Source organism: Pelecanus crispus, chromosome 6 (genome assembly GCF_030463565.1).
Source record: "Pelecanus crispus isolate bPelCri1 chromosome 6, bPelCri1.pri, whole genome shotgun sequence".
Classification (NCBI taxonomy): Eukaryota; Metazoa; Chordata; class Aves; order Pelecaniformes; family Pelecanidae; genus Pelecanus; species Pelecanus crispus.
Window position 1 is genome coordinate 57,991,840 of NC_134648.1, and position 72,089 is coordinate 58,063,928.

At 41.3% G+C, this 72,089-nt stretch overlaps 2 protein-coding genes across 2 annotated transcripts; both read left to right on the forward strand.

Annotated features, from left to right (window-relative positions):
- The first annotated feature begins 14,575 nt into the window (after positions 1 to 14,575).
- BDKRB2 (bradykinin receptor B2) lies at positions 14,576 to 41,537 on the forward strand. The gene is made up of 2 exons (XM_075713146.1): positions 14,576 to 14,654; positions 40,390 to 41,537. Exon 2 carries the CDS (start codon positions 40,392 to 40,394, stop codon positions 41,535 to 41,537), a length of 1,146 nt encoding a protein of 381 aa, XP_075569261.1. The 5' UTR covers positions 14,576 to 14,654; positions 40,390 to 40,391.
- Positions 41,538 to 50,248: 8,711 nt separating this feature from the next.
- BDKRB1 (bradykinin receptor B1) lies at positions 50,249 to 51,334 on the forward strand. The gene has a single exon (XM_009484384.1). It carries the CDS (start codon positions 50,249 to 50,251, stop codon positions 51,332 to 51,334), a length of 1,086 nt encoding a protein of 361 aa, XP_009482659.1.
- The last annotated feature ends 20,755 nt before the right edge of the window (positions 51,335 to 72,089 follow it).

Sequence of the window (72,089 nt, forward strand, 5' to 3'; positions counted from 1 at the left end):
GGAGGGGACTTCTAGAGACCATCTAGACAATTGTCTTCCCTCACAACCGATCAGATATAGCTGTTCCTAAAATGATGAAGGCTTCCTATGAAAAACATGTCAGTGCTTCACTCTCTTTAGTATTAGGATTTTTCTAACATTCAGCCTGGAAGTTCTTTGCCACATCCATGATTTATTGATAGCCTAAATTTGGGAGAACCTACCAAGTCTTTTTGCAACACCCGTTACTTGAAAGCTCAGATCTCTCTTCCTAAAACTGAAGAACTCAAATTCCTTCAGTTTTCCTGAATAGACCAATTTTTTTAGATCTCTGATTGTTGTCAGTGCTTTCCCCTTGCTGGTTATTCATTTGATCCACATTTTTCTTGAAATGGAGCACCCAAAACTTGAGACTACTCTGCTTCAAGCTTTACTCCTGCCCGAGTAATGAAATAATTATTTTGTACATGTCTTGCTAGTTATGTTTTCCTTAATATACCCCAGGATATTCACATGTTTTCATACAATGTGGTTGTCTTATGTTTCTCTTGTAAACCACTATACTCCCTGCCTTCTGTTTTTTCACATGGAGCTGCTGGTTAGATGGGAGTAATTGGCTGACCAGCTGTAGCTCCTTATTCTTGTCCTTGCTGAAGTGAAAAGGTGGGCTGCAATGCAGTTTTAATAAGGTGCCTTTCTTCCAACATAGTGAGGGGTTCTTCCCTGTTCTGCCTTCCCCCTCCCCCCCCCCGCCCCTCTTTTTACATGGGTGCAGCCACATATGGTCCCTTCCAACGCCAATGTTATTACAAAGCACTGATCAGAACTGAGTGTAGAACAGAGCCCTGAGGAACCCCGCTTAGCTCATTGTACCATTTTGAATGAGTTCTGTTGTTAACTTTTCAAGGTACTTTATAGTAGTTTTATTCAGCCAGATCATGTTTCTCTTGCTTGCTTATGAACAAACAGGATGCAAGATTTTGCCTGATGCCCTATAGTCAAAATATAGGACTACATTGTTCCTTCTATCTGCATGTTGTGGTTATAGAGGAAAATGAAATTAGTTCAAGACAGATTTCTCTTGGTAAGTCCACATGGACCATTCTCTTCAGTAGATTATTAAAAAGGTGTTCCTATTAAGCAAACCACACATCCATTCATAGGCAAAGGGGATCTCTCCATCTTCCAGAGGGTCTTTACTTTCTGAACCTGTCCTCCTTGCCCCTAACAAAGAATTCCACCTCTCAGCCAGGAATAAAACTAACATTTAAACATAGACTTTAAAAAAAAGAAAGAAAAAGTTAGTTGAGAAACAGAGTGCCACATAGTAAAATGGTATTTCCCTGTGGACTGCACTCAGCTGACACTACTCTTACAGAATTTAGTGGAAACAGATGATGGTGGAATTATCCTGATTTAGACTCAGGGAGAAAAAGATAAGTCTCAGGCAATATTTCCCATATCCAGTATAAAAGGTTTTGGGTCGTGTCCCCCCCCCCCAGTTAAATAGCACATCCACACACCATTCACCCACAAGAGAAATAAAACTGTCTCAGTATCCCACAGATAGCAGCAGACCCAGTATTCCCATTGTTTTCAGTAAAAGTTGTTTTACTGGGTCAGAGAAGGATACTGTGGAAATCATTAGGAAACATTCAGTTTCTGCTTTTATTTGAATTATGTGAATGCTGAAACAGGGATACAATAAACTTATGGGAGCAGGATATATTCAAGAAATACATGGAAATCACTAGGGAAACTAAGTACTCGGAGCAAAGGCTGAACCGGAGATGCCATCATGCATCATGCTGAAAAGAAATCAGACTTCAGAGAGGAGCTTGGAGAAGAACTGCAACGCCTATAAAAACAGAGGTAATGCCAACAAAATAGGTGGAGAAACTGCAATATTTAAAGGCATGAAAAGTTGAGGGAGGTGCTGCAGCATTTTGTAACATGTTTACACTTGTGAAGAATCAGCTAAAGCTTCTTTAGACATGCACTGATAGACACAGATAGAGGCACACTAGATACTCTAGGATTCTGCATGAGGCACTGTCCTGGTTTCAGCTGGGATAGAGTTAATTTTCTTCCTAGTAGCAGGCACAGTGCTGTGTTTTGGATTTAGTAGGAGAAGAATGTTGATAACACACTGATGTTTTAGTTGTTGCTAAGTACTGCTTATGCTAGTCAAGGACATTTCAGCTTCCCATGCTCTGCCAGGTGCACAAGAAACTGGGAGGGGGCACAGCCAGAATAGTTGATCCAAACTGGCCAAAGGGCTATTCCATACCACATAACGTCATGCTCAGTATAGAAACTGGGGGGGGGGGGGGGTGGCCAGGGAGCAGCGATTGCTGCTCGGGAACTGTCTGGGTATCGGTCGGCGGGTGGTGAGCAATTGCATTGTGCATCACTTGCTTTGTATATTATTATTATTACTATTTTATTGTTACTATTATCATTACTATTTTACTTTATTTCAATTATTAAACTGTTCTTATCTCAACCCAGGAGTGTTTCTCACTCTTACTCCTCCGATTCTCTCCCCCATCCCATCGGGGTAGGGGGAGTGAGCGAACGGCTGCGTGGTACTTAGTTGCTGGCTGGGGCTAAACCACGACAGGCACTCAAGTTGCTTGTAAAAAACAAAAAGCACAAGCTAAACATCACAGACACTCCCCCACAGATAAAAGATTTTTAAAGTTTTTACACTTGGACAGAGAAGATCATAGCCATTTCCCTTGATCTTCTATAGATTTGTTGAGCAGGTCATTAAAACTCTCAGTTATCATAGAATTAGGGTGATACTGTTGCCTTTATCTATGAAGACTAAAGGGCAGAAATCCTTTTTTTTTTTTCAAAGGAAAATCTCATCCTCCCTAGAAGTGCCATATGGCATTGCACTTGTTGCTGTAGTAGCAGTTAGATGCAGTATTCCTGTACCCATGCCAACACATCCATTGAGAGCTGAAGTCCCCTTACTATCAGAGGAAAGAAAAAGGAATAGTCCCCTGCTTTGCCTTATGCCTATATGGGGGCAGAGCAGGGAAGGTGTATACATATTAGCACACAGCAGGACCAACCAGAGAGAAACTACAGCCGGCATACTTATTCCTTCTAAGGGTACATCTCATAACCATGGTCAAAAGGCCTCAACTTTTGAACTCCATAAAAATCCAAGAACAAGTGACATTATAACAACTTGAGCAACTTTTGTTCCAATGAGACTTATAAAGGGAAAATATAAAGAGATAAACTCAACTTCCCATCCTTATCCTTCAAACAATTAGCAAAATTAGTTTTGCAGACATCTGGTCTTTCTACAGTTTGGTCATAATTTTCTTGCACATGTTTAAGTTTGCACATATTTTTCTCATTGCAACTGATTACCAAGGTAACAAATATTTCTTATTTCATTAAATAATGGAGGAGTGATCAGAAAGACAATGGTGGAAGTGCTGGAAAGTTGACAATAAATTTTTTAAAAGTGAAAAAATAGTGAGCTTGTTTTTTTAAAATGCCTAATTTTTCACCTAGATATTCATACAGATTAAATCATGAAGAAAGGAGCGCTTTATTTTTAACACAAGTACATGTTTTCCAAAGATGGGTTTTATTTCTTCTTCAAATGCGTTTCCACTTAAAAAATCTAATTTGGCAGAAAGTATCATTTCAGTTTATACTGAATGAATGCTTCTGAATACTGAATTTACTGCTGAATACTGCATTTCCTGCAAATATCAGAATTCTTGCCACAGCCCTCCAAAAATTGCTCCTTGATTGTAGAGGATGCCCTGGAGCTAAGCAGGGAAAGAGGAGAAAATATTAGGACAGGACAGAAAAAGAAGCTGTGGATACTTCTTCCACTGAGAAATCTCCACTGGACACTTATACCTCCACTGAGGTTTCTCACATACTTTCAGATCACTGAGGGGAAAAAAAAAAAATAAGCTCTTGCTGATAGATTTGTAAAAAATTATCAAAAGATATCTAGGTATTTTTCCATCTTTTTTGTTATAAACTGGGCAAAAAGAAATTACAAGCTTGTATCGGCCACATGTAAAACATACAAACAGGAAGAAAGTTCTGCCCACATAATGGCTCCTCTCCTGATTATCCATAATGATGAAAAAGATTTAGGAGGGACTCTAGAAGAGACCTTTGACAGATGAATTCAGCCAAGCACTCCCTTCACAACGTGATGATCCAACAGTTTAATGCAATCCTCGAATGTATAATTAAGGGATGGCTAAGAAGAAAGGAAATGTTATGGCTTTTCTTTGGTAGTGCTAAGAAAGTGGACCAGTTTGGGTATTTCAAAAGTATATTTTTGTCCAGTTCTGACACAAGCTGGGGAAAACAATAATATACTGGAGAAGGTTTAGAAAAAGAGCACGAGTTGTTACAATATTGGGAAACTGCCTCATAGCCCTGTATTTATAACTTCTCAGTGGAAATGTCCAGAAATAAGTGTATCACAGAACATAACTACCTATATGGAGAACAAAATTCTTTGAATGTTTCTCCAGTATGGCAGACAAAGGTGCAAGAACTTCCAGTGCTTGGAATACATGCATATACACACCAAGTCTGAAAAACAGTCATGTGAAAAGCTTTCCAGATTCTCGTAGGTATACTATCATCTCTGGAACTGCCAGAATTTCACAGAATGACAGAATTTTGTTAAAAATAGTCTGAAGGTCAGCTAGCTCAAACCCCTGCTCAAGGCAGGATAACTTCAAAGTTAGATCAGATTGCCCAGGGCCCTGTCTAGCTGAGTTTTGAATATCTTCAAGGATGGAGACTTCACAACCTCTCTGGATGACATGTTCCATTGTTCAACAATCCTTAATGAGAATTTTTTTCCCCAACAACAAATAGGATCTTTTCTTGATGCATTTCTTATCCTTTGCTTCTTGTCCTTTACCATTCACCCCTAAGAAGAGTCTGGGTTTCTATTTTCTAGTAACAACCCACTACACTGTTCAAGATGGCAAGTATTTGCCCTCAACCTTCTCTTCTTCAGGATTAAGAAACCCACTTCCCTCAGCCTCTTCTAGAATGTCACGCTTCAGCTCCTTGCTCATCTCAGTGGTCCTCCTTTGGACTCCCCCCAGTTTGGAAATCTCGGCTGGGAGGGTAGAGTGGGTGGAAATGGAGACATGACTCTAGAGGCAGCCTCAAAAATGCAGAGTAGCGGAGAATAATTACATCAACCTGCTGGTTATGCTCTTACTAACCAACCAGTATGCCGCAAGACGTCATTATTGAAAGGACACACTCAAGACTCATGTTCAACCTCTACTTACCAGGACCCTCCAGACCTTTTCCTGCAGGGCTGTTACCTGCTCAGCCTATCTACAGACTATATGGAGGCATGAGACTGTTCCACCCCAGATGCAGGACTCAGTACTTGTCTTTGTTGAATTTAACAAGTTTCCCATCAGCTAACTCCTCCGGGCTTTTGAGGTCTGTCTCAGTGGCAGCCCTGCCCTTTAGCTATCAGTGGCCACCCTCCCCCCCAAGCTTGGTGTCATCCTTGAGCTTGAGAGGCACTCTTTTCCATCATTCACGTTGCTGATGAAGACATTAAACAGTGGTGACCACTCATGACTGGTTGCCAGATACATGTTGAACCACTGCCCACCACCTTCTGACCCAAATGGTCCATCCAGCTTTTCATACACTCTGTAGCCCACTCATCTAGTCTGTATCTCCACAGTTCAGTTATAAGAATTAGGAGATTGTATTAAATAGTCTGCTGAAGTCAAGATAAACAACATCTGCTACTCTCCCTTGTCCACCCAGCCAGTTGCCATTTCATCAGAGAAGGCAATCCAGATCATCAGGCATTATTTGTCCGTGGTATATCTGTGTTGACTATTCCCAACCACCTTCTTATTCTTCATGTGCTTGGAAATGGATGGACTTGCTCCACAGTATTCCTAGCACTAAAGTGAGGCTAAGCAGCATGCAATTTCTCAGTTCCTGGCTTTCCTCCTCAGTTTTTCTGCTACAGTAAACATAGCTTGTCTATGCAATAAGCATTTAGCTAGAAGCATTAAAAAAGAAAGTTGAAACAACAAACAATTTTAATCTGTTCTTATGGCCTCACATAAGATCTAGATGGATAAGGGCAAACACTATCCTTAATTTTCCTGGTTCTAGTCATGTTGGGTACCAATCAAAAAGGAAATAGACAAAACATGACGTATCATTTGACTTTGAGCAAGTTTGATCTTAACTCCTGTGAAATCCAGACCATGGTTAGACTGGGGAAGAACAGCAAACTGGTATGAAGATGCATTTGCTTATTTTCTCTTGTTCCTACAACCCCTTTAATCTCACTACTCCACTGTTTCTTCCAGATGACTTCTTTGCTGTCCCCTCTTCTGTTAGTACCTACTACTTGGTGGGGAAAAATACACAAAAGCAACTATTTGGTTTGTGTATACAACTAATTTATCTAAATAAATAAACCCCATGGTATTATAGTAAGGAGTAGGGACACATTTTGTCTACAACAGTTTGCAAAGAATATTTGATAAATCACTTTTCTGTGAGCAGTTGAGTACAGACCTCCAGGATAGAGGACAATACTATCTTATTTTAGCCAAATGTGGAGGATATGGCTTCAATGTCCTACTCTGTTGGTTCAGTCTCACTCTTAAGTCACCCTAGCCCAGAAGAGATTTGTAACAACAATATAAAGGCTGGAATGAATGCAATATTAATGCAAAGACATGTTTGTAAAAGGAGCAGAAGAAACAACAGAGCAGGGATTAAGTGACATGCAATGACAGACAGGGCAAAATTAACAGGCATAAAACTGGTAAACACTGAAGAATGCACTGCTCATACCGAGATCATGGCAGGGATGACTCACTAGCTGAAGACCTGTGCTCTGGTGCCATTTCTCTTCCTGTTATTCAAACAAGAACACAGTATGTAGCCAGAAGATGCCCAAAACAAGAAAACAAAACAGGCAGAGACCTTGCCTGAGATTTCTGAAGGGCAAACCAAACAGACCTCTTAGATGAAAAATTTTTCCATGATAACTGTTGACTGTTATGGGTATAAAAATACATGTTAAAAAAACAGGGTATCATTGTCAGTCAGAAGGAACTTGGATGATGCAGCAGAGTCTCAGTAGCCAGTATTCATCATTGTCCATGTCACATACAAGTAATCCCAATCAGACTACTTGGACACAGGTATCTGTTCATGAATGTGAAAGGAAAGAGTGACCTCACCTAGAAATAAAAATAACCTTCCCCTTCTCTGGTCTAACACAGAGTTTTGTTACAACCCAATAGGCTTGTGTCCCTTTCCTCACCCTCACCCAGAAGACAGTAACTGCTTAGAATGAAGGAAGTCAAGCATTCTATTGCAGGGACTACTACCGCGCACTGAGAAATCATTGGTATTCAGACAAAGCAGAAAAGTATTCACACGTCTCCAGCTGTTGCAGGAATTAGTAATTGCCAGTCATTTGTCACTATAAAAAGGTTACAAAAGTTACAGAATATTCATGTTCAAACTCCAGAACTAGGTGGAGCTACTACTCTCAGATTTAGTTACTATGATCATCAAATCTTTGCCTTCCATATCTTTAGAATTAGATAGTTTGGATTTTGCTAAATTATGTGGCCACATCTGCTTAATTTTCATTGCATTGCTAACACATGGACCCAGAAAAGATCTAAACCATTTGTTCTCATGCTCCCTGCATACAGCGCCCAAGTCAGCTTGTGGTTCAATCCCTTGAGCCGTGCGTCACCACTCTGCTGCCAAAAGCAAACCTCCCTTTCACTTATCTGGTTCAAGAAAGTGCCCAATCAAAGGTTCCATTTGCCACACTTGATTTTAGCATAAATCAGTAAGATACTTGCAGGAAAGCAACTTTGGATCCACTTTAAAATTTTTTACTAAGCAAACTGCATTGGAAGTGTTACAAAGTCAAACCCATCCCTTCCCCTATAATTCATGGTTTGTATTAACGCTTGGTAATAAACCCAACACAAAGAGTGCACATCACGTTGTGGGGAAAAAGCATAGGGAGAACCCCAATAGCCATTTGGTTCTGTAATTTCTTTCTATACAGAAAAGAAAACAGTCTCTCCTTTATAAAAAGGAAGTTGACAGGGTCATAAGTTATCCTTCTCCCAATAAGAGGTACCATGCTTTTTAAAGTAAAACTGAAATAAAAATGTATGTAGTTCACATTCATAAAAGCTCAAAGAAACACATTCAGAGGCTAATGCTAACAGTTCCTGTGTGTAGTCAGTTTGTGTGGAACTGTAGCATATCTTAAAATTTCAGCTTCTGATGGTGCCATTTAGATGCAGCTCATAAGAAAGAGACAGTAAGAGGAGCTGTGTCCTTTCATCACCTGATGGATCGGTGTATAGCACTGCAGAGAAGTTCAGTAGCTTGCATTGATCAGGAATCTAATGACATTACATTGTCCACCTTTCAGCATGACTTTCAGGACTCAGGAAAGGAGAAATACTTTCCTGCCAAGCAGTGTTTCCTCTGCCTGCCAGCAAACATTAACTATTGCATTTTGTAGCTGTCACAGTGCTATTTAATTCCATGTAGTTGCAACAATTTGTGTTGATGGAAAACCTGCTACCAGCAATCTGGCAAAAAAAGATGCTAGAAGACGACAACAATACATACATAGTGACAAGAGCAAAACAAAACCATCAGAATAAAGACACACATAGAAAGTTTTACAAAAATAAGTTGCCAGGTATTTTAAGGTGTATACTACAAACACATCAACAGCCTTCAAAGTGTATATAGACTTGTGTTAGAATATTTATACCTAAAACTTAGCTGCCCTTAAGTTCAGCATGTATGGATCTGAATGTCTATAAAAAATGCCTTGGGGATCTGCATTATCTTGCTGGGGCTGTAGTTCACCAAATCTGGGAAGTCAGTAGAGTTTTCGTATAAAAGATGCAAGACCCAGACATAAACAGAATAGATTGTTCCCTGAGGTATATGGAGGCTTTTAACTGAAAATCTATGAGCTCTTTAAAATTTTAAAAAAACCCAACCAAACAAACAAAAAAACCAGTCTAATCACCACAGCATCCCAGCTGGAATCACAGTAGTCTTTGGTTTGGCAGATTTTCCCAGAAAACACAGTTTTTTGTGTTTGTGCAGGACTTGGTCCACACTGCCATTTAGGCATGTGAGAAAGAGACTCTCCCATCAATGCATCACCACCTGCAGGGAAGGCAGGCTATAAAGAATCGTGGGGACACCACTCTCTTCTCATCCTTCCCCTACCAAATTACTGAATTCTGTGATACTTCCACCTGTGCCATGTTGCTTCACTGTTACCCCTTCTCCTAACAAAGGGCAGATCACACAGCTACCCTCATATTTGGGTCACTAATAACCAGTGCTATTATCACAGCCATTTTCACAGATACAGTTCTCATCGGCCATCTCATAGCCATCATGGCTAATGTTGCACTCTATACACATGCACCAAACAGATCACAGTTCCCGTGTTCGCATTACATCTTATTAGTAGAACTTAATGGACTAGCACAAAGGAGATAAAAAATTAACAAAGTGGCAAAATTTCACCTGAGGATCTCAGGAAGCGAACAGCGTGTGTTGGCAGATTTCAGCAAGACCCAGTGCAACTGAGGAAGCGTGTGGAGATTTAGTCTCCTTAATCTCTAGTTGAAAGTGAAGTACTGTTGAACTACAACAGTTAATTTGGGGGTATTCAATCCAAAGGATATTAGAAAATGGATATTTGCTTAGCTTGTACAACATAATGTCTTAACTTGTACATTTGCAAGGTTAGATACAGACAGCAGCGCAAAGGGTAAACAAAGTTCTCTTGGGATGCAGAGGAACTCATAAATCTTAGCACTTCCAATAAGAGTGAAAAAGAATTCAATTTTAATGAGGAGAAGCAGCAAGTTTCCTTCCTGAATGGAGGAGCTTAATTTGAGGCACATCTGTAACACTGTTTACAGAACAAATTTCAGTAACTGTGAGGACAGGTACACTACCCAGTATTTCAGTTTGGGGTTTTTTGTTGTGTGGGGTTTTTTTTGGTTTTTAATTATATTTTTTTTAAAGTCTTTTTCCTGGTGCTGAGTGTTTACAATCAATCCCACCTAACGTGTACAAAGGAAAGGAGGACAAACATTTGACACAATACAGCAGAAAAGCACAACCTAAGCCATAATATCCTGTTCTCATTCCAGAAAAATGTAACTGACCAAAATGGATGGTTGTTTAAACCAAAACACATACCAAGCAGCTGAGGCTCAGTGGTGATACAAAAACCTCACAGCTGACAGAAAACTGTCCAGGTACAATTTATTTAGGAGAATCAGACTCAGTCCAGGGCAAGGAAAAGGAAATTAATCAGCATCCTACTTAGAGAAAGTACCCAAATCTCTTCAGTCACTGATTTGAATCAGCAAGTCTTGGGAAAACACCAAGTTTGTAGGGGAAGTAGATACACAGACTTAGCTGCAAGAAACGCTTCTTCTAGGAGCCTGACCAGCATACACAGACAGACCTTAAGAGCTGCTCTTCATCTGAGCATAGCTTCTCTCACTTATATAATCAATAGTGCAAGTCACCTGTTCACATGGGGACTCCTGCTCAAACACTAACACTCAAAGTTGTAGGTCCCCATCAAAAAGCCAAGGACTACTGCCCTTTTCCAAACCCAGAAAGGCAAAGACAACCATAGCTTTGCCAGGAGGGTGGGAAAGAGCAAAACACGCTTGGAAAAGGTCAGTAATTAATCAGTAAAATCATAAGGTAAGGTTTTTCTCCGCCGCAAAGTGCTGACAACAGTCCTGAACACTACTATGGCAACCAATTCTCCCATTATATTTAATCTTTACTCACCGTTTGTTGTCTTGAATTAACAGAGTCCAATATTCAGATACATTCTATCCTCAGTTTCCAAGAGAAATGTTAACTGAGCAGGAAAGCTGCTACATAACCCAGTTCAAAGTGATTAAAGCTTTTACAATTACAGGTTATGACTCTCAGCTGTACCACCTTGCAGCCTTCCAGACAATTGTTTTCACCAAAGCCAGAAAATAATGAGGGGAGGAAAGGGGAAACTTCTCTCAGTCACTGGAGTTTGAGCTATTCCAGCTTTATGCAAAGATACTGAAGATTCCACATTTTATCTCCTTGATACTTAATTTTTAAGAGAATATTGACTACTGTAATACTTCAGTATTACAAATGGCCCAATAACTGACCTGCACGTAAAGCCTGGCTCATGCGTGTGCTACATCCCCCACATCCCTGAACTACTAATGGTTCCTCCTTTGCAGAGTTTTGCTTCTCTAAAACTTTTGACATGATTGCATGCATTTGTTTTCCCTTTCAGCAAGTCTCCATAGCAGACTAGCTGCTGGCAACACCTGCCTCAGACTCCTGAAAAGGCTGTAGAGCACTCCTCACCTGCTCTTCCAGACGCTGTCTACATTCCTCAGGTGTGACTGAGTAGATCTGGCTATGGGGGGGGGGGCGAGGGGAATATTGTCACCAAGGATGAGGAAAAGGCTGAGATACTTAATGCCTTCTTTGCCTCTGTCTTTAACAGTCAGACCAGTTATCCCCAGGGTACTTAGCCCCCTGAGCTGCAAGACAGGGACAGGGAGCAGAATGGAGCCCTCATAGTCCAGCAGGAAGCAGTTAATGACCTGCTATGCCATCTGGACACTCACAAGTCTATGGGGCTGGATGGGATCCACCCAAGAGTATTGAGGGACCTGGCAGAGGAGCTTGCCAAGCCACTTTCCATCATCTACCAGCAGTCCTGGTTAACAGGGGAGGACCCAGATGACTGGAGGCTTGCCAATGTGATGCCCATCTACAAGAAGGGCTGGAAGGAGGACCCGGGGAACTACAGGCCTGTCAGCCTGACCTTGGTGCAGGGAAAGATTATGGAGCGGTTCATATATTGAGTGAAACTCAACAGGCAAGTGCAGATCAACCAGGGGATCAGGCCCAGCCAGCATGGGTTCATGAAAGGCAGGTCCTGCTTGACCAACCTGATCTCCTTTTATGACCTGGTGACCTGCCTAGTGCATGAAGGAAAGGCTGTGGACATCATTTACCTGGACTTTAGCAAAGCCTTTGACACAGTCTCCCATAACATTCTCCTTGGGAAGCTGGCAGCTCATGGCTTGGATGGGCATAGTCTTCACTGGGTAAAAAACTGGCTGGGTGGCCGAGCCCAGAGAGTTGTGGTGAATGGAGTTAAGTCCAGTTGGTGACTGATCACAAGCAATGTTCCCCAAGGCTCTGTTTTGGGGCTAGCCTTGTTTAATGTCTTTATCAACGATCTGGATGAGGGGATTGAGTGTGCCCTCAGTAAGTTTGCAGATGACACCAAGCTGGGTGGGAGTGTCGATCTGCTGGAGGGTAGGATGGCTCTGCGGAGGGACCTGGACAGGCTGGATTGATGGGCCGAGGCCAGCTGTATGAGGCTGAACAAGGCCAAGTGCCGAGTCCTGCACTTGGGTCACAACAACCCCATGCAACGCTGCAGGCTTGGGGAAGAGTGGCTGGAAAGCTGCCTGGCCGAAAAGGACCTGGGGGTGTTGGTAGACAGCTGGCTGAACATGAGCCAGCAGTGTGCCCAGGTGGCCAAGAAGGCCAACAGCATCCTGGCTTGTATCAGGAATAGTGTGGCCAGTAGGAGCAGGGAAGTGATTGTCCGCCCGTACTCGGCGCTGGTGAGGTCGCACCTAGAATACTGTGTCCCGTTTTGGGCCCCTCACTACAAGAAAGACATTGAGGTGCTGGAGCATGTCCAGAGAAGGGCAACAAAGCTGGTGAAGGGTCTGGAGCACAGGCCTTATGAGGAGCAGCTGAGGGAACTGGGGTTGTTTAGTCTGGAAAAGAGGAAGCTGAGGGGAGACCTTATCGCTCTCTACAACTCCCTGAAAGGAGGTTGTAGTGGGGTGGGTGTTGGTCTCTTCTCCCATGTAGTTAGCGATAGGACGAGAGGAAATGGTCTCAAGTTGTGCCAGGGGAGATTTAGATTGGATATTAGGAAAAATTTCTTCCCGGAAAGAGTGGTCAAGCATTGGAACAGGCTGCCCAGAGAGGTGGTGGAGTCACCATCCCTGGAAGTGTTCAAAAAATGGGTAGAAGTGGCACTCTGGGACATGGTTTAGTGGGCATGGTGGTGTTGGGTTGATGATTGGACTGATGATCTTAGAGGTCCTTTCCAATCTTAATGATTCCTAGTCTTTACTTTCATTGTAAATAATCGAGCCACCAAGCCAGGAAACATGAAATTGCTACTCTACCCTTAACTGGTTTAGTGGTGGACTTGGTAATGTTAGGTTAATGGTTGGACTGGATGATCTAAAGGTATTTTCCAACCTAAATGATTCTATGATTCTATGAAAGCAGGGACAGACCAGGGAAAGATATTGTTGATCAGAGAGCATGACTCAACTAGTGGCAATAAAGAAAGAAAATGTACTGAATAGCTATTATGACAGAGTCAGAGAAAGAAAAGGAAAATGATTGAAAAGCAAAGCATTTATGCCTGTAGGGAAAAGTGTGAGAGTATTGCCCTAGAACTATAAATGAAGAACCAATGGAGAGCAGGACCAAATACTTTCCCTGGTAGATACCATTGATCTCAATATAGACCACATATAATACAAATAGCTCCAAGTGTTTTCTTTAATCTTGTTTTTTTCAGAATTAGGATTTTGTAGGAAACTAAGGGATTGGACTGTTCTTTTCTCTGCTTACTTCTTATTTAAATGAAGATGTATCCTCTGTGTGGAATTCTGCAACCATGGTTGCCATTGCAGGTTTCAGTTTAATTGCATAAATATTAGAGGAAAAACAGCTATGCCTCTTACAAACAGTGTAAAATTAGGTCTCTGAATTATTTCAAATGCAGAATACAACTCAATGTAGTAGGAAAAAGGCTCTGCTCTGTTCTTAGGGTATCATTCTGTTTCATATAGAGATCTCATCCATAAGCTTGAAGAAACTTTGGTCAAATTTAAATCTTTAAGCAGTAATTGGATTCTGTGTTAGTTCTCAGCAGACTGAGTAGCCAGAGACTTCTGCTGAGGAACAGCAGTGTCTTCCACAAACATAAACAGAGAATTTCTTCCCATGAAAGAGAATTATGTAAGACTGTAAATGAGATCTTCGACCTTTTCTATTTTAAAGATCCAAGTCTTCCAAAAAGCTGACTTGATTAACTCTTGATTCTGGCTACCGGCACTAAAAAGAAAAAATGCACTCACCATCCCCCAAAATCTGGATCAGATTTGTGTGTGTATGTGTGCACATGCTCACACAAAATTCTGAAAGCTGTTGTGCAAACACAGGACTGTTTTATACACATACTGTGGCACATCAATATTTTAGCTGGATTTGTGTTGTTTACCACCCATATTCAAATCTCAGCAGTCTCATACAGTAGACAAACATTGCTTTTAAAATATAGTGTGGGAGGAAATCCAGGAATATGACGTCATCAACAGAGGGATTAGTCTGTTCTGTTCAGGGAGGGGCAGAAAACCAGAAGTTAGACTCATTCATACAACAGAAGGAGCTTGGCTGCTCCCAGAGGCGTGTTCCACTTCACTCATTTATACCTCCCCAGTGGTGAATCTGCAGTCAAGGTATGTGTTTCCAGCTTCTCTTTAATATGAAAAGTTCTCTTTATTTAAAGTCACTATGTCGCTTCTTGGAAACGACTTCTTGAATTCTTAATATGTTTCTGATTCAGTGATAAAAGATCTGATGTCATTAGTGTTCCAGGAAGACAGAGGAGAAAAATAATCTTTGCTAATGTGATTATATAACTTGTCAGGTTTTGCAGACCTGTAGCATTTACAGAAAAATGCTTTATTTCAAAGTTCCCAACCTATCAAAGGCACAGGGCTTTTCACCTGCGACGGATACTGTTCAGAGTATGGGCTACTGGAGGGTAAGGATTTCTTCTGACCAGAAGAAATCACACCATGGGCACCCGTTCTTTCATCTCACAAAAAAACCAGAAAGTGCAAGCAACTAACTTTGTTTTCAGCTGAGAAATTACCTACAAAATAGTAGGGAGAAACCAGAGGCAATTCTTTTCTGTACATACTGATCGTCTTCTGTTTATTATTTTGATTGTAAACTTTGTGGGGCGGGAACTGTGTATGTGTGTACAACTTACACTGCTAACCTGTCTGATCTGCATTGACTGAATGGCAAAGACTAAACATTTAAAGATATTTCTTATGTTACAAAGAAGAAAAGTTTTGGATCACCTTTAAGCAACATTATCAGTTTCTTTCTAACATCTGTATCCAAATAAAAAAATGCAATAGGAGCATGACTTATAAGATCATAGAATCATAGAATCATAGAATAGTTTGAGTTGGAAGGGACCTTTAAAGGTCATCTAGTCCAACCTCCCTGCAGTGAGCAGGCACATCTTTAACTAGATCAGGTTGCTCAGAGCCCTGTCCAACCTTGGGTACATGAGCATCTACATAATGCTGATAAGATGCTGATAAAAACAAATAAAAGTTTAGAACTGGGTTTGTAATTAGCATCATGTAACAAAAAGACTAAAGGTTGAAATATATGTTATACTTCTAGCTATTAATCTTCCATTACACTGTATCCTAAGCAGCCATCTTATCGTAAAAAAAATAACGAAATAGCCATAAACCCAAAAGAATTAAATAGTTTGTCATTAGAATCCTTGTTTTAATACACTGTATGTAATCTTACAGATGTCATCCCCTAAGATAAGAGTGTATTATTATCATGAACAGCTGTACATACTTTCTTAAAAAAGCTAGAAGACAGTTAGCTAGGAAAATACCAATCTATTTTTACAGCAGAGTCTCTAAGATTGAAGTATTAGGATATTGAGAGATACCAGTCATATGATTTTTATCTTGCCTGCTGTTCTCTCAGAATGTGCAATCATTAAGAAAAGAGTGAGGAGAAGAGTCTTTGCACTTCAGGATCATTGATCGACCTCCAAATATATTTGTCTTGTTTTCAATGTGAGTAGTGAAAACACAAAGAGAAGGGATAAATGTACCCAAGTGAATAAAGACTTTGGAGCAGCCAGAGCAGAGACACCTCCAGAAAATCTTTGTCAGGTTTTCCACTGGGTCCTGTACATGCTAGAACAAGATTAACTGAGTTACTCAGAGTTACCTGAACATTTTGTACTGACAATCCAACAAAAAATTTGCCTTTCCTACTGAATTAGAGCTTCATGAAATAAGGATCTTATCATTGCACTGGAACACAGCTTTAAAAAATTCTCATAGCTATGTAATATTTGCAGTTTTTTCTCAGACAGAAAACAAGAGGAATTTAGGAGAATTTTAGCACATTCATTACAAAACCCGTAAAATTCGCTGCTTAAGAATAGTTAGTGTTTCATAGTCTGTTTTCCATGGAAAGAAGGTGGTAAAAAGCTCTTGGAAACTAAAATCCCACTGTTTCCAAAATCATGGTAGGAAAAAATAATTGTATTGCAAGTCCAGGAAGACTCATCAGAGTTTTGCTCTCAAAGCAAAGCTTTGCTTTCAAAACAAATTCCATCCCAGTAACAAAGTCAACAGCAAAAGTACACCTGAACTCATTAGTAATGCTAATCAATATAAAGTTAAAAAAATCCTGAGAATAAAAAAGCCATTTTACCCATTTAGCTAGAACCTCTGCTTTTCTTTAAAAGTTATACATAATCCAGCCTTGTTCTGTTGTCACTCATGGTTTTTTAACACTCTCTGTCAGTACTCCATACATTTGAGTTTCCCCTACCTTATCTAAGGGTTTATCTTCCTTCCTTCTTGCATTTAGCACACTTTAAATTTTCCATACATCATGCTGAAAAGTTATGCCTCTGGCTAGCTGATACACAGCTGTAAACAAACACGGTGCTTTAAAGTGGAGACAAAAGCTTTCCTTAGCCAATCCTCTATAACTGGAGTATCTCTGGGTGAACGGGCAGCTACTAAAGAATCACACTCTACAGTTCAGTCTTTGGGTGCTGACTCACAAACCCTGCGTCTACCACCCCACTAAGGAGTTAAATATTGCAAAACAGACACTAATGGGATACAGCCCAGAAAAACACAAGGAGCAAAGTAGCCTGCTGAGAGCATGCTATCTTCAGTCTGATGACAAGCAAGACCAAAGCATTCAGACATTGTGGCAAAGCTGCTACATCAAACTTCAACAAAATGCTTCAGGACTTTTGGTGTTCGCTGAGGGGGTGGATTTAACTTAGTTTTGCTGCTGTGCTATATTTACCTTCCCTACATGTTAACTCCTCAACTCAGTTCAGCAAGGTTGGCCTGGTTTTTGTGATCCCTGCAAACAAATCTGATTATCCAGGTTTGCAGATCCGCTAGTGCTGAGCTTTGTACACTAAGGTATGCCAGCGTAGCAATAGCGCTGCAAAGTAAGGTGGATTTCAGACTGTGGATAATTTGCAGAGAACGGAGATGTCAAAATGCAGAAATCCATTTCTCACATTCACATTATCTGAGATTACAGGTAAACTCCATAAAAAAGAGAGTGAACTATGGCTAGAGGTCCAGGTCTTTTTGATATTAACAGGATTTATACATTCATGCCCAGAGGCAGAACTGGCCATAGCTGCTTTTCCTCCTGCAGTGTTCCTGCTTTGGCAGAAGGGAGTACGTTGTGGGCATGCCCTTTGGGACCTGCACCCCTGTGTCTCCGGAGATGCCCTGTCCTTTTTCCACAGCTCTATGATTTCCTATTAGTTGTTTGACTGACTGAAAGGATGCTGCTCTGAAGTGTCATGGGGTACAAAAGACAGGCAGCAGGTTCCCCTCCAGAAGGCTGATGTGAGCCCTCTGCCCACACACATGGAGCAAAGCAATAACCCAAACCATTTTCCTGATGTGAAGAGTAAACTGCCTGCAGATAGTGGGCAGAGCAGTAAACTGGAAGTGTTTCATCAGGTCCCCTGAGTATTTTTGCAGAAAGCAACTGTGAAGCCTTCATAATTCAAAGGTGAGACCTGATCCTTAAACACCTAAGTAGAAAGACAGAAATATTGCAGTATATGTCACTAGGTTTTAGCTCAGGTCCGCATGCACCTTTCATCTCCTTTTCCAGCAGTCTTTCCCTATAACAAGCTATATATTCTACACTCTGTGTATCACATTTGGCATCTACTTAGATTATAAACTCCTTGAGGCAAAGCCTGTCTCTATGCTTGCATGGCTTTTGCACACTCATTATCACCAAAGCCTCCGGCTGTCAGTATAACACAGACAGTATGGCAATATCTGCAGAGCTGTACTCCGGATCCTACCTGCTAGACTGGGGCAAACAGCACATCAAGCAAACAACCAGATGAAGGGACATAAAAAGTGATACAATTAACCACACAGCCCAGATCCTCAGCTGGGCTGAATGCTCACAGTGCCATCAGCAGAGTAATGACAGTTTACAGCAGATGATGTCTTGCAGACCTGTTAGCGGAGATGAGTGATTTTCTCACCAGTAATCTGTTTACCAAACATGATAGGGTAGCCACACCCTTTTTCTAGCTTCTTGTTCCAGAGGGAAAGGTCTGTGAAGGCTTGTTTTCCTAGATGTGAAATCAGGAGACAAAAAACAAATCTGTTCAGTGGGTGTTCCCTTAACTATCACAACAGGTAAACTTGCTATGCGACACAAAATACACTCCAAGTCAAATTTTAGCCATTGTAACTGTACAGCTTGAGCTCAAAGCTGAACTTCAGCCAATGAATCTTACAACCAGCCTAGCGTCATCAGGTTATTTATTATAATGGTCTCCTCTCAATCTGTGATATCTGAGCTCAAGGATGGATTTCTTATTTCTTTATTTCTTTAGACTGAGTCATCTAAATCAAGCCCTCCAGACACTGTGTTTGTACCCTGAAAGGCCCTCCCACATGCTTCTCGTGCAGGTTTCCATCTTACCTGCTCCAGACCAGCTCACAGATGGCTGTTCTGCTTGGCATCACCCAGAAAGTTTTGCTGTTCCTGGTCCTTCCAGTGCGAGGCACTGGAAACACACCAAACACTTTCTCCCAGAGTAAACAGCAAAACATTAGGCAAATAGGTTGTGGCACTAAAGGTGACCAGGAAATCTTTGCTTTTTGGAAATTCTCCTCTCTCTATGCACACACAGACATATATATAGACACACACATATGTACACCTATATAGACAAACACAAATAGATATTTATTAGCATCTTGTCAGAGAAGTAAAATACATGTTCCTCTGCATAATCATGTTATCCACACAGCCCTGTCCTACCCATTACTAAGGGACAATCCTACAAGAAGCCTCCACCAATTCCTTCCTGGTTCCCACATTTTTACTTGGTACAAAAAGATCAACAAATATTTTCATCAGACATTTCTGATGTGTCCATCTATTAGGATCAAAACTGTTGCATTTGTTTATTTCTTCTCCTTTGCCTGGGCAAGGATCTTTTTTTTTTTCTTTTTTCTTCTAGTTAATGCCAAAATTCCCAGGTCATGAGGATCTGGGATTATCCCTCAGGGGCAAACAAACAAGCAAAAGCAGTTATCTTCTCATAAGTCTTCATCTTGAGTAGAGATTTACAGTAAGTAACAAAGTCAAGTAATGAAGAAGATGGACTAATCATTTACAAGAACAAGGGCACCAGTTTAAAAGTTAAGAGCTTTCTAAACGGCTCTTGTCTTTTTTTTATTGGTGAGTTTGTCATGGTTTAACCCCAGCTGGCAACTAAGCACCACGCAGCTGCTCACTAACTCCCCCCTGGTGGGATGGGGGACAGAATCAGAAGGGTAAAGGTGAGAAAACTCGTGGGTTGAGATAAAGACAGTTTAATAGGTAAAGCAAAACTGCACGCACAATCAGAGCAAAACAAGAAATTCATTCGCTGCTTTCCATAGGCAGACAGCTGTTCAGCCATCTCCAGGAAAGCTGTAATGGCTACTTTGGAAGACAAAATGCCATAACTCCAAATGTCCCCCACTTCCTTCTTCTTCCCCCAGCTCTATATGCTGAGCATGACATCATATGGTATGGGATATCCCTTTGGTCAGTTGGGGCCAGCTGTCCTGGCTGTGTCCGTTCCCAACTTCTTGTGCACCCCCAGCCTACTTGCTGGTGGGGTGGGGTGAGAAGCAGAAAAGACCTTGACCCTGTGTAAGCACTGCTCAGCAATAACTAAAACATCTCTGAATTATCAACACTGTTTTCAGCACAAATCCAAAACATAGCCCCATGCTGGCTACTGTGAAGAAAATTAACTCTGCCCCAGCCAAAACCAGCACAGAGTTGCAAGTTCATTTTCAAAGCAATACTATTCCAACCTGGTTAAAGTAGTCATAATGAATCAGACATGAACGCAATTCGTGAATGGCTGGGATATTGTTCAGAGTAGTTTTTGATTTATAACATAAGTATTTTTTAAAAAACAGCATGTACAGACATGTTGCACAAGACAACTGTATGCTCTCACCTTCTATTTACATCATTCCTCTGAGAAACTTTTTTTCATTAAAAGAGTCACCTTATAACAAGAAATTCCAGCCAACTGTCTCACCAACAGGGACATTTCCCAGAAGCAGAAGGAAGGAGAAGTAACAAAGTGGAGTCAGTTTTGTGTAGATGCTTCCTGCAACATTAAGGAAACATCTTTTTTGGAAATATAAGATGGCCATTTGTTTTCTTCCACAATAGCTGGAGTCTACAAGTTGGCATCTGAATCATGATTACAGCTCATAACTGTACAGTATGAGACATCTGGAATTTCGTTCTGTCACACTTTGCATCATGTATCACTATAGATAGGTTTACTGTATAAGTAATTTTCTCTGCACATTTGTGTCATTTTTTTTTAAAGGGTTAAATAGAATATATGAATAAGGGTTGACTTAGGGTAAATGAATTCCGATCAAATAAGTTAAAAAATTGAAGAAAGATTTGTCTTTAAATACCAGAATCAAACAATATTGAATTTGGTACTATTTTGAAGCTAGGTAAAATAAGGATCCAAAGTCTGTAAACTATCTAGGTTTTATAAGGTTTTAAATGAAAATCCCAGATAAAACTCTCATAACTTTGGTATATGCCTGACTCATGCAGGATTCCTTATTCATTATTTGTTTTGGAACACTTTTCCCTCTTGGGAAACTAAACCCTTCTTTTTTTCTTTCTTTCCTTCCTTACATCCTTCCTTCCCAGCAGCAGCATTTCTCCTCCTTCATCCTTCCTTCCTTCCCTCCCAGTGGCAGCATTTTGCCTCTGTTTTCCTTAGCAGCATTATGTTCTCTTCCAGAACTCACATCCACTCATTTTCTCTTCACTTGTTCCTGCCCTGACATCCTGCCATGAGCCTTTTCTGCCTGCTGCAGAAAACTGTCGTGTGCAATATGACATAGTGCTTTATGTTCTACAAGAGTTGCAAAAGTGATGGTACACAAGTTCAAAGGTGACATGATTAACTTAAATCAGAGCATTTCTCAAAATTAACAAAGCTGGTCAGAAGACAAAATTTCTGTTTCATAGAAGAATTGGAAACGGCAGAAGGAAGAAGTGAAATTCCCACCTGGAATTAAAGAATCTTGACATTTTTAATGAAAGCAAGAAACCAAAACACAGAACACATGCACACACACAGGAGAAATCTGCCTGGGAATGGGTAGCACAGATTAGGGATTTTGAATGAGGCATCGTCCTTCTTAAGCAGGTGCCTGGGGGATAAATTGTAGTGAGTTGGGCTCTTTCATTCTTTCATTTTTGGAGCTGCTCCACTTTGTAAAGATAATAAAATGTTTAGTTGGCCAGACAGAGAAAGAATGAATCTGGATCTTCTGCTAAGCTGTTAGCAGTCAAGATGTCTGCTCCTTTGTTCAAGATCAGAAATGACATCTTTAAAATACTTTCTGTTAAATTCCCCAAATCTTTTGTGAAAAATCTTTCTTTTAAAATCAGTTTCTCCAGAAACTTTCTGTTTTGATAGTCAACACCATAGGAAAAGAAAATTCCCCTCCTCCAACATTTAGTAAAATATCTCCTATGTAGCTGTAGTAATACATGAGTGTGAGGTACCAGCAAGTGTGATCCATTAACTGTTATCACTGTGCAGACGGGAAAAGGTCTCTGACCTTGTGTCAGGATGCAGAGCCACCCCATGACAACCCAACACCATGTGACTGCTCAACCTTTGAAGGATCTTTGGGTTTTGTTAGCTTTGGGTACAATAGTTCTTTGAGGGAGGTGTGGAATATGTTAAGGGAATCTGTCTCTCTAACTAAATTCTCACTGTGTTTTTTTGTCGGCTCTGACATTCTGGAAGGAGCAGATAGGCATATGCTCTTCGTGAACACCATTGCTCAAAAACCACGTATACAGACTGAAAAACAAATTCACCAGATTCCAGTGAGGCTCTGACATCTGTTACTAACAAAGGGATGACAATAAATTAACACACTGGTTCATTTTAGAACACTGGCAAAGCATGAAAAAGCAAAAATAAAATCATAATCCAAACACTGACCGTTGTAAACTGGTGTTGTAAATCACACCGCTTCTCAGCTGGAGAAGTGTCCTGAACCTTTCAGACTTCTCAGTGTTGAAAGCCACATGCATGTTTGTACAACTTAGTCACCAAATCCCTATCAGCATGTATTTGAATACTTAGTTCGTCCAATAGAAATATGGTGTATTCCCACTTAAGAATTGTTGTCATTAGAGATCCCCTGGGTTTTCAGCAGAAAAACAGACTATATTGGATTTATATCCAATTTTATCTGCTGTGACTATAGAGGTAATTGCAATACAGCCTGAAGTTTGCTACTGTTACTCACACACACAATTTCCAATATTTACATCTGGTTTTGAGCTTTTCTCTGCAGTATACAGACTGTGGTGATTTTTAACCATGATATCTGACACCTGGCCTCTTTCTAATTGCAAATGCTTCATGTACTGGCTAAGTCAGGAGCAGAGATATGAAAATAATATGAAATGACTGTCCAAGCTGCTCAAGCAACATGTAACAGGACATGTTTAACCCAGGAAGGGCAAGGCAAAATGGCTTTCTGAAGTTTATCATTTAAGAAGTGGAGCACATTCCAGACTAGACTTCTCCTTGAGAAGGGAAGTCACCAGTCCTTGCACTGCCACACTCTGCTTTTTGGGGTTCTTAAAAGAGTATGAAATGTTAAAAAACAAAACAAAAAACCCTCCACTAATTCTTTTAGTAAAAACAACCTACTGTTTAGACAATGAGTATCACATCATGCTTGTATTGCCTTCCATGAGACAAATAAGTAATGCTGGGGATCATTCACTGGCATAGTCCATGAGAAAAGCCAGGCTTTTCAGGAGGTTGAAATTTGATTTTGTAGTTTAATGTAGCTTCTGAGATGGGTCTAAAGCTGTTGTCAGAGGTTCTAAGTTAAACAGAGACTGTCTTAAGAAGCCCATGCGGTAGAGGTGTTAACTTGAACAACCTGCATAAATATCATCTCCTCTGAGTTCTACCTGCTTGAAAATAAAGCTATAATTTCAATTGAATGTTATATAGTTAATCATACTTTCTAGCTTATTCTATTTTCAGAGCCCAACATGCTGTTTGAAAACTGCATCATTACTCAGTGAAGCCATCCATATATCCCTTTGGTGGAAGGCATTAAGAGAACACAAGGCATTATTACTAATTTATAGAAAGGACAGATTCTGCCTGTGATGCCCTCTGCACTAAGGACTCCTCTGCATGCACAGAGCCATCAATGTGTGGCTCAGCAATAGAAAAAGTAATAGTGACTGAAACATTTCCAGCTGCTGGTGGGGATGACTATTTGTAGTTGCAAGTATGCTTTGCAGACATAATTTGACAGTTTAGAACATCTTTTATGTTTTTGCAAAATGCAACAGAGACTTAATCAACTCCAGAGTAAAATAATCAGTTACCTGTATGATAAGAAATGAGAAAAGCAGCAGCTATTGTCGTGGTTTAGCCCCAGCCAGCAACTAAGCACCACACTGCCGCTCGCTCACTCCCCCTGCCCCGATGGGATGGGGGAGAGAATCAGAGGAGTAAGACAGAGAAAACTCCTGGGTTGAGATAAGAACAGTTTAATAATTGAAATAAAGTAAAATAGTAATGATAATAATAACACAATAATAATAATAATAATAATAATATACAAAGCAAGTGATGCACAATGCAATTGCTCACCACCCACCAAGCGACACCCAGCCAGTTCTCAAGCTGCGATTGCTGCTCCCCCCAGCCAACTCCACGCAGCTTATATACTGAGCATGACGTGACATGGTATGGAATAGCCCTTTGGTCAGTTTGGATCAACTATTCTGGCTGTGCCCCCTCCCAGTTTCTTGTGCACTTGGCAGAGCATGGGAAGCTGAAAAGTCCTTGACTAGCATAAGCAGTACTTAGCATCACCTAAAACATCAGTGTGTTATCAGCATTATTCTCATCCTAAATCCAAAACACAGCACTGTGCCTGCTACTAGGAAGAAAACTAACTCTATCCCAGCCGAAACCAGGACAGGGTCAAAGAAATAGCTATTAGACTTTGGGAAGCAACTAGTCAACCACACATACTATGAGCTTCCAATCTTTGCTATTGGAGACAGTATGGCTCAAAGGCCATACTTGTGAAACCCAGTGGTGAAAATGTGCAGGAAATGCTGCATTATTGACCTTGGTGTCTGCATGGTCATTCCTCTCACATAATCTGTCTCCTCACTCCAGCTGCAGTTTGTAGCCAGGGTGTTTGTTGGGGTTTTTTCCCTTCTTAAATGTGTTATCACAGAGGTGCTACCACTGGGCACCTTCCCAGCTGCCCCTACACAACAGATATGGGGCTCTGGAAGTTGAGGGCCAGGCAAGTGGGGAGGGAGGTGAAGGTGAAGGTCCAGCCGGGGGGTTGCTGAGGGCCAGTCAGTCATCCCCACAGATTATGACTGCCCCTGTTAAGAAAAAAAGGAGGGTAATTGTGGTGGGTGATTCCCTCCTGCTGGGAACTGAGGGCCCAGTCTGCCACCCGGACCCATCCCACAGGGAAGTCTGCTGCCTCCCTGGGGCCCAGGTTAGGGACGTTACTAGGAAACTCCCCGATCTCGTGAGGCCCTCAGATTATTACCCATTGCTGGTTCTACAGGTTGGCAGTGATGAGATTACAGAGAGAAGTCCTAAAGCAATGAAGAGGGACTTCAGGGCACTGGGGTGATTGGTCGCAGGATCAGGAACACAGGTAGTGTTTTCCTTAATCCCGTCAATGGCACCGAAGAATGCTGAAAGGAATGGTAAAACTCACCTGATTAACAGGTGGCTCAGAGGCTGGTGCCATAGGTGGAATTTTGGTTTTTTTGATCATGGGGAGGTTTACACAGCACCGGGCCTGCTGGCAGCTGATGGAGATCGGCTGTCTCCAAGGGGGAAAAGGATTCTTGCCCATGAGTTGGCTGGACTCATTGAGAGGGCTTTAAACTAGGTTTGAAGGAGGAAGAGGATATAAACAGGCCTGCTAGTGAGGAGCCCAGGGGCGGCATGGCGACACTGGGGGCAAAATTGATAACCTATCTCAAGTGCATGTACACCAATGCACGTAGCATGGTCAACAAACAGGAGGAGCTGGAAGCCCTTGTGCAGCAGGATAGCTATGACACAGTTGCCATTGCAGAAACGTGGTGGGACACCTCTCATGACTGGAATGCTGCACTGGATGGCTATAAGCTCTTCAGAAGGGATAGGCAGGGAAGGAGAGGCGGTGGGGTGGCTCTGTATGTTAGGGAGTGTTTCGACTGCATAGAGCTTGACAGTGGTGATGACAAGGTGGAATGCTTATGGGTAAGGATGAGGGGGAAGGCTGGAAAGGCGGATGTCCTGTTGGGAGTCTGCTATAGAACACCCAACCAGGATGTAGAGATAGATGAAGTGTTCTACAAGTGGCTGGCAGAAGTCTCGCAATCGCCAGCCCTTGTTCTTGTGGGGGACTTCAACTTGCCGGACATCTGCTGGAAATACAACACAGCAGAGAGGCAACAGTCTCGGAAGTTCCTAGAGTGTGTGGAGGATAACATTCTGACGCAGCTGGTAAGCAAAACTACCAGGGGAGGTGCCTCGCTTGACCTGCTGTTTACAGAGAAGGGCTCGTGGGAGATGTCGTGGTCGGAGGCCATCTTGGGCTTAGTGACCATGATATGATAAGAGTTCTCAATTCTTGGCGATGTAAAGAGGAGGGGCAGCAAAACTGTTACCATGGACTTCCAGAGGGCAGACTTTGGCCTGTTCAGGACATTGGTTGGGAAAGTCCCTTGGGAGGCAGTCCTGAAAAGCAAAGGGGTCCAGGAAGGCAGGACGTTCTTCAAGAAGGAAGTCATAAGGGCACAGGAGCGGGCTGTCCCTGTGTGCCGTAAGACCAACTGGCGGGGAAGACGACAGCCTGGCTGAATAGGGAGATTTTGCGGGGGCTCAGGGAAGAAAGGAGAGTCTACTGCCCTTGGAAGAAGGGGCGGGCAACTCAGGAAGAGTACAGGGATCTTGTTAGGTCATGCAGGGAGGAAATTAGAAAAGCAAAAGCCCAGCAAGAACTCAATATGGCCACTGTTGTAAAAAATAATAAAAAATGTTTTTATAAGTACATCAACAATAAAAGAAGAGCCAAAGAGGATCTCCATCCTTTGCTGGATGTGGGGGGGAACATTGTCACCGAGGACAAGGAAAAGGCTGAGGTTCTTAACACTTTCTTTGCCTCTGTGTTTAATAGCCAGACCAGTCATCCCCAGGGTACTCAGCCCCCTGAGCTGCAAGGCAGGGACGGGGAGCAGAATGGAGCCCTCATAGTCCAGCAGGAAGCAGTTAATGACCTGCTATGCCATCTGGACACTCACAAGTCTATGGGGCTGGATGGGATCCACCCAAGAGTCTCCCATAACATTCTCCTTGGGAAGCTGGCAGCTCATGGCTTGGATGGGCATAGTCTTCACTGGGTAAAAAACTGGCTGGGTGGCCGAGCCCAGAGAGTTGTGGTGAATGGAGTTAAGTCCAGTTGGTGACTGATCACAAGCAATGTTCCCCAGGGCTCTGTTTTGGGGCCAGCCTTGTTTAATGTCTTTATCAACGATCTGGATGAGGGGATTGAGTGCGCCCTCAGTAAGTTTGCAGATGACACCAAGTTGGGCAGGAATATTGATCTGCTGGAGGGTAGGATGGCCCTGTGCAGGGACCTGGACAGGCTGGATTGATGGGCCGAGGCCAGCTGTATGAGGCTGAACAAGGCCAAGTGCCGAGTCCTGCACTTGGGTCACAACAACCCCATGCAACGCTGCAGGCTTGGGGAAGAGTGGCTGGAAAGCTGCCTGGCCGAAAAGGACCTGGGGGTGTTGGTAGACAGCCGGCTGAACATGAGCCAGCAGTGTGCCCAGGTGGCCAAGAAGGCCAACAGCATCCTGGCTTGTATCAGGAATAGTGTGGCCAGTAGGAGCAGGGAGGTGGTTGTCCCCCTGTACTCGGGGCTGGTGAGGCTGCACCTGGAATACTGTGTCCCGTTTTGGGCCCCTCACTACAAGAAAGACACTGAGGTGCTGGAGCGTGTCCAGAGAAGGGCAACAAAGCTGGTGAAGGGTCTGGAGCACAGGCCTTATGAGGAGCGGCTGAGGGAACTGGGGTTGTTTAGTCTGGAGAAGAGGAGGCTGAGGGGAGACCTTATCGCTCTCTACAACTACCTGAAAGGAGGCTGTAGTGAGGTGGGTGTTGGTCTCTTCTCCCATGTAGTTAGCAATAGGACGAGAGGAAATGGTCTCAAGTTGTGCCAGGGGAGATTTAGATTGGATATTAGGAAAAATTTCTTCCCGGAAAGAGTGGTCAAGCATTGGAACAGGCTGCCCAGAGAGGTGGTGGAGTCACCATCCCTGGAAGCGTTCAAAAAATGGGTAGACGTGGCACTCTGGGACATAGTTCACTACCCTTGATTGGTTTAGTGTGGACTTGGTAATGTAGGTTAATGATTGGACTGGATGATCTTAAAGGTCTTTTCCAACCTAAATGATTCTATGATTCTATGATTGCAAATACCCTTGACAACAATGTAAACGACAGTGATTGGAGGCACTGGAGATGGCAAATCTCTGCCTGTTTTCTAAATGACTGCTACAATGTTTTCAAGGTGCTAGAAGCAAAAGTGCTTTCAGGGCACAGACCCAGTTCATCTGAAAGGCAAATCTCTCCATTAAGTATTTAATGCACAAAGGGAGTAGTATTGGCAAATATTATTTGTCCATTAGACCTTGGCATTTTGCCTAGTCATAAGAACTTAGAGCTGTGTATTGGGTTTACATGGCAAGGTTTTGGTAGCAGAGGGGCTACAGCGGTGGCTTCTACAAGAAGCTGATAGAAGCTTCCCCTATGTCTGATAGAGCCAATGCCAGCTGGCTCCAAGACAGACACACTGCTGGCCAAGGCCAAGCCAGTCAGCAACAGTGGTAGCACCTCTGTGATAACGTATTTAAGAAGGGGAAAAAAACCAACAAACACCTTGGATACAAACTGCAGCTGGAGTGAGGAGACAGAATATGTGAGAAGAATGACCATGCAGACACCAAGGTCAGTGAAGAAGGAGGGGGAGGAGATGCTCCTGGAGCCGAAGCAGAGATTCCCCTGCAGCCCCTGGTGAAGACCATGGTGAGGCAGGCTGTCCCCATGGAGCCCATGGAGGTCCACGGGGGAGCAGATATCCACCTGCAGCCCAGGGAGGACCCCACACTGGAGCAGGTGGGTGTGACTGAAGGAGGCTGTGACCCCGTGGGAAGCCTGCACTGGAGCACGCTCCTGGCAGGACCTGTGGAGGGGAGGAGCCCATGCTGGAGCAGGTTTGGTGGCAGGACTTGTGACCCCGTGGGGGACCCACACTGGAGCAGTCTGCTCCTGAAGGACTGCACCCCATGGAAGGGACCCACGCCGGAGCAGTTCATGAAGAACTGTAGCCCGTGGGAAGGACCCACGTTAGAGAAGTTCATGGAGGACTGTCTCCCGTGGGAGTGACCCCACGCTGGAGCAGGGGAAGAGTGTGAGCAGCCCTTCCCTGAGGAGGAAGGAGCAGCAGAGACAATGTGTGATCAACCAACCGCAACCCCTATTCCCCATCTCCCTGTGCCGGTTGTGAGAAGGAGGTAGAGAAAATCGGGAGTGAAGTTGAGCGTGGGAAGAAGGGAGGGGTGGGGGGAAGGTGTTTTAAGATTTGGTTTTATTTCTCATTACCCTACACATGTTCTCACTCCTCTCTCCCACTCAGTTTTGATTGGTGATAAATTAAATTGATTTCCCCAAAGTCGAGTCTGTTTTGCCCATGACAGCACTTGCTGAGTGATCTCCCTGTCCTTATCTTGACCCACAAGCTTTTTCATTATATTTTTCTCTCCCCTGTCCAGTTGAGAAGGGGAGTGATAGAGCGGCTTTGGTGGGCAATTGGCATCCAGCCGGGGTCAAACCATCAGCTGCTACCCAGGGAAAAGAGCAGTATTTCAATTGCTAAGAGAAAGGAGTGGGCAAACTGAGCTGAAGAGGTCTGGTAGGAGTAATTCAACAAACAGCAAAGCTTTAGAGGACATCCATGTGCATATCAGTGAGGGAGTCTTAAGTGGAGTTTTGTGCACTGCTGAATAGCTCTTCCACTACTGCAAGGAGAATAAAGGAGCATCAGTTAGTACATCTTCTTGGGGAGAAGAAGTGCTTCAGGACTTAAAGTTTTTTCTTCTTATTCTACCTCTGTTGCTCTATTAATATCCTCCAGTTCTTTCTGCAGGATATTCCCATTGTTCTCTGTAATGAAGATATCAAGCAATTTATGTAATTGGCATGCTTCATCAGTGCTCTCCTATCTTTCATACTGAGATCACACCTGTAACTATTTTATTAGTTGAACCCCAAGACCAGTTCTGAGAACCTACCCTAGGAACAATTCCTCTAGCCCACCTCTCAAACTGTCATTGGCCAGTTGAAAATTCACATTTTCCAGCTTAGCTGTTTTCAGCATGGTACTTGCAGTAGTTCTGATCTATCTGGGTTTCAGGAAAGGTTGTTTTCTAAAGCAGGAAATTCTTACTTTAACAAAGAAATGTAATCTAGCTACACAAGCTACTCTTGATAAAATTACTAACATTTTATTTCTTTATCACTGCATACAGGTTACCTTAGCTATTCACTGGGCTCAAGGTATTGTCTGCCACTTGATAGATGCATTGTGCTGTTTTATACCATCAGACCTGCCATTTCACATCACATTAGGCTCCTGCAATGGATATTAAATGGGTCTCACAACATTAGTGCATTAAGCTCTTTGAATTTTGCAGTGGTGATGGAGTACAGCAATTCCTTGTCATACAACAGAGAATTCCCATGGTGCCTGCAGTGCTTAGGGGAGGGGAAACAACCTCCTTTCACCCTGCTCCAACCTGGTAAATCTACATCTCACATCATAAAACTCAGGAAGTTTATAGTCTCTCATTTGTCCTCATAATTCCGTTAAACTGTGCGAGTTGTAATCATACAACTCTGTAGACAGAGACCATGAGTGCTGCAGGAGGGTTAAGGGAGGTGCAAGATTTCAGCCCTGGGACAAGGCTTAGGCTTTCCCAGCAGTCACTGCCACGCAACAGGGAGCCCTGTGTGGTTCCTGGTGCCAAAGCATATTACTCTAAGCAGCACATTTGCTGCTTCTCTCCCTGTACAAATGTGCAGTTAGGCTCACTCCCATCCATCCCTATTTGCAAGACAGGGCAATGGGGGAGATATTATCAAGCTAGGCACTGAACCGGCTAGGCACGGGAATAAATTATGTTAATAGACAATCATTTTCTCAGCAACAGATCCAATGTTGAGTGCAAATTCTGCAAAGATGAAAAATGTGAGCTAAATATTGTCTGATCATTGCCCCTGTTGGCAGGAGGTCTTTCAGCTAATGATAGAAACTATTGAGCTTTGTCAGTCTAAGCAAATAAGACCAAGCTTTGAGTTTATTTCTCCCATTCTACAAACAAAGTATATTGACCTTCTTTACTTATTTCTACCTAGCAATTGTCAGGGCCCCAGACAGCACTGTCTCCATTAAGCACATTTCCCTTCCCCTCTCCCTGTGTGACTTGCAAATTTGCCCCTGATCTACATCTGCCATCTTCATCTCTATTTTCTTCAGCATCTCTTCTGTCTGTGCCTTTGAGAAAGGGAGCCACTCAGCCTGAAAGCTGGGCTGAGTGGGAATCTTCAACCAGTGCATTCGGGGATGTGTCCTACCCTGGCATTGTTTAAAGTGTCTGCCTAATGAAGTAGCAGCATTCCTGTTTATGTTATTGCTGTAAGCTAGTGCTTGCCCTCAAAGGCACCAAAGAACTTGAGAAAAGGAAGGGAAAGCTTGATGCTACTTGCAAAGTTTGACCCTGTACCCCATACCTTACCAAGAATGAAATACAAAACATTATTTTGGACCAAATATTAAGATCAAGTAAACAAAACCCAAAAGAACAGCAGTCAGACATAGCAGCAGATGGACCCTAAGCTCAATGATATGCTCAGAGCTTTCTGAAAGCAAATGCTCTCAACAAAGCCCAAGATACCAGTGTGCAAAACTAAGCTGACCCAGTATCATATACATGGGAAAACACAGAGCACTGATAAGACACAGTATCAGATGTGATAAACACATCTATAGGCATGATAGGGCTCACCTTATCTCCAAATGAGCAGACATAGTGTGTGAGTCTCCTAGCACAAACCTGAACCCTAGACACAGGCGGAGTCTTGGACCATGATGACCAGCCATGGTTCCCATGAAAAAGTTCTCAAGGAATAACTCATTTGGGTGACTGTTCTTCACTTCTGCAATGCTTTTGCAGTCCCACTCCTACTGCAGCTCCTAGATTTCTCTCTTTCCTGACCCTAACCCTAACCTAAATGCTAGTTGTTGGCTGAGCTTTGGACAATGAGCACTTATGCTTAACCATACTTGTTCTCATATGGGGATCGCCAAAAAGAAGAGAACAAAGTACCCTGCCAGCCTTGCACAATGAGTTTGTGGTCAGTTTTCTCCTGTTTGAGTGTTTTCCTTCTCAGTTGTCAAAACATTTTAAGCAAATGCACTACAATAAACACAGAAAAAGTATAGGCTCAGCTGTGACATCAGTGCATTGTGTGAGGGTAATATGCCTTGCTGTAAGAGAATCAGAAAGTTATCATCTTGGTTCAGGGAGACACAAAGCTACTCAGGACTCCTGACACCAGGTTCTGGAGTAGAGTGGCATTAAGTCTAAGGGGGCAGGAGTAGGGGGTCCATGAAGATTAAGGTCCTGGAGAATTAAAGAAGATTAAAGAGACTTGACAATGGCAGCAAGTAATTCAGTATTCACGAGGAGAGAGAGAAGGAGTTGCGAGATTGGCATTATAAACCTCGCAACTGATATTTTCCAAAGTTGGAAGAATCAGATTCATGTCCCTGCTACAACAATTATTTAAGTATTTATACTCATTTGAAATAACTTCATAAAGAGAAATAGTCTTAATCAACATTATTCAATAAGCTTGTGGCCTTTTACTATACAGGCATGGGGATCACCTGAGTTCAAGATTTTGTTCCAAGTTAAACAGAATGGAGACTTGGAAATAGGTCTGTCATCTGTCCAGTGACTGCAAAGAGAGGAAGAAATTGGCTTACGCTTGATTAACACTTAGATTTAACAGCATCGTATACTTCATTCCTTCGTAGACATATACTATGTTGAGAAAGCTGGGGATGGAGAAAAAAAATAACTCAGTAAATCAGAACAGCTTAAACTTTCTCAGAGGTGTCTGAACAGCAGAAATTGAAGTGTGTGCTGCAAGGGGGAGAAAGGCAGTGATCATCTCTGTTTTCAGAGTAGTTTAGTAGTTTTTTTAATTTGTCTTCTTTCTCTGAACTACAATGGTAAAAGTTGCCGAACAAGTACAGAAAGTTCTACTGTGTTTATTAATCCATCATACACAAAAGGGAAGGGCAAAGCTTCACAGTGTTAACACAATAGAAATCTCCAGGAAAACAGAACTTTAAACCCGTATTCAGGTCTAAATTTAACTTAGGGATTTGTTGCTGTGAGCACATGACTATGTACAGGTCTCGAATGTATCAAATTTTCAATTCTTGATTGCCCCACAGTTACAGACCTCATTTACTTCTATTGCCAAACACTCTCAAATATTAGCAGAAGGTTTATTGTGGGGCTGAGGGATTTAGCCTCGTATTTCATTCTTTTGTCCAAACTGCTCCTTGCTATAATATGCCTCAAAACAACCCCAGGACAGTATTTGAAAGACTTGGCATTTTCTACTATTTATTTGCTTATACCCTTCCCTTTTTAATTTAATGAAGCTTTGATGCAGCCTTTCTCTGCAAGAAGAATGTTCTTACTCATTATATCACCAACTGCAGTGCTTTTCTGCGATACTTCCTGAAATCCAGGATCTATGAAAGTTTTCACAGCTCCAAAGAACAGCTAAGTGAGCTAACACATGCAACAAAACCACAGCTCAATCTTTACAGCACTTTGTTTTAAGAAGTGCCCAATAAGCGCGCCCAAGTTCATCATCTAGGCCTTGCGCTCACCATTGACTGGGAGTAAGTCATGTAGCCTCATAACAGCTCATATAATAAATTTTCACAGGAAAAAAGGATTTCTGAGAGACTGAATCCACTCACATTTGTAAATCACTCTCAGTAAAATTACTGTTAGTGAACAATACAATAATATATGGCATTTATACATGTTACAATAGGAATGGTAGATGATCAGAGTTGTATGGCATTACATTTCTGACTAAACGTGTTTTCCCTCGTCCATACTTCAGAGAGGGAAGAGGAAATATTTCTACAAGGAAAATGGTTAATTTAAAAAGTTATTTCTTGCTGAACATTTCTAGCTTATTTTGCCTTTGAGATAGTTATGAAAGGCTAAAAATATGGATGGGTTTTAAGTCAACTTTGAGGAATACAGAGTTCTCAGGAATTAGGAAGGTGTTATGAACATGCAGATCTTTTAAAAGGTCATAAAGTCAGCAAAAACGAGTATAGAGAGGCAGGTCTGGGTTTCTCCCTCTGTTATTTTACTGATAGATAATTCCTTTTTTCAGAAGAAATACAAAACAATAAAAACAAAAACCTTTTCCTCTAGCTCATGTGCTTCAACTGTTGCCAAGGTAGCACAGAGCTTTACATAGCACTGCTGTTCTCCCAAAAGACAATAAGCAGAAATTTTCCTTAAAAACAGCACTAAGCCAAGGTCCAATACATTTAGCACTACATCAGACTCTTATTCATTTCAAATATGGACCCAAACCTCCTTTATTCTATTTTTCAAATACTTAAAAATCAGAAGCTTATACTTTAACCATTTCTTCTGGAAGAAATCAGCAGCTTCTATTTTTGAGCTCTTAAAACCTGGGCTGTTTTAGCAGACTAATTTCCAGGAGACTCTTTTCCTTATCTACCTTTGCTCTAATTCCATATTTTATTTTACAGCTGTAACACTCTATTTTATAGTCTCTATAATGCTTTATTAAGCCCAAAGTTTTGCTAGTTTCACAGTGGAGTTATGCCCCCACCCTCCAATCTTAGCACTAACATCAAGGGGCAAAGTTGTCCCTGCAGTGTCTGGGGGTGCTTCAGTAACTCCAGGGTATCTTGCTGGGCTCTAGAAGACCACACCTCTCAGAGGTCCTGTATCATATACCAACCCCCTGCAGACATCCTAGACACCCTGCACTTTCAATCACCTGAACTGCCTCCCAAACACCTGGCTGCTTCTCTTCCTCAAAATCACAGAAATTTTTAACTCCTCTATACACACTGAATACAGTCTCTTAGGATTTCTGTTGAAAAGAAAGGCAAAACTCCCCATTGCTATGCCAGACCGAGTTGTCAACGAATGTGGATTCCTATTTTAATTTCCTGCACACCCCTCCTGCTCCACTGACTTAATGTCTCTGCTTAAGTCTTCCCAGATGTCTGTCTGTCTCTCTGGGTTTTTCTTTCTTTTCTAGCCATCTAAAGAGATAACTGAAGCAACACGAAGATTAGAAAGGTAAATGGAGCAGTACACACATGTTGCAACATGGCTCCAAGGGCCCAGTGCATCAGCCTAGATGCAGAAGCCTAACTCAGCACGTTTCAGTTGCCAGCGTTGACCTCTCAACTCCTGGCTGCGCAGGCTCTGCTCTCCTGGCACTCAGGCTACCTTCTGCTTCCCACTGAAAACCCCAGATAATACAAACCAACTTTTCTCCAGTTCTTTCTGTGATTTGGAAGAGCCAATTTTGTGTCCCAATACTTGGGGGAAAAAAAAAAAAAAGTTACTTTAGCAAAAGCCAGTTCCTGCACTGCTTTCAACAAATTGTCCTAACTTCCTAAGGAAACTTGGTGAGCAAGGGCACCCTGGTCAGCTAGGAAACTCCACTGAGCTAGGGCACTCTTTGCTGAAATTCAGCTTTTGTTTGTTGGCCTTAATCCAACTGGAAGTTTCAGCTATCATCACAAGAAGCACAAATTAAGAAATTCAGGATAAACCAGGTTGGAAGGGACCTGGAAGTCTCTAGTCCAACCTCTTGCTCAAAGCTGGGTCAGCTGTGAAATCAGACCATGCCACTCTGGGCTTTATCCAGCTGGGTCTTTAAAAATTCTGAGGTTGTCAAGGTTGAAATTGAATGATTTAGTGGCTGAAGATACCTGAAGATCCTGTTGTTTTGATCCTGGAACAGCCTCTAATGTTAAAAATAATTATTTCTCTGTTCAGATTAAGCACAACACACATTCCCTGTCCCCTGAAGGGGGAAGGAGGTAGAGAAATTGGGAAGGAGGTTGAGCCCAGGAAGAAGGGAGGGGTGGGGGGAAGGTGTTTTAAGATTTGGTTTTTATTTCTCACTGTCTTACTCTGATTTGACTATTAATAAATTAATTATTTCCCCCAAGTTTAGTCTGTTTTGCCCTTGACAGTAATTGGTGAGCGATCTCCCTGTCCTTATCTCAACTCATGACCCTTTCATTATATTTTCTCTCCCCTGTCCAACTGAGGAGGGGGAGTGATAGAGTGGCTTTGGTGGGCACCTGGCATCCAGCCAGGGTCAACCTCCTGCATTCACCAAGGCGGCATTTGTTATTTTGGAGAGATAGAGGAAGTGTCTGAAACATTCCTAAAATGTTCTGGTTTTACTGACCCCATGACTTTAATTTTTAATTTCCAATCTTTGTATAATGAATTTCTAATGGGATTTAGCACATTTGACGTTGTAGATCAGGGGCCACTTCTTGTGGCAATGTTAGCTTAAACATTTCCTGGTTTTCATTCACCCGCCACCGTCCCTTTGCACCCTGTGGCTGCCCTTGCAGTTACACTGTTAAGTTTCATGAGGCTTCATGCGGCACCAGATTGTGGAACTTGACTGGGACAAAAATAACCTTGCAGAAGTAAAGGTTATTTTAATGCAAATCAACTCCTTAATTTGTCAGAAAATTAAGGCAATAAAGAGACAGAGTTATTATCTCTCAAGGTTTGAATTTTTAGAGACCTTTTCAAAATTGTGGCTGTGTAAATCATAATTTATTCAGTAAACACATGCTTTAATGAGTTTCCTGTGCTATAGAGAATAGCACCGAGCACATCATTTACATAGGATTTGTAAACTGATCATTAGCACATTTTAGCTTGTTCTCTCCCATATTTCTATCAATGCTTTATGGAAGGGCTTGAGCTAAGGATCAAGGATGCAGGTCACCAGAATCCCCATGTCATGGACTTGGTCACATCCTAACTATCCCCTGCACACTGTTGCCAGACCACAATAATGTGATATAAGTAATTTATTTTAAAGTATTCTAGGGCTTTCCCTTCTAAAAAAAAATAATCTAAAAGTGATTAATTGTAAGAAAAATATCATAAATCTGTAGGCAGTTTCTGAGCTGCTATTTGCTGTAAATTAATTCCTGTTTATTGTTTTTCTATTAGTCATATAATGAGGGAAAGGCATAGAAATTGCCAACGTAGTCTTTATGACCAGTTTCTGAATTACTAATGAACATCGTATTAAATATATGCATACATTCAACCTCAAAGCATAAAATAATGTACTTACAATTCTTTCTGCTGGCTCACAGCCTTCTACCAGCAGAAGAATCAGCTTCTGCTAATTGCTTCATCCAACAGAACTTCTCTGTTCTCAGATGACCTTTTGTTGATCATCTATTAGTATTTCACTTCCTATGTGTTTTTACAGTGTAAAGTGCCAGCATACACAGAAAGGGAGACTTGAAACTGCTTTTTGCAATTTGTTAGTGGCATCTCTTGCAGCTACAAGAGTTGGGCTTTGAGATATTTAAATATTTTTGAATACCAGCATCTTGATGCCAGGCTTTGCTATGGGAAGATTAATTACAGAAAAGTATGGCTACCTGAGGTATTACTTAAGAACTGAGAACATAGAACATATCGGAAACATCAGGATAAAAATGAGTTGCAGTTAATAGGGGACATAGGAGGTAACAAAATGTTTCTGTAAATACATCAAAAGAAAGAGGATAATGGAGGAAAGTCTAGGCCTGTTACTAAAAGGAAAAGGGAATCAGTAACTCAGAGAATGATGGGAAGTTCAATGATGACTCTGCGTTAGTCCTCTTAGAAATGAAGATTTTGATCCGATATTTAAGATGATTGATTTGAACAACTGGATTTATGTGAACTGGGAAAGAACAAATTAAAGAATATATGGAGGTATGCAAAGTGGCAGGGTCATATATAACCCCCCCCAGCATGGTTCAGGAATTAGGAGAGGAAATCTTTGCTATCAATTTTTGTGTCTGTGAAACCAAGGAAAATGGGGACATTTCAGAAGCCCAGAGAGGACAATACACAATACTTATCTTTAAAAGGCACAGATAGCAGGACCGAGAGACTTACAAACTTGTCGATCTCATTTAAATACCTGGAAAACATGACAGCAAGATATTAAATAATCAGCATATCCACATATGGAGGATAATAAGGAATAACAAAGTGATAAGGAACTGCCAATATAAACTTGTCAAGAATAAAGTTCTGTCAGACTAATCCAATCTGGCCTAATGGATAAAGCAGAAGCAATAGATCAGACATATGTGGGCTTCAGTGAGGTTTTTGGTATTGTCTTATATTCCATTGTGCTGAAATATGAACAACTAAGGTGGTAGAAAAATGCACTATAGGTGCAGGTGCTCTGCTATGCCTGGAAGGGCTGAAACAAAAGTAAGATTTCTAACCAAAGCATTTACAACCTATAGTAAGCTGCTTGCACCTGGAAAATGAAGAGGACATAAATTAGAATACTGGCAGTGTTGCATAGCATGCACTGGGGATGGCATTTGTTTTCAGTATAGAACAGCTAAATCCATATCCACTAGACCTAAAAGCTCCAGATAACTAGTGTCAGCAAAAGCACAGTTCACTGGATGGGTGTCTACAACATGTGATGCTGTGTAATAAGGAGGCTTCACCAACCCATTCCCCAGATGCTGGTTGAAAACATTCAGAAGTCAAAAGGATACAAGTGTCTCAAGGTTGAGGTGGCTCTAACAATGACAAGGTTAATGAAGAGGCAGGATAGAGGATGGAGGGATGTTCCTGCAGTTAGATATGGTCTTAAAAAGTTGAGGTTTGGAGAGGATGATCTTGGAGAATGAGAATATTTATGTTGTTACCCAGTTTATACAAATACTGTTCTTTGCTTAAGTTATGAAGGATTGGAAATGTGCGCTGCTGACATTTTGTTTTGTGCCCATTAGTGCATTTTTAAACTACCTTGTCTTTCAAGGTTCTCAGTCCCACGTGCCTGTTTTATCCAGTTGACCTGTCCTGCCTGACACCTCTGTTATAAACTTTACAGTATAGACAGTCTCCTTTGTTACTGCCTTTACTGTACTCAGTAAAATGTGGTATTCATCTTCACTTTTGATTCTCAACCACTACAGTGATTAATCAAAACTAAGTACACAAAATATGACCACCATTTTTCAGTAATTCTGCACCCAACAGACAAATGTCTACATGCATATAGAGCACTGACATGTATCAACCAACAAATCCAGTAACCAGAGTATAAATGAGAACCACATCCTTTCAGGAATTACAAATGTGCCCCCTTTTTACTGCCAAGTTACCAGCTGAATCAGACAAATGTCTGAAAAGCTTCCAAACAAACCATAATATAAACAGTGGTATTTTAAAGACCTGGAAAAAGACAAACAGTATTTCTGTCACCCAGTCCAGACAATTATATATACGGATCTGGGAAGCCAGTCTTGTATTTGAATAGTATCTCAGTGTTCATTATCCCAGAACACAGCAATAAAAACCACAGTTAACATTTTAACAGTACTGAGTGGATGCTGGACACTCAACTTCTGTTTGGTCCTAGTAGCATTTAAGCACATATCTGACAGTTATGCCCATGAATAGCTCCCTGTAAGACCCCAAGCTGTTCTGACCCATGGAATGTCTACAGTACAGCAGCTGGTTTTCAGATTGTGCTCTTGCACTCAAATTGTCTCACTGCAGCCTGACCACAGGACCCATTAAAACCAAGTTCCCTTATAAAGATTCAACCATTTATGTCTGCTGTGACTTGCTTGCAGAAAGAGACTGTAACACAGCCACAAAAATACACAGGTGATTCCCATGAGAAGCCTCACTGCTTGCAAGCACTGATCCTTGCTCCTGCATCTTTCTCAGTGCAAACTAGAGCTTCAAACTGAATGTCTGCTGTGACAGTCATAACATTTCGGAAGAAAATATGGTGTTGTGTGAGGAGGAAACACCACTGCATTCCACCCAATTGCTTTACAGGAGAGGGTGTAAAATGTTGAGGATCATGCCACAGGGCTGGCAGCTTAACAATGAGCAACAGGAGACTCACAAGGTACATCTGTCCTTTAGGAGACTATGGCTATCGATACACAAAAATCAGAAAAGAAAACAACCATCAACCTCCTCAAAGAATTAAAAAAGACTTGCTGCAGCTTGGTTCTAGTGAAAAAATGACTGGTAAACATTCTCTTCAGTTAACCTGTTGGCTACAACCTCTGCTGTTGCTTTATGCCCTCTGTTTCACCCACTTAAAATTAGTCCATGCAGTCCATACCAGTTTAGACTGTGAAATTCTCTGCAAGCACGCAGGGCGTCTGCAAGAAAGCAACCCAGAGAATTGTAAGCCTTTGCAAAGCTGTGCTTTTTAGGACAGTAGGAAAAGCAGAGACAGCTTTTCTTACTGTGTCTTTTGTGGCAACGAGCTAGATGCAGCAATCTCACGTCATCTTTTTCTCTGCACAGATATGGTTTCCATCACAACTGAAAACGTTACACAGCTTTGCAACGTCACGGCCACCCAGGAGCTCACAGTCAGTCCGGCAATTGTCCACAATAATTCAGAATTGCATCAGCTGAATCAGTATGAATGTATTAATTCAGATATATGGAAATGGCTATGGGATTTTCAGCCTGGATTCCTCTGGTTTATATTTATTCTGGGAACGATAGAAAATTCCTTTGTCCTCACAGTTCTGTGTTTCCACAAAAGTCGCTGCACAGTGGCTGAAATTTACCTAGTAAACATGGCACTTGCTGACCTAATGTTAGTCGGTGTTTTACCTTTCTGGGCCATTAATATTTCTAATAAGTTTCAATGGTCCTTTGGCCTCTTCCTCTGTAAAGCTGTCAACATAATGAGTAACATGAACCTTTATTCTAGCATTTATTTCCTGACACTAGTGAGCATCGACCGCTATCTAGCCTTAGTGAAAACTATGTCTCTTGGACGGATGCGACGAACTGTCTGTGCCAAATGGAATAGCTTTGTAGTCTGGATGTGTGCATTGCTCATATGTTCACCTACGATGATGTTCCGAAATTTACAGTATTACGAAGAATACAACGTCACAGCCTGCATTCTTGTTTATCCATCCAGCTACTGGGAGCCTGCAAATAACTGCTTGCTGAATACTGTGGGCTTTGTGATCCCGCTCTGTGTAATTACCTATTGCACTGTGCAAATTATCAAAGCCTTACGAAGTAGTGAGCTACAAAAACTGAAATTAGTCCAGACAGAGAGGAGAGCCACCATACTGGTCCTTGCAGTGCTCTTGCTGTTTATCGTTTCCTGGCTTCCATTCCAGATCAGCACGTTCATCGACACAATCCGTTACCTCGCACCCACTTTCAAGTGCCTGGAAGAAATCAATAATATAGTGACCCAGGTAGCTACATACTGTGCCTTTAGCAACTGCTGCCTGAACCCAGTCCTGTATGTAATTGTTGGGAAGCACTTCCAGAAGAAGGCTGTGGAATTCTACAAGGACTTGTTCCCAAAGAGGTGCAGAAAATCACAGTCTGTGCAGGTGGAAAACTCCCTGGACACCATAAGAACTTCCATTTCAAGTGAATACCCAAGGAAAAAGTCTGTTTTCTCATTACCACAATAACACAATTTATTTATTACAGGAAAAAAAAGCCTTCTAACATATCAGTCTCCACTAAATCTACCTGATACTGGTCCACAGAATAAACATGTAGTAGTATTCAACATTTGTGGGAAACCAAAGTTCGGAAACTCTACACAGAGACCTGCTTCTAATGTTATTGGACATTCTTCATGATTGAATCCTAGTTTGTAGCATACTTACATTTTCATGGCTGAATAATATTTGATGCATGTATCTTTTGACATGTTTGTATTTCTAAGGTGTACTTACATGTACCTACAGTTCTCTGAATAGAGCCTCAGTATAGAAGCTATTGTCAGGTTTGTGTAACTACATATAGGACCTATACAGTTTGTTAGACTAGATTTTTGATAGAAGGTGCTTGTATTTGGGTAAGTTCTGGTAAATGAATCCTGTAGGACTATTATTCAAACAGGTTTTTAGGTGTGGCCACCTTCTGGGCTTTTACTTTTTCTGTTCAGTCATCCAAAACTATTTTGATTATTTGATTGACAAGCTGTGCCTTTCTGCAACTGCACTGCCCCTGCTAGTTCCAGGTTTACATCAGCTTGTATGTATGGAAAGTAGCTCAAAAAAGGTAAAGCAGTAGCAGAAGGAAGGCTGCAGCCAGCTGCACAAAGTTAGCTGATTTTTCTTTGTAGCAGGAGATTCTTTACACCTTCTGCATCAGGGTAAAAGCATTCACTCACTCCTTTTAAGTGAGTGAATGTTATTTACATTCATACCTACACTTCAGCTCAGAGACTTAGTTTTTAATATTCATTAAGAGTAACTAACATTTGTAATGTTATTTAATGTAAATATAAAAGCTCAGCACAACTGGTATAATCTCACAAGTAGAAGAAACTGAAAATATGAAGGAGAGCATCACCTAACTGCCTTAGAAATCTAACTGAAGCTAGTAGGAGTCTTGAAAGTTCAGAGTATTCAAGAATGGCCTTTTCAGACTCTAATAATACCTACATTTTATTGGTAGAGTTAATCTGAGTGATTTTAATGCAAGACAGCTTTTCCCCAATTGGACTGGGTTTATGATCTAAGTTGAGTTTACAGAGACGATAAACTCATAGTGTACTGAATTGTCAGTATGCACTTTTACCTTTAGGAACCTTGATCAAAAACTGAGCTGGAGATGATATAAAATCTTCTGAAACTGACAGAGCCTTTGTTCTTTTCGAAGCACTTGTGGTTACAGCCTTAAAACCACCGAGGAAAAGGGAGTTTGGTGACATCAGTAAACTTAGATTGCTACTCTGTGGTCTTTATTCATCAGAGCTTGAATGAGGCAATAAAGTTCCATTTAAGATGGGAAACTTGTATTAAACCTTCAAATAATTAAACCCCAAAATGGTCTAGAAGTGTGCAGATGTGTTTTAAAATCTATGGGATATAGATCACTGTAGATGATTTATAGACAATTTCCATAGCTTTTCTTTAATAATCCAGTACAATCCTATGTCATAAATACTTCTACTGTTCATTCTTTAAATTGTCCATGACACCTATGATGAAACACGGCAAGGCTTTCTGTTATCTCCAGGGTTATCAATACTGTCTCATTCATGAGCATGCTGTTCATGCAACCTTTAAATAAAAGGAACTCCATACAGAGGTTATTGAGGTAATGGAAGAGATTTTTGAGTATTTGGTACTGAGAAGTAAAGTAAAAAAATGTTATTATATTAATATGACATTAATTTAAATCATGTAAATGTATAGACATATTGTTTTGCTATGCAGTAAGCGTGTACAACAGAAAATAAACTACTTTAAGAAATGAGATTTTCTGGCATTTTCTTCTCTAGCCTATATCCTGTTACTCAGGAATGACTTGTCAGAAGTGCAAGTGTTGCAGGTACTTTCTTTCACTTCCTAATGTACCAAAGGAAAGTGAGCTGAAACCACAGAATTTTAGCTACTTTCAAAGCTTTGGGTCAGCTTTCTTTTCAGAGCCCATTTCTGAGTGGTGCTGGCCACCTTCAGTCCCTTTGGAAGTTAAAATCTGAATTAAGGCAACTAAGGATACTGAAATGCTACTTTTTAGTAGCTTTTCTCTGCCCACCGGTAGCTCAACGTCCAATGAAACAGCAGATATTAGTTTTCTTTGTGAGGACCTGGGATACACAAGAGCCTGCAGGTGCTGTTTGCAGGATGGACCCTCTGCCTTCACTCTTCTCTCAGAGCACACAGACACCAGCAGCAATGGAAAGCCCCTGCACCAGCCTCTGCAGACCACAGAACACGCAATGTCAGCTCACAGACTGTTTAATTCATGTTCTTGCCCGCTTTCCAGCACGATCACACACTGTGACGTATTTGCATGTACTGTTTATGCAGGCAACAAAAAACCCCAAGAAATAAAGTGCAACATCTGAGCTACACCTTACCTACAGGCAGTTTACAGTCACACTCAGACTCTTGGGTCTGTCCTGTTCTTACAGAAACAAGGCAAAATATGAGAAGAGTTCTTGGTAAACTGAGGGCAGACTTTGTCCTGAGGATCTCAAAGCTGGAGATATCAAACTGTAATCACATCACCTTTTTATTCCTCTCTATCCTGTCCCTGGTCCCCCCCAGCTGCTGCTATCTTCCCTTTTACCTGAGGCTGCCGCGTCTTTTATTGAGACTTTGGCCATGCAAACAGCTGACTCTGCATTCAGTCCGATGGACGTGGCCGGGGACCATTGCCAGAGGAATGGCAAGGATATCAACAGCCAGTTGGTATTTCTGGCCTGCAGTAGGTACGGGCAGGAATAATTATAATCTTTTCACCATCTGTTTTTTCAGGTTGATTATTGGTTTCACCTGAAATGAAAAATTAACAGCCTTAAATGCTGTTAGCACAAACAGCTGGTGCTGGTTGTGGACAGGACTAGGTTGCTCCTTTTTTTAGGCAGGGTTTCTGTAGGGATGTCAGGAACTTGGTTCAGGTTTCCCAAATCCCCAAGTAGTTCTTTAGCCATTGGATCATCCTTTCCCTCCTTTCTTCCATGAGCACATTGTGGGTTTCCAGCCTATACTGCCTCCTTCCATATTTTGTGGCTTCAGCCTCTGTAAACTGTAGCTAGTAGGGTTTGATTATTACTGCACTGTGATGCTACTGGTGTAATTGATTAGAAATTGTAAAATGCTGCACCAGAGTTTAAGCTCTCCTTAGCAACCACTGCCTATAGCTTATGTAAAGAAATCCAATCAAGCTGAACAAAGAATTTTACATCACAAAGATCGCATCAAAAAACTTTTCTCCTGTTCCAGAATAGATGAACAGTTGTAGCAGATAACTATGTTGATTTGCAAACCATTTCCATAAAGAAAATCAAACTGTTAAATCACACTGTCCCAAAAAGATAATTTGTTCAGATCTTTCAAGGCTCCAGCTATGTTAAGAGGAAGATTTTTAGTGGCTGAACTGTTGGACCAAGAGCCAGAATTCTGGAGACCTTTTGGATTTCTGCCATTTGTCTACAACGTAATGTGTGTAATAATTAAGCAGTCTTACCTCTGCCTTCATCAACACATTTGTTTGATCTTTCTAATCAGACAGGCCCAGTTAGCATTTGTAAATTCCTATGCAGCTCTAGAGAACGTGTACTTTTTGCAGGAAACGCAGTGCAGACAAGGGTGGCTGAAAATCGTATAAGCTTAAAACATAAACTAATGTACTGTGAGTATCCCGAGTTGAAGGCACCAATAGACAGATACGTTTTCATTATGTATACATGGCAAAAACCTTTTAACTGTTGACTCTAATACAGATGTTTTTAAACTTAATCCTTCACATTGCTTTTATTTGTGGTCCATTACATCTGTGAAAATTGTAAAAGGTTAACAAATCATTATATGCTCTCTACAGGTTGAATTGAAGACTCAAGCTGCAAAGAAATAAGAAATTAAATCCCCTTTTTGTATAAAGTTACAGCTTCTTATGTGGACTTGTTCTAAGTTGTTTAAGAGCTGGAGCTACAGCAGTGTCTATTCATTTCACTATTTCCACCAAATGTATAGACACCCAATTTTGAACCTCTCTCCACTGCTGAAAATGTTCTAAAGATGACATTGAAAAACAACCAAAAAAAAGAAACTAGATTTACAAAAAGGAGTTGGATTTGCAAACCAATATTCTGATCCCATTTTGAAGTGATGAGTTGCATAAGAGTATGTTATTTATCACTTAAATTTTAGACGCAGCTGCAGTTTTCTGTTCAGAGTCTGTGAGTAAATGTGGATGTTGGCAGCTCCTAGAGATTAATGTCCAAGCAAGGATGAATTCCAGACTTCTTATTATTGCTCAAATGTTCTTCTTTATGGAAAAGATAACTTAAACACAGAAATTCACTAGCGTAAGCAAAGAGGAAGTTTTGGAAAGTCTGTGACGAAGATGTCCTGTTGTATCGCACTTACCTTAATGAGTCAGCGTGGGATGTGTTGTTTCGAGATTGATCTCCTGTAGGTTATTAGGATTCCTTAGGTAACATGTAATTCAAAAAATGTTGTGTTTCAGGTCTTCACCAAAATAAATGTTTTGATCCAGGTATTAAAATAAAATCATTTTGACAAAAGTGAAGCATATAGCTTCATTTGAGATGTATTTTTTATACTGTTTTGTTTATTTAATAAAATAAGTAAATGTTTAAATAGGATGCTGTTTAAATAAAATAAGTATTTATACATTTTAAATCTTGAAATTAAATGTTGGATTCTTCAGAGTTTTCTTCAGTGTGATGGTGTTAACCAGAACAATTTTTTCAAATTTGTCAATTTTACCAGTGTTTGCATAACTTCAACTTAGTACCGCTTTAATGAATAAAAAGTTGGAATAAAAGTATTTATCATGATGATAGGGAAGTTCATAATAAGATATCACCATGCAGCCTCACATGACTTTTCATTTTAACTCACTTATCAAACAAGAATGGACACAGTCAAATAAGAATTCAGAGAGACGGTGCATGTGTTGGGTAGGTAGCCAACAGGAAGAACGTTTTCATGTAAGCAAATAACATTCCAGTCCCTTGATAATTTCTCACTGTTTTTTGAAAATAAGTTGAAAAAACACTATTGTTTGCACAGATATACTTAAGAGAGATTTGTATTTAAAATCTAAGTTGCATCAGATATGATTTTTTTCAAATTGTTCTAATCAGAGGAGAATCAGAATGAAAAAGATAAAAATAATTGGTAAACAACCAGTTTCAGGCTACAAGGTCCCAGCAGGTAATCACATACAAAGAAGATTATTTATGGGTGCAAGCCTGAGAAAATACAGCAGTCATCATGTGCTACTGAGAAGTAATGCTTACAGAGACTCATGCCCTAGACACCTAAAGTGGGGTGCCAAAGACATTGTTTTTCAAAAACAGGGGAAAGGTCGACACCACGTTTAGTGGGTCCAAGTTTCAGCAGCCCTTCCCATATACCTGTTCTGCTTTACCCCCAGCTCCTTGGCGTGGTCCTCCCCCAGGCTGGCAGAGGAAGGAGCTCCCATCACAAAAAAAACTTAGTTGGAAGTTTGTCTTTGTGTGCTTTGGCACTGAGAGGGCAGTTCAGAGCTGTTGATAAAATTGTTATTGTTACGGACATAGTTAATAATACAAAGGAACTTTTAATTGCCAAGGGCCTGTACTTGAGAGCTTTATTTAGTGGTCACAGGGGGACAAGAGTCACCGCATATCGCTTATATGATTTCACAATGAGAATTAAATATTTCATATGACTTGAAAATTGCTACAGCTGATGTTTGGAGAAGTAACACAAAAAAAAAAAAAAAAAAAAGAAAAAATCCTGGGGCTTTCTTCCAAAATGTAACGTCACACACTTCGTACATGGCCAACAAAACACTCAGACAGCACTCAGTCACTCAGTCATGCCTCAGAATGTGTCTTTGAATTCTCATAGTAACCTCTGTACTACTATTCACCAACTGTTTCTGAATTTGAAACTTGGACTAAATTGTCAGGAAGAACAAGAAGTAAGTATGTCTATCTGTTTTTAATTTCTTACCTTTATTAAAATTATTTCACATACTTTTTATATAAAAAAAGATCTTTTGTGCTCTCAGTTCTGATATGTGCAGTCTAGTCAGAGATTCCCTTTCTTTTTCACCATGAAACTAACTCTGAAGGTCAGGAGCAGTTCTCTCTAGTTTTGTAAAAACATTATTCATTTTATGAAATTTCTTTATAGCTGAACATGCTTGGCTCATTGCAGAATTTTCTCTTTATTTACTTCTAAGATTGTTCCCAAAGCTCAAGTTGTATTTTTTTAGTGTTTCCAGAACACATGTTCCTAACTGAGTAATATGTATTAATAGTAATAATGGTAATAGTTTCATTGTACATGAAAATTAATCAGAAATGAGTTCAAAGTAGGAAAAATATGTCATTTATTTGCATAAAAGATGACTGGAATGTATTAAGTACATAAATTGAAAACCATTCGTGTGGCTAATTGTCCATTAGACTAAATACTTAAAAATACTTACAGAAGAAAATTGCCCTTGAAGAAGAAATTAAATTAAGTGACTGAAAATGAATTGCATTTTCTGTCAGGAAGACATATGGAGCTCTAACTTTATAAAAGGCCTGTTGCTTGTGGTAGTGCTCGGACATTGGCTAACAGACTCTGAAGAAATTTTCCTGATGACAAACTCTACAGAAACTTCATGTACAGTTGCTAGCTGACCAGGAAGTCAGATTTAGCTGTGGTTAGAATCTAAGTTGCCATGGAAAGTAAATATTCCTGAAGTTTTTGGGTTGGCCCATCATGAATGAATTTGTGACTCCCAGCCCACAAATCACATACAAAGTGTGCAAGGTGACTGGAGTAAACTGTTAGCAATAAAGGATCAGAAAATGGGCAAGCAAGGAAAAGAAGCACTTCTTCCTCTGTATTTAGTAAAAGTAATAATTCTGTTTACAAAAGGAAATGTTTAACTGATATCTTTCTTTTACATTATTGTTGACGTAAGATGTTACAGATTTTCTCCCATTACTCTGACACTGTAGCCAGCCTCCTGCTATAAAAAGGTTAGATTCCTGCTGTCTCACAAACAGCCTCTTGCTGTCTCACAAGTAGCCTCTTTGATGCTACTCATCCATTTATTTGCTTTATATATCTTCTCTGCAGTTTTAGATCCTCCAAGTTATCTTAGTTTGCATGAGACTGTCAGGGAACTAGATAACATTCAGACTTGTGAGGGAAGATGTTCAAAGCCATAGAGCTGTGCTGAGTTGTAGCCCAGTTCCCTGACAAGACTTCCAGCTTGAGTGAGTTTATGAACTCGGATAAAACTTTGCTGCTCAATTCTGCAATGATGAAAAATGTTCTGTGCATTAAGTACCAACTTGCATGATGTGGAAATAATATTAGTACTTGACTAATTGCTAGAGGCATCACGGAGATAAGTATTGCAAGCTGCTCAGACACAGACATCAAGGTTGTACATATATGTAAAAGAGATGAACAATGGTCATAAACGGTCTCTTCAGAAACTCCATCCTTAGCTATCTCCTTGGTGTAAAAATACAGAAACTGAAAGAGCAGAGTTAGGTAGCTGTAGCAGAAAGTTAACATCCAGGATGACTGATTGCAAAATATTGATTTTTTTAAATGTGTTTTTATGTGATTGGCATGCTCCACTTGGATATGAAATATTAGATGCCACCACAGGCTCAGTAATGTCTTGCCCATCAGAACGATTCTAAGACTGAATGCCTGTAAAAAACAACATGCAGGTACTATGGTCCTGCAGGACAACACCAGGAGAATAAAGTCACCGCAGGAGGCACCTCTGGCAAGCCAGTGGAATTTTACGGGGGGATAATGTTTTACCCGTGCTCTCATTCCTGCACAATCTCGCACAGTTACCAGAGACAAATAAAGGTATTACAAACGCTATAAAACCCTAAATGCTTTGGAGGCTGGTGCTGCCTCTCTCCAGCTGAACTTAGATGAAATTTTTGAACTGGAGAAGAGTGCTGTGAATTTGGAGCTGCAGAAGCCTTCCCTCCAGGCAAGATTTTGAACATAAGATTTCAGAGGAGTCAGTGTTTTATTATTACAAATGCTGACATGTGAGGGCAATAAGCTGTCTAACAGTAATTTTGAACCCAAAGTTCAGGATGGGAGGAACTGAAGGGGAACAAAAGAATGCAAAAGTTAAGCAAACAAGTGATACACACAGAGTGAGTAGCATTCCCAGTTCTGAGGAAACAGGCATCATCCTGTTAAAGTTATACATAGCATGGAAAATAAGAGTAAAAGAAAGGGCAGGGAAGGGTGCAAAGCTAGCTTTGTGTCACCAGCATGACTCCCACTATTCTCAGGGAGCTGGAATTCACCCGTTTCTGTTTCTGTCACCAGTCTGGAGGAGACATACAAAACTACTTATGCTAAATTGGCACTTTCCTTGCTCCATGCCACTTTAAACAATGGCAGCAAAGAGAGGAAATTTCACAGGATGTACAGGAAGTTCCATCCTCTCCAATACCGGGAACACTTCTCACTATTGCATATACAAAGCATGGATTGATCTAGCCTATATATCAGTGAGCACTAATAAAGAATTTCCAGCAGTTAAATGTTTGTTACACCACTGATAGGAGACAACCATTAGCATTTTATGCCTCTTTTTTGCAGTCCCTTTCTCTCATTTCGAAGACATCTCCTGTTCACTTCAGAATTTAAAAAAAATGACTGAAACGCCTCTACTGAATGTTCCCTCCTCAAACCAGAGTGAAAACAAGAGCAACTCAACTATTTGCCCAGACCTGAATGACTGGTGGGAAATCGTGTACTGTATAGTACCCAAGTGTATCAACACCATCTGCGTTATTGGAATGCTTGGAAATGTATTTGTCCTCTTCACTTACTCACTGCACAAGGACCCCCTGAAGACAGCTGAAATCTACCTTATGAACCTAGCTGTTGCTGATCTTGTCTTCCTCACGTGCCTCCCTTTCTGGGCAGAGAACATCAGGAATGAATTTAACTGGCCATTTGGCAATTTGCTTTGTCGTAGCACCAGCGCATCCATCAGCCTAAACACGTTCACCAGCATCTACTTGCTAGTGGCGGTCAGCGTGGATCGCTATTTGAGTTTTGTTCATACCTTGAGCCACAGAGGGATACGGAGCAAAACTATGGCCAAACAGATCTGCTTGCTCACCTGGTTCTTCAGCACCCTTCTCAGCATCCCAACCTTTACGTTTCGGACTGTGAAACACTTTCCCCAGTGGAATATTTCAGCATGCACTTTAGACTTCCCCAACCTATCATGGGTAACAGCTGAAAGGCTGGTATTAAACACAGTGGGGTTTGCGTTGCCATCTACAGCAATCATCTTCCTTAATCTCTCTATCATTCACTCCCTAAAAAAACAAGCAAGAGAACGAAGAGCACTCAGAACAGAGAGTTGCAAGGAGCACAAAGGCACAAAGGCTACCAGGTTGATCTTCATGGTGGTACTGATGTTTCTTTTGTGCTGGACTCCTTACCATTTTTTTGTATTCCTCAATGTATTACACCGGACAGAAGTGATCAAAGGCTGCTTCTGGGACGAACTGCTCAATTTTGGTGAGCAGTTTAGTTATACTTTGGCTACCACCAACAGTTGCATTAACCCTGTGATTTATGTCTTTTTTGGGAAATGCTTCAGGCAAAAGGCTTTAGAAGTGTTTTCACAGATTATTCCCTGTGGATTTCCTTTGAGCTGGGTGTCATTCAAAGAAAAGTCTTCATATTTCAATATGTTTCCAGTCAGGAGTAGTTTAACCTAATCATTCTTCATTTTGATATTACAACTTATTTCAAACGGCATTAAAACTGAATACAAATTGCTTATTTGTCCTCAGGTTTGCTTTTCTTTTCTGTGTTATCCATCCAAATACATAACATGATGCCGGATTTTTATAACAAATGATCTAACCTGTCTTATCAATCATCAGTGATTTGAAAGAAATATCTTTGACAAGATAGCAGAAGTCTGGTTTCTTTATGGAAAGCCATAAACTGGCTGAACACATCACTGCATTATATCTGTGATGACAGCTACTATACCACCAATAACACTATACAGCAAATTACAATGTGTATTACTGAGCAAATATGAGCTTAATCTTCAGCTGATAGGTACATTTGAGCAATTATAGAATAGCTCCAGTTATTTTTAACAATATCTCAAAAGGTTTGCATTTTCACAGTATCATATGGAAAATCTGAATCATTTTTTATGCATTTCAAATATATTCAGCACACAAATACTGTACAAGACAATGTACCACAAAGAAAGTGTACATAAGCTGCAAAAAAAGCAAAGCAACCCAGTATCCTCCTCGAAATCTGACTTTTTTTTTTGATCCAGTAAAATGTTACACAATTACTCATCAAGTATGTAAAGGTTCTTTTTATTTTTTATATATGAAAATATCAGTGATGGCCATTTATACAATATTATTTTGGAATATTTTTCATATGAGGCAAATCCTTAGATATGTATTTATATTTTTATGAATCAAAATTAAGAAATTGCATAACATCCCATTTTACACCATAGTCTTGTTCTTTCTTATGTTTATTTTGTAGTTTGCCTCTTTCCCTGTTCCTTTAGGGAAAAGCAAATATATAGTTCTGTGATTAAAAATCCTTGCTGCTACCAGAATACAAACTCTGGTGGTAGCAGTAGTAGTAATAACGACATAACAATAACACACCAGACAGGACATAAGAAGAAGGAAACTTCTTTTCCATCACAGCCACAACTGCAGAATAGTCTTAAGACAACTGAGACATCTGTTCCCATAACTATAGAAGTATGTGTACATGCAGACATGGAAGAAGACAGGAGATATACTTATAGTGCAGCCTGTTCAGCCAGAAAGATAATGAGTACGGAACGGGGCATGCAAGCACACCATTTGTATAACAGTTTATTTAATTATTGATTATACAGCCTATTCAGTCTTGTAGTCACTGTAACAGTGCTGCATTTTCTGCAGTTCTTTTTAGTGTTGCCATTTTTAATATGGAATTAATCTCTTATTTAATTATAGAAATCTGCCTGTTCAACCTCATTGCACTAAGATTAGTGTTCATTTTTAATGATCCCCCCAAACTTTTTGTATCTGAACAGTGGAAGCCTTTTGAAGAGTTAATAGTCTATCTTCCTGCAATGATGGTTTAAGAATTACAGGTGGATTAAGGGATCAGGGAGGAAGAATCACTCATAGCTTTATTAGTTTCACTCCTTCTGTGAGAAGCTTTTTTTAAAATAAATGTCAGGGTTAGATATTAACATTCACAACATCATGTGAAGTCCAGTCATCTGAGATCAAAAACTTAATTCCAGCCTATTGTAAACTATTACACACTGCATTTATTTAATACATCCCCAGCTGAATCCTTAATTCAAAAAACTTCCAAGCAGAGATATTTTCTTGGGGGGGGGGGGGGGGGGGTGGGGGGGGTGGTGGTGGTGTGAAGCTGAAATAGCAATAAAAGTGTATAAACAGAAGTGCCGCTATGCATGGGGACCTTAAAAGGGAAAAATATCTTGTCCATGTTATGTAATGTACACAAATACAGGGAAAAACATTTCTTGAACACTGTGGCATATTTAGGGTATGAGCTAATAGATTGAAAATCAGTCTGAAACCTGGAATCAATGGAAAGCCTCCCATTTACTTCAATGGGCAAGTGACAAGGACTTTCATGAAAGAGCTGCTTCTATTTTACATGTGCACAACTGTCAGGAAAAACATCTGTAGTTTAAATACTGCTTCAAGCCACTTAACAGAGTCTTGCAAATCAATGGATTTACTCTCCAATATGAATGTAAGTAAATGAAAGTATTTTTTATCCATGAAGTAAAAATTGATCAGCTTCTCTGATTACTGATTGTGTGAGCTGTATTAATATAGAAAAATATGAAGAGTAAATGCCATTTACTCCACAGCAAATGCGAAATTCTATATTTAATCAGAAATAATCCACTGCACAGAGACAGGGTGCCGAGTGAGAGAGTAAGAGCAATTCAGCAGAAAAGGATCCATAGATTAAAAGTTGAACATGACCCAGGAGTGCCATGCTGTTTCCACCTTGAAGGTGTATATGACAGCAGGTAACGAACTTAAACTGTAGCAAGGGAGGCTCAGGATAAGCATTAATAAAAACCTTCTCCTGGTAAAGCTAGTGATAGGCTGCCTGGGAGAGAACCCAGCACGGCAGCAATGGAAGCCCCTGGGACCACTTTAGACAGCCATTGTTGGGGACGGTATGAGCGTAGTCAGTTCTGCCCCAGCACAGGGGAGCATTTTTAATGATGGGCATCCCTCCACTGACTCTTTCTCTTGTGGTCAATAAATAAAGTTTCCTTGTTTGCACTTTCAGGGTGCTTCACCTATCACCTTTCAATCAGTACTGAAATGTCAGCTCTGATAGCCAGTCAACCAATACTGCCAGACTCCACTGCCCATGGGTTGTTCTTTTCAATAAGCACCCTTTTTACCTTCTCTCATGTTACTTTTCACACTCTCAATAAACATTGTCAAGTGTTAATCATTAAAAAACTTCTGTGCTTATACCAATCTCCTAAAGATCTTTTAAAAGATACCAATCTTTTATAGGCAAGATCCCAGCTCTCTAAGAGCTTGCAAGTATAATTTAACTTGTTCTCCTCATCCATCTGCATTGAATTAGTATATTTTATATTTTAATTATACTTTCTCTAGGACAAGGACTATCTTTTTGTTATCTGTTCAGGTCATACTTAACGCCCAGCTTAGTCTTAGTTTACAATATGGCCCTGCTTGCACTAGTGCAATAAAGTGACATTTAGGATTCACTGAAACCCATCTCAAGGAATAATGCCACCTGGACTTGCATTTGCAGTATCAAAACATTTTGACAAGCTATTTCAATTTTAGAAACTTTAACTGTAGAGATAGATAGTTCTTATATCAGATTCTGCCTTTGGAAAAAAAAAAAAACAAACACTGCCCCCACCCCCACCCCCCCCAAAAAAAAAGCCAAAACAAGCTCATCGATTTCTAAAACTGAAGCTAGAAGACATCGATCCCTAAAAATAAAGACAGAAGCATTTTCAGAGATCTATAGCCACATGGGCTTCTAGCCTGCCAGGAGTCATCTTCCTGGGAAGAGAGCTATTTGTCATCCCTGTGAAAATCATATGAAAGCAAGTAAAAATGTTGACTCTTAGATGGAAGAAAGTAGTCTGCATGCAGTACAGACGTGCTAGAGCTTTCAGCAGCCAGATCCCATTCTCACAGAGATGCTTAAACCCTCCAGAGTTGCCTGTGACAGGATTTCACAAGAGACCTGATGACAGAGCAACAGGACCCATTTCACTGCCTGTGGGTGGCTGTGGGACAAGGGTGGTGGATGGCAAGGAAGCTGCTTGCTCATGTTCCTAGTGAGCTGCTTTGTGCACTCCCAGCAGCAGGAAAGAACAAGCGACAAAAGCTGTGCCAGACCGCAGGACCAGAATCAGACTGGGGAAATGGGGCTGTGGCTGGAGGTTAATGGTGAACAGAGAGGTATCTGACTGCAGACTGGGAGTCAAGAAATGGAGGAGAAGACTCAGGGGAGAGAAGAAACTACCAGACTTTCTGTCAGCCAATTCCCAGTGCAGAACTGTGTGGAGGAGCAGGGAGGTCATATTTGACCTAAGACTATCCCTGGACTCTCAGTGTGGCCTCCTTCAGTGTATGAGTTATAATACAGTCTTATATGACTAAGCTTTGAGTTTCCAACATTGCAGCTTAACCACTTCTGATTTAGCTTTGTGTCACTTTGCCTTATGTGGTAGAGAAACAGACTTACATAAACCAAACCGTACCCTCAAGAAACTAAATCATCCATCCTGCATATTAAAGAAAAACAACAGTATTGATAATACACACCCTGCCTGGAATTTTACAGAAAGAAATCTTTGAAACAACATATAATTAAACTGGAAAAATTGCTGCAGTGAGATTGTACAGAGACAAATGAGTCAGTCTACCATATATAATCATAACTGAAAAGATTAGAAGAAATTCTAAAAGAAGAGCATTTAGGAAGAATATTGTCATCAGCACAAATGTAGGAAGGAACATCCCCCTTTCCTTGTAGCACAGTAGGGTGCCTGACAACAGTAGACATCACCCTTGGTTACTGGAAAGGAGGGGTCAAAACAACTTCATCATAGAAGAGTAAGGCAGGGCTTTGGGTCCGTCAGGAGGACAGGAGAAAGGCAGAACTGGGGATTCAAAAAAGTCCTACTCTGTCAGCTCAGGGCACATAGAGAATAGCTGGAAACACAGATCCCCTGTGCTGGACCATGCAAGAGCAGGTTTTGGGGTTTTTTTTCTAAGGGAATTTGAAGCTTGAAGGCAAAACAAGCCCATCTGAAAAGCATGCCAGCTTATCTTAGTTACTCTGGTGTTTTAGCTGTTTTTTTCTTTGAGTTTTCAGTAGTTGCTCTTCATTGCCAAGCCTGTTATTTCACACATGACTGAGAGTCAAATCCTGAGTATGTTTCCCAGCCTACTGGGTTAAATAAGGGACCTGCCTCCTCTTTCCCTAGCCCCGAACAATAGAGAGCCCTTGCAACTAGTATGTTTCTCCCTGGTGGAGAATGGCCATGGACCCATTTAGTCACAGGTGTCATGCCCTACTTTAATTCTCCAAAACACACTGCATTGCAAACACCCATCACAGTGACCAAGAGAAAATGTTAGCAAAGCTCTGCTCCAAAGGAGGAGTGAACACCTTCTCCTTTCTTTCCTTTTTTATTGCTGTTGCAAAAAGGGACAGTCTTGCTGGATGAGTTCATTCTGCAGGTGCACACAAAGAACCAGGATTTGACCCATTCTTGAGTTTCACCTTGGTTATTGAGCATGGCTTGAACAGCTCCAACTGCCTCTCAGGGTCAATCCATGGGCAGCAATGCATCATACTACCTCGTGTGAATGGTAAGAGGGGTAGTATGTACTTCGCTTCTCAGTTTCTGGTGGGAGAACCTTGTCCACACAACCTACTTTGGCCATGCTGTTGCCACAAATACAATAACTATCTTGTGCCATCAAGCAGTGGTCATGGGGGTTATTAAATGACATGACACAGTAAAAAGGGATCAATGAATTCAAAACTTCCTACTTTTAAAGCATGTGTGTGGCTTGTTGCAGTGCATTCTACAGGAAAACACCTTAGGAAGCAATTGCTCAAGAAAACCCTCTTCTGCCATCTTAATCTTGTGCACCGCATGTTTGTTCCAGCAAATTTTCACTGTCTGCTAGTGATATTTTCTTTCAGGAGCTGAGACATATTCTCCATCATCAATCTAATCTACAGCTACAGCTGGGAGAGATGTTCTATTCTGGGAAGTAATTCACACACAGAAAAGTTCACATTTGGTTTCATGCATTGCTATTTATCTGTTTCAACTCCTGCACAGCAAATCCCCAGCCACACATTAGAAATGAACCCAGCCACCATCATTTCCTACAGGAAGAGATGGAATAAGTCTCACATCCATCACACAAGACTAACTCAACAGATAAACTGCAAGGTCCAAATCCTGAAAAAACTTCTCAAATTGTCCCAGTAACTTTCTGATGTATGGACAAGTGTACATGTCAGGTAGATATGGGGTGAGAAATGCTCATCATCCAGCACTAGGAAGAGAATAAGTAGAAATATTTAACCTGTAGCCTCAAGCACTCCATATCTGAGTGACAGAACTGTTCTATGAATAACAGGTTACAGGCCAAAGCCTCACCTCATGTACATCGCAGTAAATTGAAATTAGTGGAGCTATACTTGTACCAGCCAAAGGGCTAGTCCTGAACAGAGATAGTGACTTTCAGTGCCTATCATTACACCATTTAAAAGTCACTATAATTTTTTCAAAGTCAAAAGAATTACATCAGTGTAAAGCCAGCATAATAAGCAAGAGTCTCCATCTATCTATTATTTTTTCTGCTATGCTTTTTAGCTATAAAGCTTCTGATAAAAACCTCACGTGACAAAACTGCTAGTGCACACTCTAGAAGTTATTGGGGGTGGTGGGGATTTGTCCTTTTGCAGGACCAATCATGAAGAGACAGAACCTGTTATCAGCTTCTAATGATAAAGTGAGACACCCTTAAGCTCAGTTTTGAAAAAGATAGGTAAATTCAAAAGAAAGCCAAGACTTTTTACTAATTTTAATAAATGGAGAAGCAGCTAAGACATTTCCAAAAAGGAGAAAAACAAGAAAATTTAAAGATCCAGCTGCCTATTCTGCAAAACTTTAGTCAGTCTCTCAAGAATCACAAGAAGCACATACTCTGAGTGAGGCCTCTTGCCAGCATTGCTTAACTTTATACACTGGTTGCATCCCAGCTTCGCAACATAGATGCCAGTAATTCGTAAGGCAGATCACACACAGCAAGAACATAAAACCTCTCTGACGTGGCAAGTGGTAGTCAGACAATGGGTGATGATACGTCTGATGGTAATTAACGTCCTACAAATATCCTTGTGTTTTAGGCATTATTGCAGATAAATAGTAATCTACTGAAACAGCTGGAATTATTTGTGAGAAGATGTTATGACGTTTAGCACAGTTTTGTCTCCTTCTGTCTTGCCTCAGACATTTGGATGTGAAGTGCTGCAAAGCACCACTGGGTGGGCTAAATACAGAGTTCTGCAACCATAAGAAAATTGCTTTGTGTAACATCATCAAATATACATCCAGGCAAACGTTCTTCTTCCCAGGATATGGGAGAAAAGAAATGCTCTGCTTTGTTTGGCAACAACTTCAGAGCTGTTAAATAATAACCCATCGCTACCAGGCTATCATGGAAAAGCTTATCATTGCCCTATTAACAGAAGAGGGAATTAATGATGGCAGAAGATTAATGCAACAAACTGAATTGCAGGTATATGGGAACATATGTAGATGCCATTTGTCAATCATATCAGAATTCCTACAGCCAGCCCTGCAGTACTCTTCATGACTTGATAATAAAGGGGAGAGAGAAGTAAATTCAAGCTAATGGAAAAATACCTACCAGAAGGAAGTTCCAGGAAAGAAAAAGTCTTTCTTTTATCAAAGGACTTCTAAGTGTGCATACTACTGAAGCTTTGCACATCCTAAAATTTAAGGCAATTCTTTGCTAAATTGTCACCACAGATCAAGAGTAACATTCAGGTGTTCAGTGATGCATTAAAGACACACATTTTCCTTCCACACATGGCCTTGTTTACACCAAGACTTAGTCTCTTTTCTTAGGCCTACCCAATACACGCACTTTAGTAGCCCAAGGGGAGAGGATAGTGGTCTAACTACCAAATGTACAACCAGTATTTCAACTCCCCTAAACCACGGAGCACCAGCTCTGATCTCAGCTATACCCACTCTGCTCAGCCCTTTGGCTTTCTGCAGCAGCTGTGTTAGCACCACTCAGCTGACCTTGAAGGTTTTCTTTCAGCAGTAAGATTGTGGTCAAAACTATTCTAGTGGCTAAGGAACAAGTGTGTTTTCTGAGAGACAGTTTCAGTTCTCACCCCTGCTACAGCCTTTTTTTAAAAAAAAACTTAGAGAAATCCTTCATTTCCATAATTATTTCTAAAATAGCCTTGCTAAACTGGATTGCTCTGGTTCCCAGAGTCTTCTCAGGAGCCAGCACCTCTCAGGTGCCAAAAATTTACCTTACCTGCTGAAGGCATGCTGCATTCATGCTGCTTAGAAACTCCATTTGCCCTGAGGCTCGGTGGTGTCAGAAGGTCTCCAAGGAGCCCACAAGAAACAGCATCAAGCACCCAAGGGAGCCAAGCCCTCACTATGGGGGAAGATGGGATAGCTTGATAGCTGGGGATCTAACTGCAGCTTTGTAGGCTGCTGTAAGCTCCACGTGCAGCCTGGGTTTGCTCCTGAAGGTACCAGCAGTCACCCCAGAGGTGACCCCTAGGTAATTTTGTTTTGAGGCTGCTGTGATCAGCCCTATAAATAGCAGGGTCACTGGCACCAATATGTTTCAGGTCACCGTCAACTGAATTATGCTTACAAATTTCACAGATGTCTTGTAACACCTAAAACTAAAATAGTCATATGATATTCAGATACTATAATAACTGAGGTTATCAAGTACTTCATCTAGACTATAAAAGCCAAAACTCTACCCATTGGCTAAAGCATACAGCACTTACTTTAAGTGTGGAGTTCTTGCCCAAAACTTCCCCACAATTCATGTCTTGCTGGTTGTTGCATCCTGAAAGGTGGCTGCATTGCTGTTGTTTTCCTTCTCATGTGCTGGATGTAGAGTATTTACAGGTTTGTATTTACTAGTAAAATATTAGCCAAATAAAAGAATCATTCATATGTCTTACTGTGAAAATAACCATTTACTTGGAATAGCAGGACAAAAAGCTATCTCCATTAGAATTAATCATATCTTGTCTTTCACACTATGGCAAAAATCAAATATCCTTCAAGTACGCTGCACGTTATCCAAATAATAAGTCGTCGTCTAAACAGCACATGATGTCCCTGAGAAACTACACAAAAGTACCACTGATTGATCACTTTAAAAGCAGTAGTCCATGGACAAAGCATGTAAACCAAGGGCACAGTTTCGGTAGAATAAAATTAGCTGTGTGATGTTAGACCTACATTGTTCTTCCTGCCCTGCTCTGCTTCACTTCCAGGCATTCTACACAACCCATCCTGTTTATTCGGATGAGCTGTGAAGGGTCTAGAAGAGTTATTCTGGGATACTGTCCCAGACTTTTGGGATACTGATATGAAACACAACTCCCTTCATGCATTGGAATCTTTGGTCTTTTTTCAGTTTCTCAGGCTAATATCAGTGGAGTTATCTTGTGCCCTGATTTTAGTGAAACACTTCCTTGTTGTCATGGTTTAGCCCCAGCCAGCAATTAAGCACCACGCAGCCGCTCGCTCACTCCCCCTACCCCAATGGGATGGGGGAGACAATCAGAGGAGTAAGAGTGAGAAACACTCCTGGGTTGAGATAAGAACAGTTTAATAATTGAAATAAAGTAAAATAGTAATGATAATAGTAACAATAAAATAGTAATAATAATAATGTACAAAGCAAGTGATGCACAATGCAATTGCTCACCACCCGCCGACCGATACCCAGACAGTTCCCGAGCAGCGATCGCTGCTCCCTGGCCAACCCCCCCCAGTTTCTATACTGAGCATGACGCTGTATGGTATGGAATAGCCCTTTGGGCAGTTTGGATCAACTATCCTGGCTGTGTCCCCTCCCAGCTTCTTGTGCACCTGGCAGAGCATGGGAAGCTGAAAAGTCCTTGACTAGCATAAGCAGTACTTAGCAACAACTAAAAATATCAGCGTTTATCAACATTCTTCTCCTATTAAATCCAAAACACAGCACTATGGCAGCTACTAGGAAGAAAATTAACTCTATCCCAGCCGAAACCAGGACAACAAACTATTGTCCAGTTCAATATATCATTTTCTGATGTGTTGGACAGTACTGTATCCGGTCATGTTGTGGGAGACGTATCTGAAGTCCCCGGTCACTGGTGGAGATAGCCTGCAGTAGTAGATAATAGCAGCTGATGCCCTTCAGCAGGGCTCCTCAGTCCAGCCGCACAGCCTCTCTCCTACCCCGTGATCAGGAGCACTATGCACAGCCAGCCACGTTTGGCACATGCTGGCCTGGAGCAGGGGAGGCCCTGCAACTCTGCAGTAAGGTACTAGCCTAGTGGCTGAGAACCGGGAGACAGGAGCCAACAATACAAGACAAATGTGATGGACTAATCAAGCCATCTTCCTTATAGGAAACACCAGGATTATCTTCCTAGATGTCCAAAATGTCTTCTTTTTGTCACACAAGCCAACTGGGAAATACCTTTGTTTGCCCAAGGTTATTGCTATATGAAGTGACATTTTCTGTACATCTTTCAGGAGCAAACAAGACGGCAAGATGCACTCAGTTTCTTGAATGTTCTCCTATGGTATGAGGAGAAAGGCTGAACAGCTCTGATGCTATTAATCCAACTTAGAGTAAGGTTAATAACACTTACTAGGTATTAGTGATAAACTCATTCCATAACACTGTGTTACAGAGAAAATATCATCTGTTTTGAGAAAAATTAGTGTATGTTACCAGAAGCTGTCAGCAAAAAAAATGTTTCCTCTTCGAAAAAAAGCAGTAGAGATATGAGAATATCTTTGTCACTCTAACTGAAGACAGTTTTGTACTCATGAAAGAATTCCGGTGTGACACTTTTAAAATATAGACATGGTTTCACAGAATCATCATTTCTTACTGTCTTCTGCTGTAAGATATTACTGAGTTACTTGCTATACCTTAGTAACGCACACTGTAAAGAGTCAAATAATTGCTTTCCTCTTCCTAGATGTTCTCTTATTTGTACAGTTTTAAGGATTATTAACGTGAAGGATATTTCTGAGAGATACTTTTTGTTATTCGGCTTATCCAAATTATACTTCCTTAGGTGATAGAAAAAGCTATGGCATGAGAAAAACTTCTCTGGCACAGCAAGGAAATTAGACAAACAGCTTCATCCAAAAATAAAGCAGCAGTAAAGACACAGAACATGTTAATGAAATTCTCTATCATATGCTGCTACCACACAACAAAAGTTGTGTATCTTATAAGTAAAGCACTTAGGAAGGTCATATTTGGTAACGGCAACGAAGGTGAAGGACAGCCACACAGTTCAACGTTTGGGAAATGATGTGTGTATCATGGAAGGGAAGGTTAAATGAGTCACAGCTTGGCTGCGAGGCCAGGGGCTGTTGGTGGTGGGCAAATCACTCCTGTCGATATGTGCTACTCCATCTGACATCGGGTCGACGACTGTGTTTCCTTGGTGAAAAAAGCTAGGGAAGTAAACAGCAAGAGTCAGAAAACTGGAGGAGTTGGCCCCTCTTGTCAGCCTGGGCGCTGAGACAGCCAGCAGTAAAAAGACTGTGTGGCAATAATTATATACAGCCATGTAATCAGAAATTATCCTCACATCACAAACCCATTAAGAGCAGTAAATGAAGGTAGGGCAGACAATGGAAGTTGTTGCATTTGTTTGCTTTCTGCCATCTGACTTTTCAGTGTTATTTGCATTATTTTGCTATAAATAGTTTCTGTATATATGTATACATATGGAACTAAGACTGCAATACCTTTTAGTGTTTAATAATCTATTTCTTCTAAAGGGAAATGGGGAGAAGCTACAGTGCTCTGCAAGGCAAATATTTTCTAATTCATGAGGTCTGAAAAACATTTTATTGCAAATTACCATTTGCAATATTCTAGGGCATTAAGTCTTCCTCCCTCCACATATACATTACAATAAATACACTAAATTTCTCTTCCAGCAAATTTGTTTGTAGTAACTTCTAACATAACTGACTGCAATTACTGTCTGATACTGAATTATAACAAGATTGATCAGTTTGATTAGAGTTGGTGAACTGTTTCTAGACAGGCATTTTATTTGAAAAATACAGCCACTTCTTTCCTCACCAAATATCTACAGGATGATCGTGCTTTATGTGTTTTAAATCCTCGTTGTTTGAAATTATGCAGCAGATAGTATGTATTGCAGCATACTAAAGAACGATTAACCCTTTAATCTTGCTGTGGCAGTTTCAGCTGCTGATTTTCAGTGTGGACACACATCCAAGGTGCCTACTTTCATTTATCCTCCATCACTCGGGATACTTGCAGACCCACTAAGAAAAGTCTCATGCACTCTTTTGGCAGGAGCACCCTCCCACAGGAGTAATCAGGTCACTTCTTTCAAACCAGCTTGTGAACAAAGTTTTGCTGCCAGAAATGTTGGGGGCTGCAGGGAGGAATATGGGAAAGAAAAGGTAGCTCCTTTGCCTCGCTAAAGACCAGGCTTTGCTGGATTAGTAGCAGCCCCTGAAGCTGCTCTGCCTCTGTGGTTCAGGTGGACACTTCTGCTGGTACCTAGCCAGGTTTCTTCTGCTCGACCTCATTGAAGGAGCTTCTCTCTCTCCACTGGGTCTACAGACATGGAAATTAATTCAGAGTTTAAGTCTGGTTTTGCAGCAGCACTTACCAAGCTGGAGGAGCTGCTATCCTGAGCTATTAAAATATTGACATTGATTAGGGGCTTTTGTTGAAATGCATCTCTCTTCAGTCTCAAGGAAAGGCTGTGTCTCATATTTTGCTTGCTGCTATGTGCAGCTTGCGGTGTTGTTTGCCAAGTGTGTCTCAGAAAGAGTAATGATGTTTACAGTGCTTCATACATATTTAGACAATATTTTCATGATAATCACATGTAGAATTCATACCACCCATGAGATGGCCTTCTCTGAGCAGAAAAGAAATATCTGCCAGTGAAAATTATTGGTAAAGCAATATAGAGCTTCATGAATGGCTAATTTCTCTACACCTTTTAAAATCGCAGTTGTCATTTATAAATTACAATTATACAATTGCAATTTATAATACATATAACAGAATTTCAAAATATGTCACAGCAGGTCTCTTGTGATGGAGCCTAGACCACTGCTGCAGAACTCTGTCCAAGGAGCATTGATTCATATCAATTTTTGACCTGTGTAAACTGACAAGCTAGAGACCTACTGTGTGCACTGCCACTGTGTGCATGCTCTTACTGGGAAGTCTGTGGGAGCTGTATTATGCCTCTCCCTCCTGCCCAGTCCTCCTAAACTTTAGAACTGCCCAGTGTAGCATGTGTTCACTGAGTTAAAGAGTGCAGCAATGCTGACATGGCCTCCTTGTACAATCCCAGTTCTTTTGCACATGTCCTGGTTTCGGCTGGGATAGAGTTAATTTTCTTCCTAGTAGCAGGCACAGTGCTGTGTTTTGGATTTAAGAGGAGAAGAATGTTGATAAACGCTGATGTTTTAGGTGTTGCTAAGTACTGCTTATGCTAGTCAAGGACTTTTCAGCTTCCCATGCTCTGCCAGGTGCACAAGAAACTGGGAGGGGGCACAGCCAGGACAGCTGACCCAAACTGACCATAGGGCTATTCCATACCATATGACGTCATGCTCAGTATAGAAACTGGGGGGAGTTGGCCAGGAGGCAGCGATCGCTGTTCAGGAACTGGCTGGGTATCAGCTGGTGGGTGGTGAGCAATTGCATTGTGCATCACTTGCTTTGTGTATTATTATTGCTATTATTATTATATTGTTATAATTATTATTACTATTTTACTTTATTTTATTTCAATTATTAAACTGTTCTTATCTCAACCCAGGAGTTTTTCTCACTCTTACTCCTCCATTCTCTCCCCCATCCCACTGGCGCAGGGGGGGTGAGCGAGCAGCTGCATGGTGCTTAGTTTGCTGGCTGGGGTTAAACCATGACAGCACACCTTCATATAAATCACATTACACACAGGCTGTCACCACAGCAACTCTGCCATCTTAGATTAAATGCTACTAGTATAACACACGACAATGCCACGGGGCAAGCCAGGTCCCTGGCCACCTACGCACTAATGAAACCATCACCAGAACTGCCTATCTCAGCAGTGAAACCACCAACAGATTATATATGGAACATACCATTCGAGTTAATGCACCTGAAAGAAAAATGAAGGGAAATTGCACTTAAACAGCAAAATGGAGGGACCAGAAATGGGATTCAGTAATGTCCAGATGAAGCTGAAACTCCCTGACCTATTCCAACCATTAAACTGCTTCACTCTCCTTGATGACCTGTATCAGGGAAAAACACCAAAGCATCAGACAGCTCCCAACATGACCTGCTTTATTAGACAGTCCTTGCCCGAGAGGTCAACTGACCCACTTGCTCACCCATCTCTCATTTGGATTGAAGGAGGATTGAAGGGCAAGACAAAGAAGCTTTCCTGAAAGGTAAGAGTTAAAGTACAGAGGCAGTTGTTGGGGATGGGTATAAGCATACTGGGGAAGTATAACATTCATATTTTTCTTTAAGATTAGATGAAAAGTCTTACTCCTCCTTTTCTCAGCTATTGCAATATCCCTTTCTGGTTACAATCTATTTTGGCTGCTTTAATTGTTCTGGAGGACTTGACCTAGTAGCCAGGCAGTAAACACCTGCACTCCATCTCTGTCCTCTGAAAATATCTGTATCACCCTCTTTAACTCTCTACCTCCTGAGATACTTCTGGCATCATTACTTCGGCCACAAATGGAGACCAGAGCTCTGTTAAAACACAGAAATTAACATTCAAAGCAGAAGCTTGTGATTCAAAGCAAGGTATGCTATCTCACAGGTACTCCTTTCCCAACCCTAGCCCTTTCAAAGGTATGATAGTGCTTTTAACTATCACATGCTGTCTAGTAGACACTTACCTAAGACTTGTGGATGTCAAGAGATCCTCAATATTTCTTTCCACCAATGCAGCAACGTGATATTGCTCTGTGCCAACAAGGTATTGTGCCACATTGTGCTGGAACTAAAACAACTGGTGCAAGACAAGTTGAATGAAGCCCAAGTAACTGATATTACTGCCTTCCCAAGGGTGAAGCAACAATGTTGTCAGCTCCTCAGAAAGGGAGGAATAAGTATCATTCATCAGCAACATTTGAGCTGTTTCAGGGAAAACATCAGCGTACCACAAAGGAACCACAGCGGAAAGCCTGTGTTTTATATGAGATATGCATCTGAGGCCTCAAGAGACGGGACAGAGGGAAGTAGAAAGACTGAGTGCATGAGCACACATGAGAGAGGAGCTGGGGGATTGAGAACGACTAAGGATATATGCTAGCTCACATGGTAACAGGAAAGGATGTAAATAATAACAACTAATAAAAGTTGTCCTTCCTGAAGAATCATAGAATCACAGAATGCTTTGGATTGAAAGGGACCTTTAGAGGTCATCTAGCCCAACCCCCCCGCAGTGAGCAGGGACAGCTTTAACCAGATCAGGGTGCTCAGAGCCCCATCCAACCTGACCTTGAAGGTTTCTAGGGATGGGGCCTCCACTACCTCTCTGGGCAACCTGTGCCCGTTCTTGACAACCCTAAAGGTCCCTTCCAACCCAAAGCATTCTATGATTCTATGAAAACAAGCCTTGCTAAAAAGATTGTCCCCATCTTTCCTATAGGTCCCCTTTAAGTACTGGAAGGTCGCAATAAGGTCTCCTCGCAGCCTTCTCTTCTCCAGGCTGAACAACCCCAACTCTCTCAGCCTGTCCTCGTAGGAGAGGGGCTCCAGCCCTCGGATCATTTTTGTGGCCCTCCTCTGGACCCACTCCAACAGGTCTATATTCAGAAATGCTGTTGCCAAGGGAGGTAGGAAGGTCTGTCAGCAGCTGAAGAAGCTCCTAAGGATATTTTGCATGCCTTTTGCTAAGTGCATACTTTATATGAGGCAAATACTTCAAATTGTTTTGTTTAAATATTTCAAAGTATTTGCTCCCTGTTCATAGATAAAAGATGAAGAAAGCAAACTTCCAAATGCAATTTTAGTAATCTTCTGAGATGTCAGCATCCTGCTTTATAAATATTCTGTAACCATAAGCAGATTGCTTCCAAGCAGTGTGCACCTGGGGCTAAAGTTCACATTACAGAATCACAGAATCATTTTTGTCAGAAGGGACCTCCTGAGATCACTTAGTCCAACCCTCCAGCTCAGGGTCAGCTACAGCAATTTGCCCAGGACCATGTCCAGTCATGTTTTTAGCATCTCCAGAGATGGAGACTCCACAACCTCTCTGGGCAACCTGTGCCAGTGCTTGACCACCCTCACAGTAAAACCATATTTTCTTACATTCAGATGGAATTTTATGTGTTTTAATTTGTGTTCATTGCCTCTTGTCTTGTCTCTGGGCACCATTAAGAGTCTGGCACTTTCTTCTTCATAACCTTTTGTTGGGTGTTTATACATGTCGATGAGATCCCACTTGAGCCTGCTCTTCTCCAGGCTGAACAGCCCCAGCTCTCTCAGCCTTTCCTCATAGGAGAGATGCTCGAGTCCTTTAATCATTTTAGCAAACTTGTGCTGAACTGACTCCAGTAAGTCCATACTGGCTGCAGCACTCCTGATGTGGCCTTGCCAGTGCTGAGAAGGAAGGAAGGATCACTTCCCTCAGCCTAAGAATTTAAACAATCCTTATACATGCACTGGGTCACAAATAGAGAAGAAAAAGTAAAAAAATAACTATAAATGGACAGAGATGGCATTGTAACAGGGAAGCAGAGAGCAAACAGTCCTTAGAGATTTTAGTTATCATGCAAGAAACAACTTCAGGGCTGAGAAAGGCACAGTGCCGAACTAGAGTACAGTTTTTTTTGTTAGGGTGCTCTCCTGGAACCTGGAGAACTGTGTTTAGGTCTCCACTCTGTCTGAGGTGAAGGAGAAGCCATGTGAACGTGTGCCACATCTAACCCAAGAGCTAGCAGGTAGAAGAGTCCTTTCCTTGGGCTCTTCCACCCTGCTTTATCTGGCTCTTTCTGGTGAGATCTATGTGATCTGAACACGTGCTGCACTGGGCAGCTTAGGTGGGGGACTCCTGGCCTGTGGATCTCAGCAGAATTTAGGATCAACATATCCACCTAGAAGTTTGGCTCTGCCAGGGGTTGTATGATTCTGCTAGTTCACTGACAGAGTTGCAGATGTCCATGGGATTTTTAACAGAAATTTAAGGACCTGTACAATTAGATAGCAAAGCAGTGTCAATGACAGTGGTGCACATATGTTGATGTCATGAACCTAAATGCCAAATTATCCCTGTTGTTAGTCTGTTCTCTAGCCAATATATTTGCTTTAATCTTGCTTGCCTTTTTCCTCTCAGGGGTAAATAATGCATAGCCCATTTAAAAAAACTGGACCAGACGTCAGGTGATGGCAAACAGCTTTGCTTAAGTCACTTAACTGGAATGTGTTTTGCACCCTTGCAGGAGTTTTTGCTCAGTTATAGGAAGACTCTTGGGCTGAATGTCATGCCATTTTTAAAGTTCTCTTGGCAGAAGCACAGATTCCCCAAACAGCAGTGCAATATCACATAAACACTTCTTACAAAGCACTGTTGTCCATTAACTGCCTTCTCCAAGGGCCAATCTCCTACAGACTCATCTCTAAATACAGGCACTGCAAGATGTGAGCATGGAGGACTACAAGGCTATAGAGGCAGTCTCCAACACCAAGGACCCTTTATCTGCAACAAGGCTAGTCTGGATTTATATTTCTGTGAGGGTAGAGAGAATGAATCATATATCTTGGATACTAGTGGAAGAATTCTTGCTGCCTTGTCCTTTTGTAGACTACATTTTTAATACATATTACCTTTGTTGCTTGGTTACTCTCAAACCCCCCAATGCAGTTTTTAAAAATACATTTATTGCCTTGCCCATGCAGTCTCTACTCAAAAAGAAGCAATCAAGGAAGCAGTGCTGGCAACACAGAGCTGGATGCTGGCTGTTTTAAACACCATGCAGAACTCACTGACCTGCTCATCACTCCCCAAGCCCTTAGCTGCTGTATCTCCTATGTAAGAACAGTCTCATGGCAGAGATTACTCTGTCCTGCCTAAAACTGCCCCAGAATTATTAAAAAATGTGTCTGGTGAGGAAAGACCAGTTATGTCTTCAGAATTGCCAGTGTTTACATGAGTAGATACATAAACCATGGAGTAGGAGCTCTGGAATTATACACTATGAAACAGTGACAGTACAACACTAACGACTGATTTTCCCTTCCATTTCCACTGTATGTTGCTGACAAGCCCTCCAGATAGAAATGAATATGCAAATACATACAAATGATTCCAAAATAATAATGTGTGCAAAACTCAGAGCTGTAAGATGGACATGAAACACGAATTTACTTGGTGTGAAACTGCCTTCAACAAGCATTTTCACACTGTCTGTGAGATGGAGGAGGGTGGTAGCTATTTGACTGACTTTCATGTGAATCAAGTGTGTTCAGGAGATGCTGCTGGACCAGCACCCTGGCTAATTTTCACATCCACATGATGTATGGATTGCAAGCCCTGATCTGAACACTGACCCAGTACTCTTGGATTGCCAGAAGTTCAGTACTAGACTTGCATTTTAAGAAAGTTGGAAGCTTTTACAGGTGACTTAGAGATCAAGGCATCATTTGGAATTGGGAAAGCAAGCTGTTGTGTAGACACAGCCTTGATCTTGTCTCTGCAGCTGAAGGAAAATGAGGGAGGTGTCTCGGGCTGGTGAAGACACTCATCTTTTACACACTTACAAAGTGTGAGCTCATAAACAAAAGCATTGATTTTCTGTGAGAAACATTTAAGAGTAAAACACTGAAGCTTAGGCTTCTGTATTGTGTGCTTAGTCTTGACTCAAGTGGGAGTGATCACAGAGAACAATAAACAGAAGTCTAACAGACAAAGAGCAATTCAGTCTGGAAAGAAAAGATCCAGTGAGGCAAAAAGGAAAAAAAAAAAAAAAAAAATCATCACAGGGGCTGTAGGTAAAAAAGGGAACAGGAAAGGATGAAAGCTACATCATTTTTCTATTAAGTCAGAGAATGACGCACATTTTATGCTCAGGAGTTTTGAAACCAGCCAGGCCCAGATCCCTGGTGGCACAAATAGCATTTTTTTTTACTAGTGTGTTCTTCTAGTTTGCATTCACTAAAGACAGTGAATGAACAGAACTGTCTCATTTATAACTCATGGCACATGCACACACAGCACTCCTCTACCTTATACGCTTTGTCAGTGTAAATCAAAATCTCCTCTCAAGAGCGTGTTCATAAGTTTAATACCTTGGGCAGTCAAACTCCTTCCTGCTGTGTGTGGACAAACTGCAACCACTAAACCTGCACATACTCAGAGCTTGGGGTTGTTACTACCATTTTTTCTGATGTTTTAGCACCTCTGACTCTGTCAAGCAGCATCCAGTTCCTTGCTCAGTCACAAATCTTGTCTGTAGCCTTGGCAAAACAGTCATCTTCAAAAACAGCTGTCATCACCCCTCTGGACCAGTCTGCTTGCAGCAGGATGCCTCCTCTCCTGTGCTCCAGAGCCTGGGCACAGACACTCCTCGTGGGTTCCCATCACTGCTACTCGATGAAAAGCCTCCCTTGGTGGAAGCCTATGGCCCCAGCACAGATCCATAGACCTGAGAGTCATGCAAGGACGCAGAAGAGGCAAGTGTGACTGAGAAGCAATTTGTATTGAGTACAACTGCAGCAGGGTAGGACAAACTGGAGAGCTATGGCCCTTCTCTGAGCTGCAAGTAAAGACACAGGTCACCAAGTGACACAGGCTTTGTTCAGCAGGTGCCAAAAATCACTACTGACATCCATGCCCTCCTCCCTAGCTCTCCTACAAAAGCCCACCATCTCTCTCTTCCATTTGCCCAGTCCTTGAGTAGAGACCAGACCCCCATGGCCTGCCCAGGGACCAGCTTTCCCAGTCTCCATTAGCCCCCCAGAAGCTATGTGTCCTACTCCAGTTGACCAGACAGGTCGAAGGGAGCCACATCTGGCTAGTACCAGAAAACACCATCCAAGGCAATTGTGCAAGAATAGCAAAATTACTCTGTCTTGAAAGGCACAGCTAGAAACCCTTTACCAAAGAAGTTCCTGGATAAAGATGACGCTTAAGTCCACCCATGTATTAGGGAATCTGCTTCTTGGTGGCTAAGGAAACGTGCTTGCTTTGCTAGGAGCTGGCTGCAGTCATGTTCAACAGCTTTGAAGGGCAAGTGCCCATGCAGCAAGTTCAGCTGGTGTGGTCCAGGCACTGGCGCAGCTGGCTGTCGAGGAGGCTCAGGTTGCTTTGGAGCTTGACCAAAAATGTCAGAGCAGAGGCTGTGAGCAAACCTAAGAAAGCCAAGAACTCTGACTACATTTCAAAGACCGCTGCTATGGTTGTCCAAGGCAGCTTTGCCTTCATTGTTTCAAGGGTAAGGCAAGCTCTGGTACTTGGGTAGGACTGTGGAGGGAGAAAATGGCACGGGATTTTTCTGAAGGATTGCAATGCTTTGAATTCTCACATTCTCTTATCTGCCAAAACTGTAAGTCACTCAGTGTAGTAAAAAGAGCCATAATGGTATGAAAAGTTTTTTATTACTACCATATTATTATTTTATTTATTATAATAATACTGCAAAATATTACTTTATTATTGAGTTTTATTACTATTTAGCTTAAAGGAAGCTGAGGCACAGAGACATGAAGAACTAAATCATTCAAGCTCCTCAGGCCCATTGCCACTATTGAGTGAAAGACTCTGCCCTATGACTGACATTTCAGAGCATCATGAAAAGGCTTGATGAGATCGTGCGTCCACACACAAACATGCACAGGGGGAAGGAACCTTTCCAACAAGCTGTCTGAATTTAGAGGGGCACATGCGAATATCTGACATAGGCAGAGCTGCAGCCCAGCTAAGTTTTCTTTCTTGCCGTGGCTGTATGGCCAAGAAACAGTTGCTGAGCAGCCTCTCCTGGTAGAAATGAATTACTGCTTTTCCAGAAGAATTAGGGTTCAAAGTGTTTAATTCCAGCTGCAGTCACTGCAACAAAGCTTTTCTCTATCAGTTTACCATGCTGCCAGT

Bases quoted from the DNA above. Each gene is read 5' to 3' on its own strand.
- BDKRB2 (XM_075713146.1), top strand. From the start codon at position 40,392: ATGGTTTCCATCACAACTGAAAACGTTACACAGCTTTGCAACGTCACG.
- BDKRB1 (XM_009484384.1), top strand. From the start codon at position 50,249: ATGACTGAAACGCCTCTACTGAATGTTCCCTCCTCAAACCAGAGTGAA.